Source organism: Oenanthe melanoleuca, chromosome 20 (genome assembly GCF_029582105.1).
Source record: "Oenanthe melanoleuca isolate GR-GAL-2019-014 chromosome 20, OMel1.0, whole genome shotgun sequence".
Lineage (NCBI taxonomy): Eukaryota > Metazoa > Chordata > Aves > Passeriformes > Muscicapidae > Oenanthe > Oenanthe melanoleuca.
The window spans coordinates 11,780,525-11,843,372 of record NC_079353.1 but is presented as its reverse complement, the minus strand read 5'-3'; the positions used below and the strand labels follow the sequence as shown (position 1 = coordinate 11,843,372).

At 54.2% G+C, this 62,848-nt stretch overlaps 1 protein-coding gene across 3 annotated transcripts; it reads right to left on the bottom strand.

Moving 5' to 3' along the window:
• Positions 1-9,488: 9,488 nt before the first annotated feature.
• On the bottom strand, positions 9,489-35,231 carry SOGA1 (suppressor of glucose, autophagy associated 1). Of its 3 annotated transcripts, none has more exons than XM_056507562.1 (16): positions 34,478-35,231; positions 26,729-26,953; positions 25,099-25,257; positions 21,801-21,863; positions 17,940-19,160; positions 16,836-16,955; positions 16,538-16,663; positions 15,994-16,224; positions 15,739-15,846; positions 15,327-15,494; positions 14,137-14,388; positions 13,941-14,012; positions 13,514-13,584; positions 11,814-13,260; positions 11,577-11,718; positions 10,311-10,809 (listed from the first exon to the last, which is right to left on the bottom strand). In XM_056507562.1, exons 1-16 carry the CDS (start codon positions 35,207-35,209, stop codon positions 10,781-10,783), a joined length of 5,166 nt encoding a protein of 1,721 aa, XP_056363537.1. In that variant the 5' UTR covers positions 35,210-35,231; the 3' UTR covers positions 10,311-10,780. The 3 variants fall into 3 exon arrangements, with proteins under 3 accessions (XP_056363539.1, XP_056363537.1, XP_056363538.1); XM_056507563.1 differs by having other exon boundaries at positions 16,836-16,952; XM_056507564.1 differs by having other exon boundaries at positions 9,489-11,718.
• Positions 35,232-62,848: the final 27,617 nt, after the last annotated feature.

Sequence of the window (62,848 nt, the reverse complement as noted above, 5' to 3'; positions counted from 1 at the left end):
CCATCCCCATGCAAGCCAGCGGGAATGGCCACACTCTGTGCCCTGTCCCTCTGTGGAAAACAATTTTTGTTGGGATCCATGACCCTCCACGTCCCCTCCACTGAGCTGTGTGCACACAGCGAGCTGTGGCAGCTCACTGAGCACTCTCCTCCTGCAAAAACTTTGTACAGATCTTTTGAGGTAGAGAATAACTAAGTTGTTTTTTTTTTTCCCCCCCCCACTTTTTTCCACCAAGAAGGCAGTCAAATTCTGGAACAGGAACCAGAGTAGGAGCAGGGTCACAGTCCTTAGACACAGACAAAATTCGGTCAGATAAGCCCCTGAGTAGCCGTGCCCATTGGAGCAGGAGGCTGGAGCTGGGGTGTCCCGAGGACCAATGTGGTTCCAAGAGTCTGATCTCAGAGCAGGAGCTGCTGTGGTTGTACCTCCTGCAGCAGAGCCCTTCTCATCCCAATCCTTAACATTCCCTGCACTGCCCCAGCAGCATTGCCTGCCTGTATGGCATGGTCTGCCAAGGAGACATTTCTTAGGCGGGCTGCCAAAACCTAAAATTCCTTTTTCTCCCCTTGGTGCAAAGCACTGCTGTGCCCAGGCAGCCACCTGCCCTGGGAATTTTGTGCTGGTTTGAGGCAGAGTCATTGAGCACTCAAAAGATTAAAGTCCATAAACTTGAAGTTGGCACAGTGCCATGAGCAGGTACAGCCTACTCTGGTTTCCTTGGGTTTTCCGTGCTTTTTGCACTCCCTGGGAGTGCTGCCCTGTTGTAAACTGGAGGAGACACAAACCTGTGAGCTGGTGAGCACTGTTCTCATCAGCAAAGAGGCCACAAACAGCTCTAGAGACAAAAGCAGCAGTGCTGGTGTGTATTTTTCATTAAGGATGTTCCCTGGTTGTGAAGGGCACAGCTGTGCTGCAGCTCCTGCTCTGGTGTCAGTTTGCTGCCTGCCCACACTGCTGCAGGGCAAAGATTCTCCTGTGACCCCATTTAGGAGGACACAGCTGCTTTACTCCGAGGTGAAACCCAGGAGTAGTTCAGGTGATACCTCCCTCCGTGGGCTGTGTCCTATGGACAGTTTCACTCCAGAGATACTCTCTACACACTTCCAACACGAGCTCAGCAGGATTTACATCCCAAATCTGTCAGCCATCTTCACACCATGCTGTAGCCCATGTAACAAAGCTTCTTCAGCCATGTGATATAAAATCCCTGTCCTGGAAAGCTACAGTGTGGCCTCATATTATTAATTTCATTGTTTTTAACAACAATTTAAAAAAAATGAAAAAAAACACAGGAAGATCAGTGTGCAGGGTCTCAATCTCTATCACATGGATGAGGGTGAAGTCTCCAGCACAAGTCCAGTCCATCCAGATGCCCAGTTTTAGCCCATTCCTTTTTGGACTTTAAGCCTGGGATCCCCAGTTTCTCATCCCAGGCTTTTTCTGAGGGTAGACCAATAAGGATAAGTAAGGAATCCTGCAAGAAATTCCCCTTGACCAGACAGCAGTATCATTAACTCCAAGTTCCCTATTACAAAAGGTGGGGTTTTTTTTAAAGAAAAAGTCAGTTTGGCTCTGCAGCCTGGGCTCTGGGACAGGGGTATTTTGGAAGCTCCTCAGGAGCTATGGCAACTGCCCTCCAGCACTCCCCTGGGACCCATGGGCTGAGCACAGCTCCATGAGTTTCTGGGTACAATTGGCACATCATTGAACCCCAGCTGCAAACCCCACTGATCCTCTCCTGAGATGTGGGACAAACCCAGCACTTCTAATGTCCTTCACAAGACACCTCAAGCTGATTCTTTACAAGTTGCCAACCTTCAGTTCCAGCAGCCTGTGTGCCAGGGATTTTGCATTTACCAGCAGCTCTCTAACAAACCCTCTGTCCCCCTAAGTGCCAGGAAGGGCTCTCATTCACCCCACTGCTGGGAAAGGGCTTTGTCACTCTCCTTGTCACAGGACAGGAGTGACAAGTGAAGAGGTGGTTTGCAGGTGCACCTGGGAGGTGCCCTCTGCTTCCCTTCTCATTGGTCTTTTGCTTTCAGTGATCTGGCCAGCTGAAATTCCCCACCAGCCTCAGTGACAGCATGATTTCTGTGCAGCAACTGCTGCCTGTGTGTGTGGGACATTCTGAGCCATGGGGCTGGGGCAGCCCCACAGCTGTCCTTCATCCAACATTGTCCAGGGAATTTTGTCCTTGTGCTGCAGCTGTCCACAGCTGGGGCCCAGGAAGCTGCCTGATGGGCAGAGGGTGCATCTCCTCTCAGAAAGCACCTGCAAAGCAGAAAATTCCAAATAGCCTCCTGTTGTTTTCTCCAGCTCTCTCCTCTTCCAGTAACTCTCCAAGCAGCTGCATCCAGGATTATGAACCACAGAGGAGGTACCATCACCCAGACCCCCATGAAACAAACACAGCCCTCCTCACACTTTTATTTCAGTGTCTCACAGCTGAAAAACCACAGAACCATGGAATGCTTTGGGTTGGAAGGGAACTTAAAGCCCATCTCATTCCAACCCCCTGCCATGTGCAGAGACACCTTCCACTAGGCCAGGTGGTTCCAAGCCCTGTCCAACCTGACCATGAACACTTTGTTGTTATGTCCAGGCTTCCCTTGGTGATTTCACAGGATCTAGGAAAGGGCCTCCTGATGTGTGACCGTGCTTTGCTGCCCCAGCTCCTCCCCCCAGGGCAGTTTGCATCCAGCTGGGCTCCTGCCCTTGGAGCTGGTGTGTGGTGGAGCTGGATGGGTTTTGCTCTAAGCTTGGCTCCCAGCTCTCCTAACTCACCAGGCAGTGCTGGAAAATCAGCTGTATTTTCGGCCCCTTATTGCCTCTTCCTGTAAAGGAATAGAAGTACTTAAAGTGTATATGTTAATGTATATTAATGTGTCTTGAAGAGACTCAGAGGGTGAAAAAAAAAAAGGTACTGGCCAAGATATGTGATGTCTTGCTCACACTTTGCTTGGGATACTCTGGAAACCTGGGATACTCTGGAAACAGCCTCTCTAGAGCAGCTGTGGTGGGACCCTTGCTCCATCTTACCTGACATGAAAGATTTCAGTTCTGGAGATGCTGGGGCTGGGAGAAAGAAATGGGAAAGTGTGAACTGGTCCTAGTGGGGTGATCCTGGTGAGGCAGCCTCACATGGGAAACTTGTGCTAATTTGGGCAAAGCACTGCTCCACGTTGAGCAGGTAACTTACCTGGGGGTCCAAGGGCATTGCCTTCTGACTGGCCTTATTGTCAATAAATGTGGGAACCACATCCCCATTCATGCAAATCACTGAGAGTATCAGGCAGGAAGGATGCAACCCATAGCAGTGGAGGAAGGAACCCAGGAAGGCAGAGATAGCTGAGCTACACCAGGGCACCAGTGTGATGGCTGAGGCTTGTCTGAAGGAGAGCAGAAAGCCACCTGCTCTCCCACTGCCTGTCCATCTCCTGGGCAGGGCAGCCTGGACCAGGGCCTGGTGAGGCAGATTCAGCAGCTTGGTGATACAGCTGTCAGTAATGCTAATCAGAGAAAGCATCTTTTTATCATGGGCCTTGCTCTTGGTGAGCTTAGCAGCAATAAGTTTGTGCCTTGTATGGCTGTGCCAGAGGCAGTGGGAGCCTTTATCAGAATATCCTGCAGTGAGAAGGTAAAGATTTCTTTAACCACAGACAAGGGCAGAGAATTGAGGGGCAGAACAAAAGAGCAAAGGATCTGGAAGGAATCACAAGTGACACCAGCAAAAACTCCTGGGACCTGCAGAGCACGGGTGAGATGGAGTGGGAGGTACAGGAGACGGAGTGAGGGGATGTGACCAGGCTGTGGATCTCCCTGCTGGGGCTTTCTGGGCTAATTTTCAGCACATGGCCAGGCTGGGCAGCCCTTCACTTGTGCTGAATGAATCAGCACTCAGCAGCAGCAGGGTTAAACACCGGCTTGTACTGTCTCCCCACTGAGGACACTCCCCCTCGTCGCTGGCTGCAGAGGAAATTTTAATCAGCACGGTGATAAGAGCCCTTCAGTCCTGCTGGGAGTTATCAGCTCCTTTGTTTGTAAATGTAACTGCTCAATACCAACACACTTGGCTCTGGGTTCCAGCACTTCCCTGCTCCACAGCCCTTTGGCTCAGGCTCTCCCTCCCTTCATCAGGGTGTTAAAACAGGCCAGGTTGTGCTGAAAACAAGCATCAACCCTGAGCTGTTTCCTTTCTACCCCTGCTGTCACTGGGAGAGAGGGTTCTGAGGTGGTTTTAAGCTTCAAGGAGTAGCTGATGAATATCAGAGCCTGATAATTTAGCCCTCTGCAGAGTACAGACAATATATTCATAACCATTCTATATGGAGATGAGCTAGTAAGGCAATCAGGCTTATAAATCAAACCCAGGAGACATGTTAGTGCTGTTGGCCTGAGCTTCTTGAGCGATCTGTCTACAGGAAAATGTCTGTCTGACTCTTAGATGGAGCCAATTAACTTATAAAGATGCTCTCTCCTCTCACAGCAGCTCATTTGTTTACTTGGGCTCGCCAGCTGGTGCTATTTTCATCCTGGGAGAGGGGGCCAGGATGGTGAGATTTGTTGGAAGCCTGCAGAGGAAGGGAAGCTGGGCTCAGGAGAGGCAGTGCCTTCATCAGCAGCACAGCGAGGAGCTCGGGGTTTAATAAACAGCTTCCCTGTGTGAGCTGTCCCCAGGCTGCAGTGTGTCCTTTCACTCCCAGAAACGTGGCTGCCTTCTCTTGTCCCTGGTTTAGTGAGCAGGGAGGGATGGCTGCAGCTCTGGGTCAGGCTCACTCATGGCCAGGGAGAGGCTGTGTGGGACACATCCCACACTCCAGCAGCTTGGGAAGCTTGCTGGGGCTGGGAGGGTGATGCCAGCACCCAACAAAGCAGCTCTGCTCTTGCTTTGCTTCCTTCTGCCTGCCCCATGCCATGTGGGGATGTCCATGTCCATGTGCTGGGAGCAGATGGGAGCTGCTCTGACTGTGAGACAGAGCTGGAGCAGAGGGACAGGGCTGGAGCAGAGACTGCAGAGCTGAGGTCCCTGCTGACACCAGAGGGTGGTGTGCTCTCACTCTGCAAAGCAACCGCTGGAGACACATTCCTGCTCTGGCACATTTGTAAGGAGAGGACTTGGAGACAAGCTCACATTTATTTTTTTTTCATAGAGATTTTTTTAATGTTTATTTTTTTAACAGACTTGGTTTAAATTTTTGTTTTCTACAATAATTCAATGTAAAAATCCCAGTAACAATATACAACAGTTTGAACATGTGGAATAAGAAATCCAGCTTGGGGAGACACGTAAGTTCAGCTAGTTCCTAACACAGGTAGCAAATTCCCTCCACCCTCCCCCAGATTTACCAGTCAGGAAGGCATGTCAGCAGGAATGCTTTATAGATGTCACCCCCCCTCTAAAGACACTGGGTGCCCTGTCCCTGCAGTGGGACATCCCCTAGGAAAGGGCATTATCCTATGCATGGGATGACTGGGAGCCTCCAATGTGTAAAGGCAGAGTCTAGGAAGCGAGGCTGGCTGGCCCTTGTGCGTGACATGGGATGCTCTGAGGGCAGGTCCTGCAGGGTTTGGAGCTCCCTTGGGGTGGAGAGGAGACCTGTCCTCCCCCAGGCAGCAGTGCCAGCAGCCTTGTGCCCCACTACAGCCTGTTGGAAGGGGGTGGCCGTGGTCCTGCAGCACCCAGCCCACCAGGAGGAAAACAAGGAGGATGAAAGGATGATGAAAGATTCCTGGCTCTTGGTCTGGGGGGACATCTCAGGGATCACTCACTGGCCTGGGAGCTGGCAGCTTCTTCAAGAAGCATTTTTGGGATGGCCAATGGTACTCAAGCAGCCTGGGAACAGTCCTGCTTGAACAGCCTGGAGTGGTCCTGCTCAAGTGACATGGGGTGGTCCTGCTTGGGCAACATGGGAAGGTGCTGCTCCAGCTTTATTGGATGATCCTGCCCAAGCAGCCTGGAGAGGTCCTGCTTGAGCAGTTTGGGGTCCTGCTAATAAAGCAGGGTGGGATAGTCCTGCTGGAGCAGCACTACAGTGGTCCTGCTCAGGCAGGATGCAATGGTCCTGCTGGGGGGGCAGCATGGGGTGGCCCTGCCTGAGCACGGTGGGATGGTCCTTGTGGAGCATGGTCCAAGCTGGAGCAGTGTGTGGTGGGTCTGCTTGAGCACCATGGAGCAGCTGCAAGTGGCAGGGATAGTTCTTCATGTCCTGCAGCATCCCAAGCACTGCATTCCTGGTGTTTCTCACCCATCTTGGAAATCCTTCACTGCTTGAAGCGATCCCAGGGGAATCTAGTCAAGCTCCATGTTCCACATTAGTTATTGCTAATGTTAGATCAGGACATTGGTGACTTTATCTGGCTGAGTTACTGAAACCTTCCAAGATCATCCCCTTTCCTCCCATGACTAGTTCCAGCTGCACTAGCCCTAGAGAGAAGTGTTTTCTGATGTCAGGAAGGACCCTTCCTGTGTGCATCAGGGGTGGCTGAGCTGGCAGTGGGTTTCCTGGGTCTGTGAGGAATGGGATATAAGGCAGGAGAAGTGGGAAAAGCAGAAAATTGCAGCTGGAATCAGATGTACTGGGAATAAAAGACTGCAGGGAGGAATGAGAGAGGTCAGGCTGGGAGAAGACTGGAATTCAGGACAGAGGTAGGAGATAAAGGAGAATGTAAGGACAGTCAGAGAGGGAGATGTGAGGTAAGGAAGGATGGCTGGAGGTCAGGAAGGGGCGGAGAGGGAAATCTGAGGTTGGTGGGATACTGAGAGGATAAAGAGGGATAGGAAGGTGGGGAGAAGTGGAGGAGCATAAGGAGGAACAAGGAAACTGTGGCAGGCAAATGACAGAGAATGGTGAGATAGCCAGAGGTTGAGAGGGACAGGGAGAGGTGAAACTGCAGGAAAAAGTATGGGGAACAATGGGAAGTGAAGGGTCACAGGAAGGACTGAGGTGGAGGAAGAAGTAGGAGATGGAGGGTGAAGGAGATGGAAGATGGTGGAAAGAACAATGAAGAAAAGTGAGGCTGGGGAGGATGAGGAGACTGGGCAGGTGGCAGGAAGTGGAGGGTGAGGAAGGACTGGCAATAGTGGGTGGTGTGGGGCAGGGGGAAGGATGGAGGACAGTGGGAAGTGGAGGATGAAGAAGGTGGACAAAATGGAAGAGGAAAACAAGGAGAGATTAGACAGCAGGTGGTGGAGGAAAAGGATGTAGGGGAGATGGAGAAGAAGAGGGATGAGGAAACAGCAGGAGATGGACATGGATGACAGGAAGAACAGAGAGACACTAAGGGGATAGAAGAAGACTGGAGGGCAGTGGAGGAGGATGAATGAGATGGGAAATGGATAAGCACAGAGACTGGAAATGTGGAGGTAGAGAAGATAAATTTGGGTGACTAGCAGTTGAAAGGATGATGAAATAGTGGGAAGTGAGGGCAGATTTTGGGATGGGGAAGTGAAGGAGGTTGAGAGAAGAGACAGGAAAAGAGAAGAGGATGAAGAAAGATGTGGAGAAGATGAGGAGTGGAGGAGGCTGGGGAGAAGGTGGGAGCTAATGGAGGATAAGCAGGGATAAACTGATGCTAAGATGCAGAGGACAGTGGGAGCTGAAGAAGACAGTGAGATGTTGACATGAATATGAAAGGAAAAGCTGGAGGCAAAGCAAGGCAAGGATGGATGGGGCAGGGCGAAGATGAAGAAGGAAAAAACACAAGAAGGTGGTGAATGAAGACAGGGAACAGGATGTGGTGAATGAAGGAGCAGGTTAGAGGGGTGGGATGGAAGTGTGGCAGGAAGACTGGAGGGTGGGATATGGAGGGCAGTGGAGGAGCACAGGAAGGAGGGATGGGAGGTGGTGGGTGAAGGAGGAGAACAAGGAGGAATAGGATGCAGTGTAGGATGCAGGAGCACAAGAGGGTGGGAGGGGACATGGTGAGTAATGGAGGAACACAGCATGGCAGGGAGAGATGGGACACAGCTGGTGACACACTGGAAGGAGGGGAGGGATGGGATACAGGGATGGGATACAGGGATGGGATACAGGGATGGGATACAGGGATGGGATACAGGGATGGGATGGGATGGGGAGAACAGGGAGGGATTGGAGGTGGTGAGTGACAGTGGAGCACAAGAAAGGATAGGACACGATGGAGGAGGACAGGAAGGAGGGACAGGACATGGTGGCTGATGGGGAGCACAGAAAGGAAGGATGGAACCTGGTGGGTGATGGAGGAGGGTGGCAGGGAAGAATGGGACACAGTAGATGACTGCAAGGAAGGAGGGATGGGTGAACAGAGGAGCAGTAAAAGAAGGGTAGGGACATAAAAGAAGATACACAGGAGGGATGGGGTATGGTGGGTGATGGAACATGGGAGGGAGGAATGGGGTGGAATAGCACAGGAAGGAGAGAGGGTTGGGTTGGGTTAAGGTTGATATAAGAGGGATGGAACATGGTGAATCAAAGAGCAGAGATGAAAGGGATGGGACATGAAGGATGATGGAAGAGGAAAAGGAGGAGGGTGGGTTTTGGTGGGTGATGGAAGATCTAAGGGTGGGAGAGTTTAATGGAGTGAACCTTAGGGGAGGCTGGGACCAGCAGGTCATCAGAATCATTAAGGTTGGAAATTATCTCTGAGATAATCAAGTCCAACTGAGAGGCACAAGGGCAGGGAGACAGGGGCAGCAGAGGAAAGGGGATGTGGGTGTGTGCAGGCTGGGCTGAGCTGCTGGGCAGGCTGGGCTGGGGCAGGGCACTCATGAGAAACACCAGCACCAGGACAATGCAGAGCTGAGGGAGCCTGGTGTGGGGTGACAGTGCTGGCAGTGAGGACCTGCAGGAGCTGACAGGAGCCCTGGTGGGTGGCACAGCTGGGGTCAGCACACAGGGATGGTGTCAGGGACAGACAGGGGGGTGAAGGGAGGATGGGACACCATGTGTGGGCTGGGCAGCAGGCAGGATGGCAGGAACAGAGGGACAGGATCACGTCACCCCACACCTCCCTCTGCAGCAGCACTGCCCCACACAGGACAGGCAGCACAGTTCCCCCACCACAGCATGGGAAGGCAGCACCAAGGGTGGGGGTGAGGGGTTGCAGGGCCTTTATTCACACAAGAAGCAGGCAGGACACAGGGGTGCAGGATGGGGTGGGCACAGAGCCTGTCATCGGGGCAGAAGGTGCCCTTCATACGACCTTGGCATGGGCTGGTGAGAGGAAGCAGGAGCACAGGGCAGGGGCAAGCGTGGCTTTGCCCAAAACACCTCAGGTTTCACCCCAGGCTGGGCACTGGCATGTAGACAGGGGCAGAATCCATGGAGGGGCTGGGGTAGAATCAGCCTCCTCAACACCTTAAGCACATTCTCCCCACAGATCCCTTGCCAGCCTCATCTCAGCCTCCCTGGGAAATGCCCAGCACCTCTATTTACACAGTAAGACAGAACTGACCAATATTACAAATAATTAAAAGGCAGTTGTAAAAATGAGAAACCACATTCCAAAAAGTAGAGAGAGTCTTTTAAAAAAACCAAACCAAACCAAAACCCCGATTATCCACGAAAATGCTAAAAACCAGCCCGAAAGGATCTATGTACAGCAGGAGATCGCCCGTGGCAGTTCTGGACCCGGCTCCTGCGTGGCAGGCAGGGACACAGCCTGGCCCTCAGTCCCCACCTGGTGGCCAGGGTCCCCCAGGGGCTGCAGGAGCAAAAGGCCATCGGTGCTGGGCCCTGGCTGATGCTGGTGTGCCCGGGGACACAGGCAGTGAGGGCTGACGGAGGCTGCGACGTGGCAGTGATGCAGCAGCTGCCGTGGGCAGCGAGCAGCTGGACAGGAGAGGGCAGCAGCCTCAGCAGCACCAGGAGTTTGTAAGAGAAACTGCAAGATGACAATGTACAGACGCCCTGGAAGCAGTTTACAGAGCTCCAGAGCAATGCACAGAGCTCTTGGAGTGGTGTACAGAGCTCCAGAGCAATGCAGAGCCCGTGGAGTGAAGTACAGAGCTCCAGAGCAATGCACAGACCCCTTGGAACAGTGTACAGAGGCTCAGAGCAATGCACAGACCCTTTGGAGCAATGTAGAGAGCTCCAGAGCAATGCACAGAGACCGTGGAGCAGTGTACAGAGCTCCAGAGCAATGCACATACCCTTTGGAGCAGTGTACAGAGCCCCAGAGCAATGCACAGACCCTTTGGAGCAGTGTACAGAGCTCCAGAGCAATGCACAGACCCTTTGGAGCAGTTTACAGAGGCTCAGAGCAATGCAGACCCTTTGGAGCAGTTTACAGAGGCTCAGAGCAATGCACATACCCTTTGGATCAGTGATCAGTGTATAGAGCTCCAGAGCAATGCACAGACCCTTTGGAGCAGTGTACAGAGCCCCAGAGCAAGGCAGAGCCCATGGAGCAGTGTATGGAGCTCCCAGAACAAGGCACACAGCCCCAGAGCAATGCTTTGAGCCCCAAGCACCTGCAGGCAGCTCCATCTGGATGAATCCCCGCCTGGCCCCTGGCAGGCAGCTTGAAAATAGGTCAGGCAGCTGCCTCAGAAATCTGTTCTGTCCTGGAGCTGCACAGAGGCACAAGGCTGCTCTGTGCTGGGCTGGGGGGCAGTCCCCAAGCCCCAGGAGCTCTGCAGTGCTGTGGGGGCTGTGGCTGCTGCCCCTCCCTCCCTGGGTAAGGCTTTTTCTGGTGACGATGGAGGGACACGCGGCGCAGACCGCGGGCCACGCTGCAGCCTCCCAACCCACAATCTCTTAATCCAATTGGTGCCTCTCCAAGGTAGCTCATTTCGGTATTTTTAAAATGCACTTGGTTTTACATTGCAGGCTGTCCGGAGTTGGGCAGAGCCAGAAGTGGAGGAATAAAAAAACAGAGAAGAAGAAAAAAAAAAAAAAAAAGAAATATGTATATTCAGCACTTGGAGGAGAAATAACTACAAGTGGCCCCAAGCAGGGAGGTGGGTGCAAGGCAGGGGCACCCTGGGGAGCAGGGGATGTGCACACACCCACACAGAGGCACAGGCCGCCTCTCCCCACACTGTGCACCCAGCAATCCCAGCTCTGGGCACCACCCAGAGCCTTGCCAGCAGCCAAGGGCCCGAGCAGCACCCCCAGAGCAGCAGGGTGGCCGGGGAGGGCCCCAGCCAGCCCAGCTGGGCGACACAGGGAGCCTCCCGCCTCCTTCCTGCCGGGGAAGCACAGCGGCTGATGCAACCCCGCGGCAATGCCGGCAGCCCGCACCGGGCCCAGCAGGGCGGGCAGCGCCCCCGGCATCACCCACAGCGCCTCAGCACAGCCCTCCCCGCGGCACCAGCGGCCCCCCCGGGCCGCTCTCCCTCTCTCAGCACCCTCGGCACAGCAGGGTGACACTCCCGGCGCGGTGGCACCGGCCAGGACCCCCCGGTGTCTGGAAGGGCGTCCCCACAGCCCGGGGCCCCCGGCAGCCTCCGGCTCCACATCTGCTTCCTAAGCGTCCCCGGGGCCGAGGGGGCGTTTAGGAGACAGACGAGCCCCGCGGGCTCAGCGCGGGCGCTCCTCCGGCAGGACGGTGGATGGCAGGCACGCTGCGGCCCCCGGCCCCCCGTCCTCACTCACTCGAGGCCCCCGGCTTCTCCTCCGCCCGGGGGGGCTCCGCGGGGTGCAGTTTGCACTTGGAGGGGGAGTGGCGCACCGCGGAGCGGGAAGGCCGGGCAAAGCAGGAGGTGAGGGACTGGGAGCTGCAATCGCACGCCGTGTCCTGCAAAGATAGACAGGGCACAGCAGGGTTAGAGGGGTCAGGCAGCCTGTCCCCCGCCATGGCGGGACACCCCGGGGCGCTCCGGGCCTCGTTACCTCGCTGGCTATGGCCGAGATGAGGTCGGGGTCCCGCAGGGCCACGTCCTTACTGGCCTGGCCAGCGGACGAGGGCTTGGTGTCCTCGCAGCTGCCCTGCTTGAGCACCTTCTTGTTCAAGACGCGGGAGAAGTTTTCAGCCGGGTGGTGGGTGGCGGGGCCGGGGTGCTCAGCTCTCTTGCTCTCCTCCCCAGCGGCCTCCTTCTTCTCCTGGGGCGCGGTGGGGCTCTGCGCCCGCCCGCAGACGTTCCTGAAGAACTCCTGCACCAGGCCGTACTTGGGCGCTTCGGGCTTGGCCCGGCCGCCCTCGGGGCAGCCCGGCTTCCAGATGGACTCGGTGCTGCCCGCGTGCTCCACCACGCTGAACAGGCTGGACAGCCCGTCGTTGATGTTGCTGAGGACGGGGCTGTCGCGGGTGGTGGTGGAGCGGGCCCAGGCAGAGCCGTTCTGCTTGCTCTGGTGCAAGTTCCACAGGCTCCTGTCCTTGGAGGCGTCCAGCTTGGAGGAAGACCTCCTCTGGAGCTTTGGAGAGCCGTATTTTGGGGAGCAGCACGGGCGCTCGATCCTGGAGTGGACCTTATCCAGGGAGGAGGAGATCTGCTTGCTGCGCACGGACACGAGGGAGGAGCTGCGCGGGGACCAGCTCTTGCCGTGCACGCCGGCGCCGCGGGGCAGGTCGGTCTGGAGGCCCACGCTCACCGTCTGGATGGTCTGCGTGCCCACGTGGGCCAGCCCCACCGTCTGGCTGGAGGTGCTCTTCACCTTCCTCTCCAGCGAGCTGGAGCAGATGGCCTGGCGCACGCAGTTGGTGATCTCCTTCATGTCGTCGCTCATGTTGCCGGAGATCTCCAGCTCGTGCAGCGAGGGGGGGAAGCGCGGCACCGGCGGCACCGCGCCGTCCCCCGCGCCGCCGTCCAGCAGCTCCTGCTGCTGCTTGGAGAAGTTGCACAGCCACTGGCTGTAGGTGCCCTCGGCGCTGGCCGACTGCTCCGGCTCCTTGGGCTTGGCCATGGTGAACAAGAAGCCGGGCTCGATCATGATCTTGCCCTCCTTGTTGTGCACCAGCGGCGCCTCCAGCCGCCGCGCCACCGGCGGGCTGTAGTAGATGCGGATCCCCGTCTTGTCGGGCGCCGTGTAGCTCCTCTGGATTTGCTTCTGAGCTGGGTCGTGCCCCGAGAGGCTGCTTGCCTGTGAGTAGTCCCAGGAGGAGATGTCCAGCTTCTCCTTGGCCAGGCTGTCAGGGGCAGGTTGTTCGATATTCACATATGTACAGTTTGAAGGAGGAAGGCTGGTGCTGTCCCGGATCCCGTTGGGCAGCATCTGTGTGGCTGAGGATGCCTTTTTACCCCGGGCATGGTCACCCAGCCCTGGCACATTCTTTCCAGGGAGGTAGGGAGAACAGTCGAGCAAGCTTTCAAACTCTGACATGGAGGAAACAGACTTGGTCCTATGGGAAAAGAGAGGATGGGGATCAAAAGAGGGCAGGGCAGGGGACTGGGGGACAGCTGAGGCACTCTGCTCCCACCCCAATGCGACCTTCCTGGGCACCCAGTCTTGCTCCTCACAGACAGCCTTTTGCTTCCAGGACTATCCTGGAACATCTGGCTGCATCTGGCTGCATCTCCCCATGACTCTCATGGATGTCAAGCCCAGGGGCCCCCTCAATGTTCCAGCGACCACAGAGGCACCAGCACACTCACCTTTTGAGGTTGGTTCCCTTGGCTTTTGCTTCAGAGATTGTCTCCTTGTCTGTGATTTTCTCATTGAGAGCCTAGGAGGGCACAGGAGAAAGCTCTGGGGTCAGCAAGCACAGGACCAGAGCACAGAGCAGAGAGGGGCTGGAGCTCAGGGGCTGCATCCTGCTCCCCCCCAGCACCACCAGCTTCCCCACACACTGAGGCACAGCAGTCCCAGGACTGCATATGGCTTGCTGCAACCACATCTATTTAAAACCAGCTTTTTTATAACCCCACAAAAGCTCCTGGGGTTCAGGCATGCCCTTCATGCTCTCATTCTGCTGGTGCTCTCCCTTGCAACCTCATTTGCTGTTTAAGAGGGTGTTAACTGGGGTTCACACATCCTCCCATCTAACCCTTAGCACAGAGCACCCCACCCTCTCTTACCCACCTCTTTCCAGTTGCTGCCATGCTTCTCCATTTCAGAGTGCTTCAATGCCCATGGATTGGATCCTTTCTGCAACTGGAGAATGTATTGGTCACTCAGCAGGTGCAACATGAGCCTCTCTGGGCAAGCAAAAGCATGAAACATTCCCGGGGAAAGCAGCAGAGGCTGGAGGACACGTGCAGGATGGGGGACACCATACCTGGTTGAGTTTGTTCTGCAGGTCCTTTGCTTGCTGCTCTGCCTGCTGCTGCTCCTCCTTGAAGCGAGCCAGCAGCTCCACCTTCTCCTGGTTCCAGTTCTTCTCGCTGATCTGCAGCTGCTTGGTGAGGTCCATGACAGCGCTGTAGGACTCTGCCAGGAGATGCTGGTGCTCCTCTCGCTCCCTCTTCAGTGCCACCTTCCAGTCTGGCAGTGCACGCTCTGTGATCCCTTTGCCTGCCTTTGACTCCAGCTGTGGGGACACGGTGGTGGCTGGGAGGGACCCATGGCTCCAGCGTGGTGCTGGACATCTCCAGCACAGCAGCAGGGCTGCAGGCATCCCGCTTGCCAGTGCCAGTGCTGTGCTGCCAGGCTGGGCAATAAGCATGTCCCCAGGGATGTGACATACACACACAACATGGCCTGCCATGGCACAGCCAAGCCCTGGCCAGGCAGCCCCGCAGATGGTCACCCAGCAGGACACAGGCTGAATGTCCTGCCCGCCCGCTGTGCTCCTGCCTGCAGGACATGGCACCTAGAGAGGAGCAGCAGCAGGCAGTGCTGCTAGAGCAGCTTCCAAGGATGCAGCACCACTGGGGTGCTGCCACCAGGGCTGTTCTGCTCACTTTTGAGGAGGAGATATGGGAATTGGGGACTCATGCTCTGCCAGGAGAGATCCTGCCTGGAAGGTGCCGGTGCCTGTGCTGGGGAGCAGAGCTGATGTACAGCCATGGGCTGCTGCCAACACAGCAAGAGTGGAAATCTCTCAGCATTGGGAGGGCAGGGCTGAGGGACTGATGGGACTTATCCTACAAGCAGAAGGTTCCCCCAGCGCCCAGGCTGCCCTCCCTCCACCTCCTGCCTTCCCTGCAGCCATGCATCCCTTTTGCAGGGATACTGCACTGTAACTTAGGGTGGGCTCTGATGCTGCTCTCAGCTGCCTGTCCTCAGGAGGGATGCTGAGCCCCTGTCCCATCCCACCCTCCCCAGGCAGAGGAATAAAGAGCATCTCTGCTGCTCACAGTCAGATTTCCGTGCCAGCCCCGTTGCCATGGAAACTCTCCTGCCTGAGCGGCTGCTAATTAAGATTCCCACAGTGCCACCCTGCTCCCAGCCCTGGCACGGGGCACAGGCAGGCCCCCAGCCCCCCAGCAGACATGGGCAAGCTCTGCCAGCCCACAGGGCTCCCACCTGGGCGATGTGGCACTTGAGCTCAGCACGCTCCATCTCCCAGGCAGCCTTGGCCTTGGTGAACTGCTGCTGCAGCTCGCCAGCACCGCGCCGCTCCTCCCGCAGCTCCGTGCACAGCTCCTTCAGGGTCACCTTCATGTCTGCCAGAGTCTTGATGCACTCGTTGGGCTGCAGGAGAGCAGGGGTGAACACAGGCAGCAGCAAGGGACACAACAGGGTGGGAGTGTGGGAGCTGCCCTCTCTGCAGCCCAGCACTGCAGGCCAAGGTAGGGACAGGGGAAGCCACCAGGGCAGGGGACCGTCCTCAGGGGTGAGAGAGCATCCCCACCCAGCCACCACCCCATGCCATACAGCCACAGCAGGGGCTGACCCACCCTGATGCATCCCCTGGGCTCGTGGGGACCCTGCTCACCGTGTTGGGGGTCCAGCTGTCCCCAGCACACATCTTGTTGTCTGCCTGCTGCTGTGGGGCTAACTCCTCCTCTTCCAGCAGCAGGTACAGCTCCTTCATGCTGTTCACCTGTGGGTGACACCATGATTGGGGTGACATGGGGACCCACAGCCCCTGGCCAGGGATGGGGGACACCCCAACAGCCCTGGGCAGGGCAAACAGGCATGAGGGACACACCCCACAGTGTGGTCCCCCCTTCATGGCAGCCCACTGTACCTCCAAAAAGTCCTCGCCCTCACTGTGCACCACCTTGCCCTGGCGCCAGCGTTTGAGGAACCACTTGAGCTTCATGAAGAGCAGGAGGAAGCTCTGCCTGAACTGCTGTGACTCCTGCACCAGCAGGTTCTTCTCCTGGCTCCAGAACTTCTGCTCCAGCCGCCTCTGCAGGTTCAGGCTCTGCAGCTCAAACTCCCGTCGCAGCAGTGCTTTCTGGTGGTCCTCCTTCAGCTGTGGAGAGACCAGTGGCTCCAGGACAGGCACAGGTGGCATCAATGTGATGCCTCCCCCACAGGGTCCGGGCTGAGCCTGGTGCCAGCCCCATGTCCCCATCCAGGGGACCTGCACCACCCTGGGAGCTAGCTGAGGCCATTGAGGCAGTCCCATGGGGGAAGCCCATGTGCAAGGAGGAGTGTGCTCAGCCTTGAAAACGGGACATGCTGTGTGTGCTCCCAGGTGACACCCATGGCCCCACGTGAGTCACAGGGCTGGGGCTGGAGGTGGCACTGCTGTCTCCCAGGAGCAGAGGCTGTTACCTACTCACCTGGCAGATCTTCTGTGAGAAATTTTCCACCTCGTCCTTCCTCAGCTGCCTCTCCTGTGAGAGCTGCTCCTGCAGCCCCCGCAGGCTCTCGTTGGCCTCCGACAGCACCAGCTGCAGCTCCTTCATCTGGAACAGCCCGGGAAGGGGATGGGAAAGGTGGGCTGCACTTCCCTGTGTCCCTCCCTGACCAGGCTCTGAACTTCCCTTGTCCCCAGCTCTCCAAAGGCTCAACCCCATCCCACAGCCCTGTCCCCAGCCCCGCTGGCCCAGGGGAGGTGGCTCCCTGCCAGGCTCATACCTCGGTGGCGTAGGAGTCGTTCTCCTCAGCCCGGCAGGTTTTGTAGCTCCGGGGATGGGCGGGGTCCATGTCCTTGGTGAGGGGCATGCGGAAAGGGTCGGCGTCCCTAAAATCAGGCTGCTGCATGCGTGGGCGAGTTAATGAGAACAAACCAAAAGAGCGGGAAGAAAAAAAAGCCAGAAAACAAAACAATGGGTCTCCGAAACAGTAAAGAACTACAAGACAACAAAAAGGATGAGGAGGAGAAGGAGCTTCATCACCATGGCGGGAGACAATGCGGAAACCAAAAGGAAACACAGGATGAGGAGACACGTGGCCTGGATTGTTTGGGGAAAGGGGGGAAAAAAGAGAGAAAGAGGGAAAAAATGTGCAAACACCAGTTACGGTGCCATGCAGTGACTGGAGGAGACTGGGACCTCGGGCTGGGGGGACCACATGCAGAACAATAGGACTCTGAACAAGTGAGTGTGCTCCAGAAAGGGGCTTGTGCCTGCAGCCCTGACCACCACTGACATCCCTGGCATGAGCTGGGACCCCTGAGAACAGCGGGACAGCAGGGCATGAGCTGCTCTGCACTGCTCCAAAGCTGTTCTCCCTTGGATGCAGATTTGCCCTGAAGCCTTTGCTCTCCAAATCACCCTGCCTGGGTACCTCTGGGGAAGGAGGATTCCTGCAAGTGGGGTCCCTTCAATTTGGGCTCCTTTTGGGTGCTGCAGACTCCTCTCCTCCCACCCAGCTCAACCTCAACAAGCAAAGAGCTTCTGAAACACAATGTTGGGCTAAGCCAGGGAGAGCAGCCAAAACATCAGCCCCTGCTAAGGTGGGATTGCACCTGAGAGCCCCTGGCCATGGGCAGGGCAGCCTTGGCACAACCAGCCTGTGCCAGGATGTCCACTGCCTCCTGCCCTGGGCACACTCTGTTGGAGCAGAGTCCTACCTTGTCCCCGGTGCCACTGGCATGCAGTGAGGTGTTAGTTTGGGTTTTGCTCTGGAGAGGCAGGAGGGAGGTTACACTGGGGATCGGGGTTTGCTCCGTTAAAGCAGGAGGAAACGTGGTGGCAAATAAAGCAGCAGCTGCTGTGAGGGATGTGGAAGAAGCCGTACCTGGAAATCGGAGGCGTGCTCCTTCTGCAGCCCCTCTTTGGTGATGTCGTGGCTGCCGGGGCTGGAGAAGGGGAACGAGTCCATGTGCTCCTTGAAGCCGCCGGTGAGGTGATCCACCTTCCTCACAAAGCAGCCCAGGTCCTGCTGGAGCACGCCCAGCCGCATCAGCAGCACGTTCATCAGCTTGGCGTCGCTGGGGCTGTCGGCAGCGCTGCCCACCGCCTCGCCCAGCAGCACCCCCGCACACTCATTGTCCAAGCAAGCCCTCAGCCCCGAGGTGAACCCGTTGGCATCCGAAATCAGGACATCGATGGCTTTGCTGACCAGTGTTGCCTGGTCCCGGATGCCCAGCAAGGTCTCCAGGTCCTTGGGCTTGAGCAGCTTGGCAGGGCCATCAGGTGCCTTGCCAGTGCCCAGCGCCCTGTCCTGCCCGTCGGCCTCGCCGTCCCTCCAGCCGGCGGGGGGCACGCACTGCGCCGAGTCGCCGGCCTCGGCGTCGGTCTCCAGCATGGGCCGGGTGCTCTGGCAGGAGGCCAGGTCGCAGCGCTGCAGGTTGGACAGCAGCACCCTGTTCTCGTACTGCAGCTTCTTCACCTTGCCGCTGAGCTCGCTGATCTGCACCTTGGCCGTGGCCAGCTCCTCCTGCGAGGGCTCGCTGACCACCGAGCAGCTGTCCTCGGACAGCGTCACGTCCAGCTCGTGCTCCGACTTGTACTTGGTCAGCTCGCTCAGGAGCAGCTTGTTCTGCTCCTCCAGCTCCAGCAGCGAGCGCCTCAGCAGCTCGGCCTCCTCCTCCACGAACTGCAGGTGCCGGCGCAGCTCGGCCACCGTGTCCCCCGCGTCCCCGCAGCTGGAGGCGCCCAGCAGGAACCGCGAGTCCTGCCCCGGCAGCTCCCTGTCCCCCTGGCCCTTCATGTCGTCCATCTCCGCCCGCAGCCCGCGGTTCTCCACCTCCAGCTCCACGATCCTCCGGCTCAGGATGTTGGCTTCCTCCTCCACCAGCTTGAGGTGGACCTTCAGCTCAGCCTCCCGGGAATGGGGAGAGTCAGCCAGCTCCTCCACGGAGAGCGAGCTGTCAAGGTCCCCGTACAGGGACCTGTACTTCAGCAGCTCCTCCTTCATGCCATCGTTCTCCTTGGCCAGCTTGGTCAGCTTCTTGCACATCAGGGCTGACTCCTCCTTGGCAAAATGCAGCTGGCACTTCAGGTCTGCGCTGTCCTCCTGGGACAGAGAGGGGCTGGGTATTAGAAAGATGCTCCCAGCAGCCACAGTGATTCCCAGAGAGCCCTGGGGACATGTCACCCTCCCACTCCAATCATCCCAGGGAAGCTGCTGGCTCTGCTCCTGGATGGCAAAGAGCTTTGTGATCCATCCTGGAGGCTTTCAGGGTGAGCCTGGAGACAGGACAGGAAACCCTGGATGAGGAGACCTGTGGGTCTTGCCCCAAGGAGGACATTGAGCCACCACCAGGGATTGTGTGGTCCAGCCTGATCCACAACAAGGCAGAGGGGAAGGGAAAGCTCTCCAGACTCCACAGGGTTACTAAGGTTTCTTCCCAAAACTGGCACTGCTGCCACTGCAACACTCCTCTCACTCAGCCCCCCACTGTCATCACAGGGCAGGGAAGCAGCTGAAAACCCCTCAAAGTCCCAACCCCCAGCCTTGCTGCCACCACCCTGCCAGGGCACTGAAAGCCCAGGCAAAGCCTCAGCACCAGCTCACTAGTCCCTTCCCAAGCCCCTCTGCTTCTCAGGACCGTTTCTCCATGTGTTCCTTTTTTATTTAGCAGTTAGGATCTTGGCTGCTTGCCCAGACAGACCGTTTCTCTGCTCTGGGAGCTTTTTGGATGGAGGACCAGGATTTCCTGACGTCCAGCTTACAGCTTCCCGTGCCCTGGGGTCACTCGAGTGCTCTGAGCTCTGGCACTGCCAGGAAGGAACCTGCAGGCTGTGACCCTCACCTCACTGCACCACTGGAGCTGGGCACTGCTGGAGGTGCTCAAGCCCTCTGGCTGGGTGGCTGCTGGCCCTGGCAGCCCTCTGCCTGGCTGAACTCACCCCCTTTCCCCTTTCCCTGGCTATTAAAAACAAGCTGTCCCCTTCTTTGGGGGCTCTGGACCTCCAGCCCCCCCCAGCCACACCCAAACTCACCCCAAACCCTGAAGCACTATTTACTCTGCAGACTTCCTGGACTGCTCACAACAAGCCTAGGGGTGATGGAAAGCAGGTTTCCATGAGTTTGGGGTGCCATTTTATTCCCTAAATGTCCTGCTGTGACCACAGGAACCACCCTGCTGCACTTCTATGCTTGTGCACCAGGACACGACCTCACTAAGGCGCATTAAAGCTGTGCCCCCCTAATTAGGTGAGGAGATTAGGGGAGGGCTGCTGCAGGCAGGGCAGACATGACCTCAGTTCCTGTTTTTCCAGGGGAAAAAAAAAGGAAAAAAAAAGCAGCAACCCAGTGTGTCCCTCTATGTCTTGGCATCAGCACACAGACACACACACATCCCCAAGACCACCTGGAGTGCTCCTAGGGTCTGGGCAAACTCAGTGTTGAATCTGTCTCCCCCCAGCTCCATTTTCAGGGAGTGCTGATGCTCACCCCAGCACAGCCAGGCAGGAAAGAGGCCCAGGAAGCCACAGATGAGTCACAGCATCTATGCCTGCACGGCCACCAGCCACAGGGAGCTGATGGGGGCCACAGCCAGGGGCATCTGCACCCAGGAGATCTGCATCCAGAGTTCCTGGAGCATTGGTCCCACCACAGAACTAGGGCTATTCTCACCCCAGGCTTAGCTCCTTGGGGATGTGGGAAGCACAGGGAGTTGGGATTGTTTCCTGCCCCAGGAGGAGGCAGATGAGGGGCTTCAGCTTCAGGGAGGGGGTGATGGAGGACCCCACTCAACTCAGGGCAGAGCTGGCTGTAAGTGCTCTCTGGGGAAATGAGGGGAAGGAGCTGGGACCATCAGCTGGCCAGAAAGGGCTTTCAAGAATGGAGTTAAAGGGAGGTGATAAATAAAGACTGAAGGTCTGGGGGTCCAGGGCCCGGGGGTCTCTGTCCTGAGGCTGCACAGAAGGGCCTGTGCAGAGAAGGACACAGGTCACCCAAACCCCTTGGGCTGTTCAGGGTTCCTGCCATGAGACAGCAGAATGTCTTTACATGGTCTGCCTCTGTGTCCAGGCTTTGGGGGAGCAGATCCATTCCCCAGAATAAACCCTTCAAGTCTTTTGCCTTTGAAAGAGGATTTTTCCTCTTGCCTTTCTATCCCTGCAACAGCAGCTCTGCCTGTCCGAGCCCTGGTAACAGCATTAGCGAGTCACAGCAGCTCAGCTCAACAGCAAGTGACAGCTGAAATCCTGCTGCCACCAGCAAATCCCCCTGCCCTGTGCTGCCCCAGCAGCCTGGGAGGGGCAGGAGTGGTGTGACCTCCAGCCATCCCCACAGGGACCCTCTGCTCCCCCAGATGCTGTGAAGCCCCCGGACCACCCTCAAGCACAGCTGCTGGCACTGCAGGAGGACACAGGCTGCAAGAGCCACAGGAGCAGAAGCAGCTTTGCAATGTGAAAGCCAAACTCCTTCAGCTCCTTCCAAGGAAAGGGTTAAAGCCACTGCCTGGCCACTGCTGCTCCATTGATAAATGAGACAAGGGAGCGGTTGAGGACAAAGAGGATGGCCCAGCACATCAATCCCTCCCTTATGCAGGGGCTCTGGGAGGAGGAAAGCTCTGCAAAGCCCTGCAAGAAGGGGATGGTGCTGCCATGCCCAGATTTACTGCTGCTCCCGGCTCAGTCTCATGGCACCATGCCCTGGGGGGTGGTGGGTCACTGGGGCACGCCCTGGGCACTCAGGTGCTGATACCTGCACTGATGGCTTCTTCTCAGTCTTGCCCATGGAGCGAGACCCCCGCTTCTTCAGGGAGTTCTGCAGGAACAAGAGAGAGTTATGACCCACAGCGATGGCCCTGCACCCAGCAGTGACAGACAGACAGACAGACAGACAGACAGACATTCCCAGGTGCTCGTGGACCCCAGAAAACTCCCGAGCCCCAGTGGGCTGAGGGAGGCCCTTTGCTTTGAGGGAGCTGCACTGGCAAGCATCACATCATGAGGTTTGGCCAGAAATTCCCCCTGCAGGCAAACGAGCAGTGAAAAAGCAGGAGTGAGCAGGAAATGAGCCATGGAGAGTGGAGAGGCTGAGTCACTGTCCCTGTCAGGGCTGGCTGGAGCAGGGAATCCAACCCCCACCCCAGGCCAAGGGACAGCTCTCAGGACATTCCAGTGTGGGAGCAGCAGATGATGACATTCCCCATCGCCTCTTCCCCGAGCAAGGGACATGTCCTGGTCCCTCAGCAGCACGATGCTGATTCTGCTGTCGAGGTCACAAGGGGACACAAGGGACAATGTCCAGGCTACTGAGGACAGCTGGGAGGTGGGAAAGGCAGAAAGAGCAATAAGGCAGACCAAAAGCACAGTAAAAATGCAGGTGCACAGAGCAAAGCCAGTTATCTGGGAAAGGGAGCTGGGGCAAGACCCTCAAGAACATCCACACAGCCTCCCATGAGCACTGGCTGATCCATGCAGCTGCCCTGGACCTATTTCCAAGCTGGTGCTGAGGCCCAGCAGCCAAAGAAAGCAGCTGTGAAATGTAAGCTGCTGCCTGTGCCAAGGTGCTGGGGCTCCAGGCTTTCCTATTAAGGCCACGACCATCCCTGGAGCTGCTGGAGCTGCAGAGCCTCTCTGGGGGCTGGTTGTGCCACATCACATCCCTCCCCCACACTGGCAAAGGGCAGCACCAGCCCCAAACAGCCCCAGGCACAGCAGCCTGGGGCAGATGTGGCTGTCACTGCTCCACCCTGGGGTGCCCATGCCCGAGGGTTATGGCCAAGCTTGCTGTGGCAGGCTTGGCATGGGGTACCCACACTGATCCCATCCCATCTTTTCCTACCCCATGAGGAGAAAGAAGAGGGGAAAATGCCTGTGCCTTCAGGAATGATCCCCAGACAATTATCCAATTATGGGAGAAACCTCTTGGAAGGGAGGAATAATCAGCCCCGAGGGGTGAGTGCAGGCAGTCCCTGGCTCTGGCTGCTAACAAGCTCTGCCAGGCTCTGTGCCCTGCAGCAGCAGGGAGGAGGAGAGCTTTTAGCTCACTTTGTCTAACGTTTGCCTAATTAGCACTCTGCAATCAGTGAGTAACCCCAACGCCCTTGCTAGTCTGGGGATGTGCCATCCTGAGCTTGGGGACCATCCCTGAGCCTGTGCCAGCCAGCAGTGTCCCCAGGGCTCAGGCAGTGCTGCCTGTCCCCCCATGCTGGCCACACAACCATTCTCCCTGCCTGTTTTCCGAGTGTGGGAGAGCTCCAGCCCAGCTCCCGCTGCTGCCATTTGTTATTCAGCCCAGCTCAAACCCATTTCACGGCTGTTAGCAGGGGCTGCACAGCCCGGGGAGCAGGCACCCGAGTGGGGGATGCTGCTGGCACCCCGAGTGGGGGATGCTGCTGGCACCCCGAATGGGGGATGCTGCTGGCACCCCGAGTGGGGGATGCTGCTGGCACCCCATCTGGGGGATGCTGCTGGCACCCTGTGCTGGGGATGCTGCTGGCACCCCGAGTGGGGGATGCTGCTGGCACCCCGTGCTGGGGATGCTGCTGGCACCCTGTGTGGGGGATGCTGCTGGTACCCCGTGTGGGGGATGCTGCTGGCACCCTGAGTGGGGGATGCTGCTGGCACCCCGAGTGGGGGATGCTGCTGGCACCCCGAGTGGGGGATGCTGCTGGCACCCCGAGTGGGGGATGCTGCTGGCACCCTGTGTGGGGGATGCTGCTGGCACACGAGTGGGGGATGCTGCTGGCACCCGGTGCTGGGGATGCTGCTGGCACCCCGAGTGGGGGATGCTGCTGGCACCCCGAGTGGAGAATGCTGCTGGCACCCCGTGCTGGGGATGCTGCTGGCACCCCGAGTGGGGGATGCTGCTGGCACCCCGAGTGGGGGATGCTGCTGGCACCCTGTGTGGGGGATGCTGCTGGCACACGAGTGGGGGATGCTGCTGGCACCCGGTGCTGGGGATGCTGCTGGCACCCCGAGTGGGGGATGCTGCTGGCACACGAGTGGGGGATGCTGCTGGCACCCCGTGCTGGGGATGCTGCTGGCACCCCGAGTGGGGGATGCTGCTGGCACCCTGAGTGGGGGATGCTGCTGGCACCCTGTGCTGGGGATGCTGCTGGCACCCCGAGTGGGGGATGCTGCTGGCACCCCGAGTGGGGGATGCTGCTGGCACCCTGTGCTGGGGATGCTGCTGGCACCCTGAGTGGGGGATGCTGCTCTGTGTCACCGGCTGGGAGGGGACAGGCACAGCCAGATGCTGCAGCTTTAAGCAGGGAAGGCCCCCGAGATCCCAAGCTGTGTGCAGGAAGCACGGTGGGGGAAGTGAGAGCCTTCCCCTGGCTGTGCCTCCTCCCCCACACTGCCCTGATGGCTCAGCCAGAGATGCATCCCCAGGCTCCCCCGGGACCAAAGGCATCCCGGGCAGTAGGGAAGTGGGTTACAAGGGCTGCACTGGATTTCAAGTCCATGCTGTCACCAGGATGCCTTTCCTGTCACTGAGGCTGACACAGATCCCAGCCAGAAGCTGGTCCCAAACACAGCATGACATGGAGTGCCCTGGACCTGTGCACATGGGAACACTTGTGTCTGCCCAGGACATAAACGGGATTGTGCACCCACCCAGCTCCACAGCACCACTGGGACACCACTGGGACACTGCTGGCACATCTCAGCCCAGTTTGTACCTGCAGCATGTGGTCAGGATACAGCCAGCACCAGGCACTCTGCCAGGGACAGGGACCTCACAATCATATGGAGCTTTGCCCAGATGGAATTGGGCATGGCCCAGGGGGCTGGGCTGAGCAAGTGGCCAGGGATGTATAAAGTGTCCCCAGCTCAGTGGGGAACTCCTGTAGCCCCCCCTGGATGGGGCAGAGCCAGCCCGTGCCCGCAGGGTGGGGTGAAGCCAAGGGCAGGTACTGCTCAGGTTTCACAAGCAGGGTTTGGGTTTCAGTGACTCAGGCAGGCTGGGGGATCCCGTGAGCCAGGGCCAGGACACCTGCTCTGAGCAGAGCCTTGGGGACGCCCCTTGGTGCCCTCCCTGTCCCCCTCACCTCTCGGAGCTTGTCCATCTCGTTCTGCACCACCTGCTTGGCCAGCTCGGTCTCGATCAGCCGCTGGCGCAGCTCCTCGTTCTCCTCCTCCAGCCGGATCCTCTTCTTCTCCACCACCTCCAGCTCGTTGTGGAGCCGCACAGAGACGTCCTTGGCCACCTGGGGACACAGCAGGGCTCCCATCAGACTGGGCACTGTGTGCAGGGGGCTGAGACCACAGCTCCTGGGCACCCTCAGTCCTCATGCAGAGATACCAGGCAGTTATCTCTGGAGAGGAGTGACCCCCTGGCCCTTGTGTCTGTCACCTCAGTCGTGTGCTGTGACTGCTCTAGTTCCTTCAGCAGCTGCAAGGCTGCTCTGCATCCCCATCCCCTGGCCAAATCCTGCCTTCTCCAGCCCTATCATGATGCTGGGAGATGTTCATCACCTTTTTCCCATACCACAAAGCTGGAAAAGCCCCCAGAAGGCTGGAAGAGCTGGTAGGCAGCAGCAGAGCAGGAAGCCTGTCGCTGCAGGCAGCAGCTGTGTCAGTCAGGAGAAAGATGAGCTGTTGCATCACATTACAGAAGAACCAGCAGCTGCCCTGGGTGAAGGGTGCCTACATCTACCCCAGAGCTCCCCTCTCCAAATCCCTGCATGGGAGCAGTCCCCAGAATAATGGGAGCTTAATAACATGAAACATTCGCTGCTGCATCTGCAGGACAGCAAAAATTGTCCCAAATGCCACTGGTCTCCTGCACACTGTGGAGGCAGCAGCAAGCCCTGCAGCAGGGCTGGGGGATCTCAGGCCATGGGGTCAGGCTCCTGCTCCCCCGAGGATGGGCTGTGCTTTCTTTCCCAGAAAGGGAGAAGCTGGAGGGGGTGTTTTTGGCAGCAGCCACCCAAGGCAGGGGGGAGCTGCTGGGTGGTTTGGGGAAGGGACTGGGGCCCCAGCAGGGATGGGCAGCAAGGCAGGTTCTCAGCCCCATACTCGTGGCATGTCTTGGCTCCAGGACTGGCTGTTTTCTGCTCAAAAAACAAAGTCAGTCCTCGAGCCATTGCACATCCATCCCGAGCTGTCTCCAGCTGCCACTGCACCCCCTCTTGGCAGCAGTCTCCTTGGTGAGAGCCCTCAGCAAACACTCACCAGGCTCCTCAAGGGCAAAGTAACGTCACCCTGCAGAAATCCTCTTGTCCCTGCCCCAGCCCCGTGTGCCACCATGCCTGGGGCTCTGCAAGGTTTTCCTGATGGCCGAGAGAAGCAGCTCCCAAGCCTGCAGGGTCCTGGTCCTCACACTCCCTCCCTGCACACTCCTGATGCTCCATCCTGCAGTGGTGGCCCCATCACATCCCCATGGCAGCAGGATAATGGAGCTCAGCCTGGGGCACAGGGCTGGGCTCTAGCCTGCACAGGCTGAGCCTCACATATGCCACATTCTCAGGCAGTGCATCAGCATCAGCATCAAACCACCTGTGAGCTGAAATCACTGCTCCCCACTTCCCACATCACCACTGCTCGCAGGGAATTACGACGTCCCCAACAAAACTGCACGTGGCCACAAACTGTACAACCTCACAGACATCCCCGACATCCCACTCATCAAACCCCCTCTGGGGGCTGCCTGGCTGGGGAGGCGCCCTCCCAGCTGACCTTGACGTCCTGCTCGAGGCTGTGGATGAGCTCCCCGTCCACCTGGCCGGTCTGCGCCACGCGCAGGCTGCGGCGCTCGGCCTTGCGCAGCCGGTACTGCAGGATGCGGCACGTCTTGCTGGCCTGGTCCAGCTGCTGCCGCAGCTCCTGCAGCTGGTACACGTCCTCCTCCATGTACACGTCCCGCATCTCCAGCATCTCGGCACGCAGCTCCTCGATCTCGTCCTGTGGGGAGAGGCTGTGTTAGAGCCCACTACTTGTTCTGTCCTCTTTTCCCCTGTGACACCTCCCCATCCATCCATCCATCCATCCATCCATCCATCCATCCATCCATCCATCCATCTTCACACATCTTCAAACCCTTGGACCAAGCCCAATCCTCGCAGGAAAAGGCTCAGAGCCAGCTGGATGCCATCACTCAGGAGTGAGCCAGTCACCCAGGGAGGGAACAGCCAACAAAAGAGCCTGAGAGTATTCGTGGTAAAAGAAAGAGGAAGGTGGGGGAGGGAAAGGAGCTGCAGGAGCAGCTCAGGCAGCAGCCACAGGGACAAAAATTAGGTTATGTTTGGAAAAGATGTGTCAGGGAGGCAGGCGAGGGAAGGAAGAGATGGCAGACAAGGACAACTGCTAGGGGAGGCAACGTGGGGACATGAACCAGATGCCACCAGTGCTGGGGACCAGAGGCTGTCCCTTGCTTTGCTGCCAAGCAGCAGTCCTTGCACTGGGTCCTCTGTTCCACCTCTTTCCAGTCTCATCAGCTCTCCCAGTGACCTCCTCCAGGACAGCAGAGCCTCTGGCACAGAGCAACTGCATCACTGTCACAGCAGAGCCAAGGGTGACATCCTGCTGGCACCAGCACTGACCCAAAGCCTCCTCCAGGGCTGTGGCACACAATTACTGTGGGGTCCCCAGTGCCACCTCCTCATCCAGAACAGGACTGTGATCACTGAGGATGCTCAAGGACTGTTCCCTCTGGCCCCTGGGGACTGACCAAGCTCTGTCCACGTCACCATGAACACGGTGTCAAACCAAATCCCCCAGGCAAACCCTCCAGCCATCACACCTGCTGTTCTCCTGTACAAGACCCAGTGGGACCAGCACACTCCTGGGAAGGGATCAAGCATCTGCCTTCCTGCCAAAACCCCTGCCACTAAAGACCTCCTGACATTGCCAAATGCAATTGCCACCTGAGGAGTGAGTGGCTCACACTGCCACTCTGCACCATGGCATGGTCAGGGAAGGAACAAAAGGAGCTGGCACAGGCATTGGGGACGCTCAGCCCTGATTCACCCTGGCACAGGGGACAGGGGACTGCTCCCCACATTGCTGTGACAGCGACCCAGAGATGGCAGCTCTGTGCTGGCTCTGCCAGGCGTTGGCACAGGGGCTGCCACACTCACCCGGTCTGACAAAGCCCCAGCTGCAAGAACTCCCCAAAAGGAGAAGCCAAGCCTGGGGAAAGGGCCAGCAGCTGCAGGGACAAGTCACAGTCACTCACTGTTGGCTTTAAACACTTTGTGACAAAGAGGGAACATCAATTAGACAATCCCGGATTATCCCCTGGCCTGGGCTGCCAGCACCATGGCCACCAGGGTCCTGTCACCCTCACTGCTCTGCTTCCCGACAGGGGTCTTGGGAACAGATCTGCTTCTGTTCTGTCTCTGAACAGAAACAGCCCTGAGGCTTTGAGATGAGCACAGGCAGTCCTGGGGACACCGGGCCAGGCTGTTCCAGGGACAGCCACAGACTGTCCTGCAAAGGAGCATCACTGCAGACACGTTTGAGAAACCTCCTGGACATGTCAGGTGTGAAACCCCCCAGGGACAAACCACAAGTGCTGGCAGACAGCCCTGGGGTGACAAACTCGATGGGAATCCCCCACCAGCACTGCCACAGCCTGGGGCCCGGAGAGTTTGTTTACTGTGTCTATTCCTTGGGAGCTTTCGTAGAAGAAAAAGGCATTATGGATTGCAGGTGAGCAGGCACACTGCAGCGGGTGGGGAAACAGCCTTTCACCACCAGAGTCAGGCACATGGTGCCTTGAATGCAATCCCCTCCAGGGCTGACCATCCCAGCTCTCACTCACCATGTGGCTTCCCCAGGCAGCAGCTGAGCAGGGCAGGGAGCAGGGACCTTGGAAAACACCCAACCACATCTTGCATTTGCTGGAAGGGAGCCTGGGCTTGCCCTGCTCAGAGCTCCTGCTTGTTTGTGCTTTGGGTTGTAGCAACCGTTATTTTAGGGGGAGGCACATCCAGCCTGGGCAAAGCTGGAAGTGCAGCCGTGGAGTGGAGCTGGGGGGATTTGCAGCACTGAGGGCTGTCTGTCTGTCTTTGCTCCTGCTGCAGGAATTCACCCACATCCCATGACACGGAGTGGATGCAGCCTGGCAGGCACACAGCCTGCCCCAGTTTACCCCACAGAGGCAATGCTGCTAAACCAGAGTAAAGGGATTAGGACTGGAGAGCAGAAAAATGCCAGCAAACTGGAAGAGAGCTTGATCTGCTAAGGCAGCACATGGGGGTCCCCTCACACCTTCAGGGGTCCCTGATGGACACAGAGCCTCACCCTTTGCACCTGCACATTTTCTGGAGTTGATGCTCAACTCAGCAAAAAATCCATTTGGATTAGGGTGAGAGCAGAACCAGGAGAGGGGAGAAACCTCACAGAAACATCCCAAATTGCTTGAGCATGGAGCACTGTAAGTGATGCTAAATGAAGTGTGAAATGGTGACAGGTGGGCGACACCGAGGAGGAGATAAATGACTTTTCTCCAACACAGATGCCCCTGGGGACTACCCTGCTGGGCTGCCCTGTAAACAACAGGGTGCTCACCCCTATGTGAGTCACAGCCTCCCAGCACCCTGCTTGTCCTCCAGGACCACCCATCACTGCATCCTGCTCACCCCATCTCTGCAGCAGCAACCATTTCCCCGTGTTTTCACACTAGAACTCTCCTGTCTTGGAAAAATCGCTGGGAATCCGCAGTCCAGAGAGACTCATTTGAATGCCCCAGGGATTGTGTGCAGAAGCAAACACCCCATTTCGTGGCTGCAGGAGCCAGGTTATGCTCGGTGGAGCAGCTCAAGAGACATCCTACCTTCAACCTGCTCTGCACAAACCTCGGAGACACTGTCCCTCCCTGGGGAGATCATTAAAGAAACTAAGGAGCGGAAAGGTGGGATGCAAACTGCCTGTTTCCAGTTCAGGAAAAAGAGATCGTGCATTTTTAGAGCAGGAGGAGGCAACAGCTGTGTCCACACACGCACTTGAAGGACATCAGCTTTTTCAGGAAGGGCTGAGCTTTAGGGTGATGACCCTGAGCAGTGACAGGGCACGAGAGGGACCAGCAGAGATCTCAGACCAGACCTGTTACAGATTGCAGAAGCAGAATTAAACCCTCAGATCTCCTGCCCAAGGGGAGTTACATGCTGACTTTGGCACCTGCAAGAATGCAACAAGCTCTGAGCAGAGCAGGACCTGCTACCTCCAAGCAGCAGCAAACAGCAAGGGACACCAAAGAGGCTCCTGCAGTGCAGCCATGGCTGGCTGTGGCGACAGCAAAACCCCCTCACCTTGGCAGCCCCATGCTCTGGGGCACAGCCAAGCAGCAGCAGCCTGCCCATGGGTGGAAATTTGGGGGGCACAGCCCTGCCTGCACCCTCCAAAGCCCAGCAGAGGAGGAGGAGGAGGGTGGGAGCTGCCTGGATGTTCGGCTGAGCTGCCTTTGTGCAGAGCTGGCAGCGGCTGTGCCTGCGGCTCACCACCAGCCCCGTGCACAAACGGGGATTACCGGCCAGGAGAGCAACAAGCACGGCTTCCTCCCAGATTACTGCACAAAAGCAGCAGCTTTCAATTAACTCTGAGCAGCACAGGCAGCTCGGCAGGCAGCACAGGGAATTATGCTTGAATTTGCTAGGGGAAAAAAAAGCAAAATCAAAGAGGATTTTTAAAGGAAACTGCCCAGCGTGCTCAGGCACCCAGGAAACCCAGAAAATGCAGCACACCACAAGCCCATGGCAGGATGCAATGGGTGGAAGGATGGGCAAGGCACACCCGTGTCACACACAGGGGTTTCTCTGGGTGCATTACCAGCAGCTCTGACAGCAAACACTGGCCATCCACATCATGCTGGAGCTCAGTGCAACAGCCTGTGCACTGATCCCTGCCCTGGCTCTCATGGCAGCTCCCCCTTGGCAATGGAGTGAGGGAAAAATCAACATTTCTCAGCTTTACACCTGCCCCCATAAATTACCAGGCAAACAGCTGGGGGCTCTCTACAGCCCAACCCATGTTGTGCACCATCCCGAGAGGCTGCAAAGCCCTTCCAGGGAGGCTGCTTGACAGAGCTCTGTTCCCCAGCTCTGCAGGTGGTTACTGGGATTCCCAGGCATGGGTCCTGCCCCTGTGGCCAGGCAGGATCTGGGCAGCAGCAGAGCAGGGACTCAGAGCCAGCCAGGCTGCTGAACACAGCCCCCAGTACCCATGTGGGATGTTCTCAGAGAGCCTTGCCATGGCATGACTACCTTGGGGGAAACAAGGCACCCAGCCATGCTAAATGTTTCTCCACAGAGCTGGGAAATGCAAGTGAGCCCCGAGGGATGTGGGATGACTCAGGGCAGGGAGCAGGAGGGGGACAGGCGGCAGGAAAGGGCAGGCAGCACTGTGCTCCCAGCCTTACACAGCTCTTGCCTAAACCCCTTCCCTTGCAGAGGAGAGGAAAGGGTTTGCAGGCATCCCCTCCCCTTGCTCCAAACCCTCCCGTGCCCACTCTTTGTCTGCCTGTCACTCCACAGCTGCTGCCGTATCACATCTCACATTTTCCAGCCTGCTGAGCAGGGCTGGGAGCTGCTCTGCATCGCCTGGCTCAGCAGCAGCGAGATGGGGCAAGGACACCAAGCCACCTCCTCCCTCACCAGGCTGCCAGCCTGCCTGTGGAAGCAGCCCTTTTTGGGGAATTGCTTGGAATAACCCATTGGGGGGGGGTCACAGCAGGTGCACAGGCCTGACAGCAGGGACAAGAGGAGATCCCAGCCTGCCCAGCACACCCAGAGTGGGAGGAGGAAAGCAGCCTTCCACAAATCTGGGCTGCAAAGAGAAATGGGTGAAGTGTGCTTAAACAAGTGGGTTTTATAATGGCAGCCGAGGGAAGATGGGACGTGAGCTGGCACTGCTGGAGCACGGCTGGGAAGCTCCCAGAGCCAGCATCACACGGCTCTAGTAGCACCACACACGGCTGCCTCGTGCCAGAGCGTCACCAGAGCCCTCCCACCCCCAAAAAAATCCTCATCTCGCTCTAAATACGCACCCAGTTCTAGCTGGTGCTGATGAATACATGGAAAAAAAATTCATTTGGAGGTTTTTGGGTGAGTTGTAGGAAATAAGTCACCTGGGATAAGTCTGATTCATCCACAACTGAGTGAAGAAGAGCTGCATGGCAAGATGGGCAGTTCCAATCCCTTGGGTTAGGGCTTTATTTTTGTTTTTAGTCCTGAATTTTTAGCACAGATGGCACAAGCCAGCACTCTGCTGCAGCCCAGCCCAGTTTTCTGCTCCTTGTTGTAGGAAACAGACAAATCTTCCAACATTTTTTGGAGCACAAGAGGCATATGCTCTGGGCTCCTGCCCAGCTGGAGCCAGGGTACCACCCCACCTACCTCCTTCTCCAGAGCCAGGAGAAGAGAGCTACAACAAGGAAACATGGATATAAGCAGGATGCACAAGTCAGGGGGAGACACAAGTGCTGGCAAAGAAGGGATGGTGCCACCAGCATCCCCACGGCCATTCTTGGTGCATGGCTCCAGCAGCCCTCCCCTCTCCCACTGCTCCTGGCCAGGGGGTTTCAGCTTACCCCTGAGGGCAGGTAAATCAAGGCACCCTGCTGCCTGCAGCTTGCCAGGAAGGAGATCAGGTGGGAACAGAGGAAGCGCTCGCTGCGTGTGCCTGGAAAGCCAGGGCTCTCATCTGTGCTCTTCCAGCTCCCAGGAAATCAAAGCCCAAAGCTGCTGCTGCTAATTCTGGCAGGAGTTGGGACACCAGGCACAAACTGGGGCTTTGCTAAGGGACAAAGGGCCTGATTGAGCATCCTCCAGCACATCACCCAATGCCCACCTCCGGGCTGGAATCTACACTTCCACAAACTTGGGCAGCAGCAGAGGACAGCTGGCCTGAGTTCCAGCCTGCAGCACCCAAAGAGCAGCTGGGAAGCCTTGGTACCCAGCCTGAGCTCACCACTCTGTGACTGCCCAAGCAGCTCGGCCACAGATCTGCTGTGACAGAGAGTGGAGGGCACAAAACACCTGCAGCTCCTCCAGGAGGTGGCACCTGGTGGGTGCTGGTGCCCATCAAACTGATGTGTGACCAGAGGTGGGACAGCTCCGTGTTCCTGTCCCCTCATAGCACATCTGCCCTGGCTTAACCACACCCCCATGTACCAGGCAGACCCGGAAAAAGGCCCCAGGGAGCACAGGAACCAGTGGGAAGAAGAGAGCTGGAAAATGTCCCCAGGGTCTGGCAGCAGCAGCAGAGAGAGCAGCAGGGAGCCATGCCCAACTGCCAGGCCATGCAAACTGCACAGGGTCAGGTTATGCCATGTCACAGGATGCCCAGCTGGGCTGAGCACATCCATACCAAGCTGAGCTGTGCCTTGCTAAGTTGTGCCAGCCCAGGCTGTGCCAAGCCTTTCCATGCCATGCTGGGTCCATGCTAGGCTTGGTCATGCTGCACCCCATGTGCCATGCCAGGGCAAGCCACGCCCAGCTGGGTCAGGCCTGGCTAAGCTGGCCCACCTTGTGCCAAAGGCTGCCCTGTGCCAAGCCAAGCCATGGAACACTGAGCTGAGCAGTGCCCAGCCACGCCACACCACGCTGGACCATGCCCAGCTGAGCCACGCTGTGCCAAGCTGAGCTCTGCCTCAAGTTTAGTGTGGCCATGCCAGGCTTAGACAAGCCAAGCCCTACACACTGAGCCAAGTCAAGCCCAGCCACAGCATGCCAGGCATGTGCCATGCTCAGGGATGCCATGCTGGGCTGAGCCATGCCAAGCCCTGCACACAGCCATGCTGAGCTGTGCTGCTCATCTGAGCCAGGCCATCCTGAGCTGAGCTGAGCCCAGCCCATGCCCCCAGCCATGCCCTGGGATGCTGAACTGCACCAGGCTGGCCTGAGGATGCTGTGCCACACTGAGCTACACCTTGGGATTCAGTGCCATGCCACGTCATGCCATTGCCAGGGATGCTGTGCCATGCTGAGCCATGCTTTGACATGCCATGCCATGCCGTGCCATGCCATGCCATTGCCAGGGATGCTGTGCCATGCTGAGCCATGCTTTGACATGCCATGCCGTGCCATGCCATGCCATGCCATGCCATGCCATGCCGTGCCATGCCATTGCCAGGGATGCTGTGCCATGCTGCACTGTGCACAGGGATGCCATGCTGCGATGACAAGGGATGCTCTGTTGTGCCCAGGGATGCTAAGCCATGCTGACCCTGCCCTGGGATTCAAAACTATGCCATGCTAAGGCCAGGGATGCCGCACCACGCTGAACCATGCCCTCGGATGTCCTGCAAAGCTCTGGGACGTTAAACCACGCTATAGCCAGGGATGCTGACACTGACAGACCCGTGCCCCGGGATGCCATGCTGTACCGCTACTGCCCGGAGATCCCCTGCCACAGCGAGCAGTGACAGGGATGTCACTCCACACCGAGCGGTGCCAGGGATGCCACGCCACGCCACGCCGTGCCCACCTTGAGATAGTCGTTCTCGGAGCGCAGGTCCTCCAGCTCGCGGAGCAGCCCGTCGGTGCCGGCGTCCAGCAGCTCCTCGGTGAGGTCGGAGAAGGCGAGCGAGGTGCTGAGCTGCAGGCGGCTGCTGGCCACCGAGGCGGCCGAGGGCTCCTCGGGCAGCGGCGACGCCTCTCCGGCCGAGGGCGGCGGCGGCGGGGCGCTGCCCGGGGACTCGCCATCGCTGCCGCTCAGCCCCAGCTCCAGCGACATCAGCTTCGCCTCCTCCGAGGCGCTGCAGTCCGACACCTCCGAGCTGCTGTCGGTCAGCCCGGCCCCCGCCGCGGGCCCGGGCACCGAGCGGGGACCCGGCCCCGTCCTTCTGGCCGCGGGGGCCGCCGTGTCGGCTCCGTGCCGCCGGCCCTTGGGCCGCGCCGCCCCGCGCCCCGCCGGCCCCTTGCCGCCGGCCCGGCTCCCCGCCGGGCCCCGCTTGTCGCTCCGCCCGTCCTTGCCGCCGCCCGGCCGCCGCGGGTGCGGGTGCGGGTGCGGGTGCGGGTGCGGGTGCGCGCCGCTCGCCGCCAGCCGCGGGGCCGCGCCCGGGTGTCCCCCGCCGCCGCCGCGCCGGCTCTTGGCCAGCGACCAGCCGGGCACCTCCTTGGGCCGGGCGGGCGACGGCGCCCGCTGCGGCTTCTTCTTCCTCTCCGGGGGCGGCGGCGGCGGCGCGGCGGGACCCGGCTCTGCCGGCGCGGCCTCCATCGCCCGCTGCGCTGGGCTGCGCTGGGCTGCGCTGGGCTCGGCCCCGGCTGCGGCCCCGGCCCCGGCCCCGGCTCCGCCCGCCGCCGCCGGGCGGGGACGAGCGCGGGCGGCGAACAAAAGGGAGAGTGGGGGGAGGCGGGCGGCCGTGCTGGCGGCAACAGCGACCCCTCCGCCCGCCCGCCGCCGCGCCGTCCCACCCTGCCACCGCCGCCCCGGGGTCCCCGCCACGGATGGGGCATCCCCGGGGTGAGGGGGTCCCCCCCGGGTGTCTTCAGCACCGCGTGTGCTTTGGGGAGCGAGACACGGCACGCTCCTCCCGGCGGGTCCCTGGAGCATCCCTGGGGAAGGTGTCCCCTCGAGTGTCCCCTGCAGAGCGGCTCGCTGGGGTACCCCTGCGGAGGAGGGTTACTCGGGGGCGCTTCAGCTGCTGGGACACCCCCGAGGGTAAGTGTTCCTCAGGACAGGTCTGGGAAGGAGGGCCCCAGGTGTCCTGAGCAGTGCGAGTCCCCTGGGTGTCCCTGTGAGCGCAGGTCCCCCGGGGCAGCCTCGGCAGTGAAGGTCCCCGAGGGATGCTGAGGGTGACAGTCCCCGGGGCACCACTGTCAGTGCGGGGCATCCTCGGGGCTGGAAGTCCCCGTGGGTGGCAGGACCCCGGGACCCGTGTTGGTGACGGTCCCTGAGCTCCGCTCCCCGCCGCGCTGCCCAGGGTGGGATCCAGCTGCTTCCCAACAGCCGGAGCGCGCACGGTGCCTGCCAGGGGCTGCCTGGAGCAGCGAGTGCCTGTTCAAGTCTGCTCCCACCCACCCGCCGCGTCTGTCGTACGTTACCAGCCGGCCCCAAACCCACTGCGGAGCATCCAAAGGCTGAGTTTGAAAAATGCTCCTGGGCTGTGTTTGTAAAATGCTCCTCTGTGCTCTCCCGCGTGGCCTCAGCACGGGAAGTGATGCTCTGCTGCAGCACACAGACCCTGGCTCCCCCTCGCTGCTCAGATTCCATCTTTAATGCTACGCAGCCCTCAGGCAGCGCCTTCTTTTGCCCGGGGCAAACCCGAGCCTGGCAGAGGGGCAGAGCCCGCTGCACATCTCGATCCTCATCTGCCCAAAATAAACACACGCGGGGTTTATTAGGACACTGCTCAATACCCGTCTCTGTTCAGCTCACAGCCCCCCTCCCCAGGCACCCTCTGGACACGGGCTGGGATTGCATTCCTGCTCTGCCCTAAGCCAGCTGTGCACCCAGCGCAGGGAAATCCGGATTGTACGGCGAGCCCAGGCTTTTGTCGCAGGTATCGCTCCCTGCGGCTCGCGGCCTGAGCAGGCGCTATAAATCATTGTGTGCCTCTGGCCACGGCTTGCTGAGCCCCCCGCGGCTCCATGAATGCCAGGGTGGTGTCTCCAGCATGACAGGGGGATGTGGGTGGAATAGGGAACCCCAGGAAGACGAGAGAGGCTCTGTCCCAGCCTCACACTGCAGCACTGTCCCAGCCGCTGCGCCGGGAAAGGAAGATTCCTGGGCATCCTGCCCTTTCCAGGATGCATCGCAGCCACAGGTGCCATTTTCCAGGAAAATTGCAGGGAAGCAAGGCTGAGCAGCAGCAGGTCGTGCCCCAGAGCGCAGGGCACTGGGGATGGGCGGGGGTGGCGGGGAGCTGCCGCTCTGTACGTGCGGCGGAGCAGCGCGGTGCCCGTGCCCAGGGCTAGCAGAAGGCTCGCAGCATCATTAGCAGCGCCGTGACTCAGTCCTGCGTGACTGCACATGCCCCGAGCGCCACGGCGGGCGCTGACCCACCAGCGCTGCGCTCATTAATGATCATCATTAGTTTTGCTCCGAGCCGTGGCTAATTGCGTAACAGCGGGCACACGGGCTGCCCTGGAGGAGCCACGCAGCTGCAGGGAGCGAGGGCAGCGTGTCTGCAGCCTGGTCCTTGGGAACAGCCCCCAGGATGTGCGGATTTGGGGCATCCAAGTGGCCCTAGGAACGCTGAGGGCTCCCCCTGCTCGGCTCTCAGGGCTGCTGTTTGGGACAGGGACAATGGCCATGGGCCGGGTGGGTCCTCTCACCCACGAGTCTTCTCCTGACCCAAAAGCCCAAAACAACCTGAGGCCCTTAACAAGGAGGGACACAACATGCCCCAAACTCTGCTTGGGGCTGAGCAGAGTGAAAAGGCTTTCCCGGAGAGCAGCCTCCCTCAGGGAAGCCCAGCTCCCAGGCTCTGCCAGATCTCATCACTCACAGCCTGCTTGCTGGAGCCAGGCACTCATCCCTGCCCTCCCAGCCTGGCTCTGGCCTGTCCCCACTCCTGGCCAGTTGGTCTCAGATTGCTGAACCTCTGTTGGGTGGTGTGGGGAGGGCTATGGGGGTGGCTTCTGTGAGAAGGTGCCAGAAGCTTCCCCCATGTCCAGCAGAGCCAATCCCTGGTGGCCCCAAGCTGGATGTAAACCCTACCTGGCCATTCAAACCCAATGCAGCGCCCAAAAGAGGGCAGGGCACGAATCCCATCCAGTGGGATGTGCAGCCAGTGGTACCTGTGCATCCCCACGGGCAGCTTGTGTCTCACCACCCCTGCAGAGCTGGCAACAGCCTTGGGAGGCAGGAGAGGGCTGAGCCCCACTCCAGGACTACCCAAGGGAACAGGGCTCAAAGGCAGGAGCAGGTTTGGGGTGGGAGTGGGAGGGATATTACCAGACCTCAGAACATCCCCTGGGGCTGGAGGCAACGCAGGCAGGCAGGTTTAGAGCTGAGCCAAGGCTGCCCTGTGCTCACCATCATCACCCTGGCACTGCCATGGAGCTGTGCTGGAGGGGACAGGGCACTCTGTGGCCAGAGCCCTGCCAACTGATCTCACTGATGGTCTGTTGTAGTGGTTGGTCCTGAACTAGTTGTTCCCAGGAGAATTATTCAATAAATTTGAATTAAATGTGGGCAGGCAGCTTTCTGAAGCCTCTGAAAGGAAAGCAATGAGCTTAAGCAGCCCCCTGGGCCCTCGGGAGGTCTGGCTGGCAGCCAGCTGCAGCCAGGATCCAGCACATCCCTGAGCAGTGCAGGGAAAGGTGTCCTCACCAGCATCCCTCCACTGGAGATGGGGCTGAGCAGGGCTCTCCCAGCCCGTCCTGAGGCTCACCAAGGCCTGAAAAAGGGGCAGAGGAAATGTCACCCTGTGCTGGCTCCTGGTACAGGGACACCAACCCTGCAGATCTCAAAACCAGCTCAGGGGTTGCGCTGGAGTCAGTGGCACAGTTGGTGGGGACAAGGGCAGGAGCACCCCAGGGGCTCAGGGGGACATCCAAAAACCAGTGTCCCCAGTGCAAAGGGCAGGAGCCAGGGGGGAACCAGGAACCAGCAGCAAGTGTTCCCACCTGAGCACCTTCTGAATCAGTCCCTGGGCTCTGCACACTCCCTGCTCCTTCTCTGCAATGCTGGCTCCTCTCCAGCCCTCTGATGAGGCTGTCAGGTGCATTACAGGTGAGGGTGATAATAATCTTGTAGCAAAGTGCAGCAAGCCCTGAGGAGTGGCAGGAGGCAGGGCCTGAGCCCTGGTCTCCAGGGGTGCAGATGGACCCGGTGCACCCGGCCCAGCTGATGATTCTGCAGTTTCTTGGGGAAAAGAAGATGTAGAAATGGTTGTCATGTTCAGCCAACATTCAGCATTTCCCTTGTTCAAACAGTGTTTGCACCTGCTCTCAGCACTTTATACAGACACTCACACACTGTTGGAATGACAAATATCCCAAGAGCATCATTTCAAAACACCTCCATGCATTGTTCACTGCCAGAGCTGTGCTCCCCCCTCCCCAGTGCTGCTTCCTCTGAGGGGTTTTTGCTGCCAGGGAGGGTCCTGAAGCCAAGCATCCCAGGGGGCTCTGTGACCTGCCATGCCATGCTCACACCTGAGGAAATCACTTTGCTTTCCAGCTGTGGCACATCTGCTTACACAGCTGCTTAGCATGGTGTTGCATCAGGATAGTCTGCAGCAGCCATAGCAATGGGGCTGCCTTGGATTTCCACCTTCCTCAGCAGAAATGATGCTGATTTCTCCCAAATTTGCTGTTGCCTGAGAGACACCAGAAAAACCCTCTGGCCAGGCAGGAGAGAGGGGTTCTGGGAAGGTGCCCAGGTTGAGGCTCTGCCCCTACAGCTTGGATTCCACAGGAGGAAGGAGGAAGAGCCAGACATGCCAACACCTCTGGGCTCAGCAGCAGCCTGTGGACAGACAGCTGAGCCAACACAGTGCTGGACAACAGAGCTCGAGGGCATTGCCCACAGAAAAGGCTTTTGGAAATGGAGACCCTGGGCCCAGGAATGGTCACAGGGATTTAGGGAGTCAGAGCAGCCCTCCCAGATGCTGAGGGCAGCCCCCAGTTTCCATGGCGCAGCACAAGCTTCTCATTGACCAGCAGTAAAGGATTTAAAACCTGCAGGTGTAGGAAAAATCCAAACATGAGATGCTCTGGGCTCTCCTTCCCCGGCCCTGAGCTGCACCCACTGCTGGGCCAACCAGGTCAGGATGCTGCAGCACCCCCTGCTCTGTCACCAGCCTCTCCCTGAGCCAATCCTGCCCCCCAGCACTTTGCAGCTCACCCTCTCCTGTCATCCCAGCTCCCCCACCCAGCCCTCAGAGCAAGTCCAAGAGCTCCACAGAGCCCCAGCCTGCTCTGCCCTCCCCTCCAGGCACAGCCCATGCGGGCTCTGGGCTGTTTTGCTGCTGCTCAGTGCTCCTGGGTCCTGCTTTGGGGATCAAGTGGGGTGGCTCTCACTTTTGGGGTACAAGATCACCATCCTGCCCTCCCCTTGCCCAGCTCTGCTCTCCCCCACCTTAGGCAATGTGGCTCTGCAGGACCCCCAGGCTGGCTGTCCCCCACACCAGTGGCACTGCAGGGTGGCAGGATGGGGATGTTCACGAGCAGAACAGGACCAGGGAGGTGCCACACTTCCAGGACCTCGGCAGGCAGCCTGGCCCTCCCAGGCTGGAGATGGCTGCCCTGGACTGGGAATCCCTGTGGGGATTTAGGGCATCAAATTGTCCCTAGAAAAGCTGATGGTTCCCCCTGCTCAGCTCTCAGGGGACAGGGACAATGGCCATGCGCCGGGCGGGTCCTCTCGCCCATGAGTTTTTTCCTGACCCAAAAGCCCAAAGCAAACCGAGGCCCTTAACAAAATTCCACAAAAACCCCAAATCTGCGTTTTCTGCCCCATTTCTGCTGGAGCTGCGGGGCTGCATCGCCACCTGGCGGCCACAGGGAACAGCGCAGCCGCCTTTGGGATTAGGGACAAAAAGATGGGAAAGGAAACAAATAAAAGGTGAAAACAATTCTCAACACTCTGCAGACGCAGCAGAGCTGTAGAAGAACCCTTATAAATCATTATCTATATAAACGTTATTATGTTTGCCTTTATACATAAAAGTGATACAAAGTTCCTTCTGATCTTACCCAGTGTTTAATTTGAATTTTGTATCCCTGTGCCGGATACCTTCGCTGTTTTTGTGCCTTTCCCTTGTGCGGGGAGGGGCGGAGAGCGCAGCTGTGCTCCAGCCCTGCCCAGAGCGCTCCAGCCTGGCTCAGGCACTGCAGGTCAGCAGGGCACAAAGAACTCCCTCGGCTCCCATCACACTGCTGGGTTTGTGCAGGGAAAATCACCACTGCAAACACTGGGATCATAGTTAAAGGATACAAATAAAACATTTCAACAACTCTAGAAATGTAAAACCCAGTCAGAGCTGAGCACAGGTGTCCATCTCCCCTACAGCCACCAGAGACACCTGAGGATGTTCAGCCAGGGAGGGAGGAAGGAAGGGCAGCAACTCAACCAAAAGCTGGAGAATACATAAAGAAAAACCTAAATAAACTCTTTCCTTTTGTTAACCTGGCCACTGAGAAATTACAACCTCCTGCTGCAAGGCTGAACATTTTCACTGATGTGCTGACCACAAACTGGTTTTTCTGAAGTCTCCAGTATGCACAAGCTTTTACGAAATATATCTGTCAGAAATGAAAGAAACAAACAATCAAAGCCTTAGCAGAAGTTTTAGCAGTATTCTGAAGCCATTGCAGAATTCTGCAGCTGGAGCAGTGCCCAGGAGCTCTGAGCCAGCCCAGCTTCAGACAAGACTTTGTAATCAGAAACCCGGGGCAGGACTTGATAAGGAAGAGACTCCTGAAAGCATCAGTGCTGTTCCAAGGAGAGATCTCCCAAGAAAAGCAAGAACTGCACTTTGTAGCTTTAAAAACAGTCAACATTTACTAATTAGAGACAGCAAGTGATCACAGAGGAGAAGGAAATAACCCACTCATATTTCATCTTTGTTGGGATTCCCGAGGTAATTTGGCTTTCTCTGTCAGCTGCACTGACCATTTTGGGGGCTGAGCTCATCCAGGCAGGGTCTCTGCTTAACCAGAAGCCCCAGGTTGCCCTGATGAGCCTGGAATCCCAAAAAGCCTCCCCTGGGACCCCCCCCACCCTCCACAAGTAGTGTTGGAGTTCTATTTAGGTGCAAACCTGGCTCCTCCTCTCAGCTCTTGCCCCTGGCACTTTCTGGGCTGGTTTCTCTCTTGTAATTCAAGGATGATTTGAGGGAATTCTGCAGTCTTTATCTGCTATTGCTGTTTTCCTGGCAGATAGTGAGTCTTGAAGTGGTTTTGCTGTTTGCTAAGTGGTTTGTGAACAGCCACCTTTACATACAAAGGAAACATTTGCAGCTGCCAAGTGCAGATTCCAGCCCTAGCACAGAGGGCCAGTGCTACTCCTGTGGAAAGCACAGGAAGAGCTGTGTTGTAAGGGGCATTTTCTCTACTGGGAGAACCCTTGAGGGGAAAATTGCTGTGGTTGCTGTGCTGCTGTGAGCCCTGGGTCTGTCCCCTGTGGCTGTGATGCTCTTCCTTGGGTTCATTTGGGTGACCAGAGATCTTGCTCAGCCTGGCCTTCTCCTAGGGAAAATCTAGATGCAGCTTGGAAGGGCTCAGCAGAAGCAGTAAATGGTTTTCTCACCTCCCTAGGTGTAGCTCTCTGTGCTATTCAGGCTCAGAGAAGCAGCTTTGTCACCTTGTGGGAAGGGAAAAGGGCTGGGGCTGCAGCTCCCTGCAAGGAAGAAGAGGGGTGAGGGTGTCCATATGCGAGGGAAAAGACTGGCTGGATGTGAAAAGCAAGCCAAAAAATATAAATGAGATGTAAATTTAACTTTGATGGAGTGAGGGGCTTTTCACTACTCCATTCCCTGTGCCCTGGATGTACCATGTCCTCCTCATCTTTCAAATCTGTTTAGTGTGTTGTTTAAAGCTGAGAGAGTGTTTCTAATCAGCAGAGCTCAGATAGCAAAATCCAGAGGAGAGCCAGTGCAGAGACCAAACCTTCAGAGTTCAAGGGGATTTAGTCCAGCCAAGGACAACTGGCACGCTCAGAAAATTCTCCTGAATTCAAGTTTTGATCAGCCCATGTCCCAAAGTGCTGTATTTGGAGTATGAGGAAGGCTCTGTCTTTGGCAATTCGATTGTGACACTTCCCCTCTGCAGAGCTGGGTCCTGCATCCCTGCAGGAGCAGTTCTGGAAATGTGGCTGCCCCACTTTTGGCTCTCAGCTCCTCTCAGCCAAGCTCAGCACCAGCAACCAGCAGAGTTGGGATTTCTTGGGATGAGAGCCTGTTCAGAAATTAAACACGGGCTTTGCTCTTTCTTGGGAGCTTGAGCAAAATGGGATTTTTACAAGTTTTAGTCATTGCAGAGCCTTCAAAGTGTGTGACTTTAATGCAGTGGAACAGATCCATGTTGAATAAGAAGCAGGTAGTTCATCCAAGGAAGATTCTCAGGTTTTTTACAGTTTAACCCCTGGGTTGCCAGTCTCAGCTCTGTTATTCCACCCTGTTCTGTGAGTGTGGGGAAGGCCACGCTGGTGGCAGGGGACAGTCCCAGGTGAGGTGCCTGCAGTTTTGTCTGCCCTGGAGGTGGCAAATGAAGCCCCTGTAATGAGCTGGGCACCAGGGCACAGCCACCACCCCAGGTGGGCTCAGAATTGCCTGGCTCTGAGCAGCAGCCCTAATTACTGCTCATTAATGGAAAACCCATCCCAGTTTAATTGCTGAGAGCTTGCACCTGATACAGAGGGTCTGGTCTCTGATCCCCTGCCCCAAGCTGTCCTGCAGTCCAGGGAGGAACTTCAGTCTGCATCTGGTCACAGCAGACTTTGAAATGTGGCTGAAGCTTTTCCATGTTGGGCTTTAACTCCCAAATGTCACTTCACAGCTAGTACCCAAAGATCTGGATGCCAACAGAAATCCTTTCCATCTTTGCCTCTTTTCTGAAAATAAAGGATCAGGCAGGCTTCATTACAGTGAATTTGAGGGGTGGAAGCACTGGGGAGCTGATGGTGTGATAAATGGGTTAATAAGTGTTGGAGAAATCCCACAGGAGTGGACCCTTGGAATGTTTTGGGAGGATTCAGCTTGCACTGACTCCCTGTGCAGCTCAGCCTTTCCTGGGTGGAGACAGCACAAAATGCTCGGGCTGAGAGAAGAATCTGTACAAAACAGGCTGCAGGACTGGCTAAACAAAGTTCCCTGCATGGGCTGGCTCCTCCAGGGGATGGAGAGAGCCGTGGGGTGACCCCTGGGCTCTCCCTCTCCTGAGCCTTGCAAAGAGCATCTGGTGCAGGAGGGAGGATGGAGAAACCACTGAGGGATCCTGTCTGCTGGCTCCCTCCCAGCCAGGGGCAGGCTGAGGGGTTGGCTCAGTGCTTTCCCCACCACCAGCTCACTCTCCCTGTTTGCAAAAATAAATCATCCTGGGGGTTGGCTCAGCAGGACACCTGGGAGCTTCCTGGCTGCCTGACACACCAATTTCCAGCCTGGTGGTATAAATGGAGATCATTAATCACCCCTCAGGGCCTGGAAGCTCCTGCAGCTCCAAGCTGGAGGCTGAGCTCTATTTTAGATATTTTAGATATTTTAGATATTTTAGATATTTTGATATTTTAGATATTTAGATATTTTAGATATGGTGCAGCCAAATGTCTGGGGTTCCTGCCTTTGTGTGCAGGCTGCTGCTCCCAAAGGGGATTCCCAGAGCTGTGGGATGTGGAGGGAAGAAGGATTAGCTGCTAATTGATGTGCTCTGTGTAAAATGTTTGCAGCAGGGAAGAGCTGTGTGCTACTCCCACTGCTCTCACTGCACCATTGGCTAAGAAGGGTGAGAGTTTCTAAAAAGGGTGATAATTTTATTAGAAAATGTTTTCCTAGGATATCTGTGTGGGGGCCCATCAGGGAAAGCAGTGCTGTGGAAACCAGCTCTGGTGATGCTTTCCTGGCAGGTGAAGGTGCTGGTGGTGTCTCCATGGTGGGACCCAGCTGATGTCCTGCAGCACCCAGGGCTGGGAGCACTATTTCTCCTGTTTTTCCCAATATCCTGCAAATCTGCAGCTGCAGGCAGGCTGCTGAGACAGAAATCATGGTTTTTTCCATGTAGAAAATAAGTAAAATTTCATTAAAGAATGGTTTTTAGCATGGTAGTTCCAACGTGCTCTCCAGGAAACCTCAGGAGAAGGAGCAGGCTCTGAGTCTGAGCCTGGCACATATCCAGGGTCTGGACCCCTCTCCCTTGACACCCAGCACTGCTGCCATGGGAAATATTATAATTATTGCAAAAATCATCTGAGCAGTAGCTGGTCCACTTCAGTCCCAGCCTCCAAAAGATGGAACCACAAACACAAACATGTTTTATGATGAAAACTTCCTCTGTTCTAAGCCTCTCTTCCATATCCTTCAGGCACATGATCTGAAAGATCTCCCAGACCAGCCAAGGAGACATTTTATGAAACCATGTTATGGCTTTGGGGATTCTTTTCAGGGATATTTGAGGTGGGGGCTTTGCCACCTCTTGGGTGTGAGTACAGGTCAGGGGCTTGCATGGATTATTCTGTCTCTGGTCCTGTTGTGAGAGCTGAGCAGGCAGCACTGGAGGGTCTTCTGTGAAAGGTGGAATTGCAATGTGGCAATTCACAGGCTAAATAGTTCAAATAATTCAATAAATCAATAATAATCCATGTGATTCAATAGCTCAATAACTCAGTTTGGAAAAGCCTCTTAAGATTAAGTTCCAACCATTAACCCAGCACTGCCAAAGCCACCACTAAGCATCACATCTACACCTTTTTTAAAAATTATTTAAAACATGGGCTGATGATTCCATCACTGCCTTGGGCAGCTGTTCCAATGCCTGGCAACCCTTTCAGTGAAGAAAATTTTGTAATATCCAATCAAAACCCTAAATCTGGTTCATCTTGAGGTTGTTTTCTGTTGTTAGCTGGGAGAAAAGACCCAGGGTGCTCCTGGAAGATAAACTGGGGGTGAGGCTGTGCCATGGAGCTGCTCCCCTGTCAATTCCTGATGTTTTAGGGGAAACACTGCAAGCCCTGCCAAGATCAGCGTTTATCTGCTGTGCAGAGATTTGGGGCTGAGGGAAGAGCAGGGGCGTCCTGGGCAGTGGATTTATTCCAAGCTGGTGGTTTTGCTGGTGGGTTTTTCCCAGCTGCAGTCTCCCACGAGATGGTGCTGTGGGATAGGGGACAGTGCCACTTGTAACAGAAAATGAATTTGTCCCTGCGTCAGAAACTGAGGGTTTTCTTTGCAGGTCTTCAGGGAGGAAAATGTGGAGTGAGTAACATCAGCTGCAGGTCGGGAAAAACCAAATCAGAGGGAGAGGAGTCACCAAATCCCAGGAAACAATTCACAAATGGCACCTTGTTCTGCTCCACATCCCACTCAGAAATTAAAGCTGCTAATGTTCTGATAAACACAGCATCACAGAGGGTTTGGGGTTGGGAAGAGACCTTCCAGATCATCCACTCCCACCCCTGCCAAGGGCAGGGACACCTTCCAGTTTAACTAGATAAAAATAAAATTGCAGAATTCTTACAGAAAAATTACAGAAAAAGAATTAAATTAAAGTATTTATGCATGCACTTGGCTTTTACCCCTCTTAAACCTCTTTTAAAGGGGTTTGTGCTCCTCTGCCTTGTTCCCCTGGCTCTTGAATTTGGTGGTTTCATTCTGGGACAAGTGAGGGATGTCACAGCAATTTGCCAGTGCCTGAATCCTTTGCTAAGGCTGTGATGTTCTCAGCGGTGATTTTGGTTTTCTTGCCCCGGGTCAGTTCTTTGTTTGCTGACACACCTTCACACCTTTGCTCTTCCTTTGTTGCTGAAGAAACCTTTGGAGCACCGGTGCTTCCTTCATGCTCTGCAGCTGAGCTACGTCTAAATTTATCCCCTGCACTTTTCCTGTACTGCTTGCTGATTCTGCTTTCTCTGCCACTTATAAATCCAACCCTGCCCAGCTCAGGGTCTGCTGCCTTTGTGTGACCATTATTGAGGTATTTGCAGTCCCCAGTGCCAGCCTATTGCACTCCTGGGCTTTTCTTTTTCTTTTTCTTTTTCTTTTTCTTTTTCTTTCTTTTTTTTTTTTTTTTTTTTTTTTTCCTTTTTCTTTTTTTTTCTTTTCCTTTTTTCTCTTTTTTTTTCTCTTTTTTTTTTCTCTTTTTTTTTCTCTTTTTTTTCTTTTTCTTTTCTTTTTCTTTTTCTTTTTCTTTTTCTTTTTCTTTTTCTTTTTCTTTTTCTTTTTCTTTTCTTTTTCTTTTTCTTTTTCTTTTTCTTTTTCTTTTTCTTTTTCTTTTTCTTTCTTCTTTTCTTTTTTTCTTTTTCTTCTTTTTTTTTTCTTTTTCTTCTTTTTCTTCCTTTTCTTCTTTTTCTTCCTTTTCTTCTTCTTCTTCTTCTTCTTCTTCTTCTTCTTCTTCTTCTTCTTCTTCTTCTTCTTTTTCTCCTTCTCATTCTCCTTCTCCTTCTTTCTCCTTCTCCTTCTCCTTCTCCTTCTCCTTCTCCTTCTCCTTCTCCTTCTCCTTCTTTCTCCTTCTCCTTCTCCTTCTCCTTCTCCTTCTCCTTCTCCTTCTCCTTCTCCTTCTCCTTCTCCTTCCTTCTCCTTCTCCTTCTCCTTCTCCTTCTCCTTCTCCTTCTCCTTCTCCTTCTCCTTCTCCTTCTCCTTCTCATTCTTTCAAAAGTTTTTCACCTGCTGTTGGTGATGGCAGTGCTGGGTTCCAGAGTGTGTGCTAACCCTGTGGGATTTCTGTCCCACAGCCCTTCCAGTGCCTTTTTCCTCCATTTTTGGGGCTTTTTCAATGCTGAGCTCCTGATCTGAGAGTCTTGTAAGAGAAAAATGATATTTTTTTAACATGCCCAGTCCAGTGATACTCCTCATTAATAATGATACCTTTGATCAGTGCCATGGAATGGTGCCTAGAAGATTTGGTATTTTGCAGAGAAACTGCAAGAAAGTGAATGAATGGACAAATATTTGCCATGGAGATCCTGCTTTCATTTCAAGCAAACATCTAGGTTATTCCAATTAAAAAAAAAAAAAAAGTGTGCAAATACAAAAAGATCCGGGCATTTCATGCCAACCTGTGGTTTTATTTTTTAATTTCAGAGCCTCTCCATCTAGAAATAAAAGCATTACTGGGCAGCTGAGCTCTGCCTGGCTCCTCACCCCCTCTGTGCAGCCCCTGGGTCCTGCTCTGTGCTCCCACCAAGGGCTGTGTGTGTCTCTGTACCCCAGGGGAGCTGTGGGTGATGCCACAGGCAACTGGTGCAATTAATTCAGTCGGTGGAATTTGCCTTTTTCTGTTTGTTTTTATTCTGAGGAATGGGCTGGCCAGATAACAAGTGAAACACAAGTTTCAACCCACTCCTGTAATGCTCCACAAGTAAATAATCTTGGTTTGGGTTTTTCTCTTGCTCCTGTTGATTGGCAGGCCCTTCATTACTGTCCACACAGTTATTTTAAGCTGTGCTTCTACAGCAGTAAAAATGATGATCAGTTGTATTTTTCACCAACAAAAGTGATTAATTTATCTCACCCAGCCACTCAGGGCTGACCTTCCCCCAGTCTTTCCTTAATGAACTGGTTTGTGATATGGTGCACCTCTGCTCTAAGGCTGCAGTGAATTGTCACCTGCTGCAAAGGTGAGGTGGCACTTGGAGCAGCCTGGGGTAGTGCAGGTGTCCCTGTCCATGGCAGGGGGTGGAATGAGGTGAACTTCACATCCCTTCCAACCCAAACCATTTTGTGGTTCTAAGAAATGCTCAGCTCCTGATTTTGTGCAGACAAATTCTCTCTCTGCCTGGTGACTCCACTTGTGTTTCCTCTGTCCAGACAAAAATCTCAGCCCATCTCTTCAGTGCCCTCTGGACTTACAGCCATCAGCCCCATCTCTCAGCCCTCAGCCTCCTCCCCCATGCCCTTCCCTCCTTGATCTGCTGCCAATATTATGATTATCATTCATGTCAGCTCCCAGTTGCTCCCTCAGATTTCCCTCTGGGTCCTGATGTTGAAGCTCTTTCTAATTTTGCAGAATTTCTGCCTAACATTTCAATAATTCAACCCTTCTGGTCCAGCTGTGCAGGTGTGCTGTGTGTGCCTGTCAGCTTGTCTAGGAATCCACTGCAGGGGGAAGTACTGAAAACTTCCACAGTGGGTTTGGGGCTTCTCCAGCTTTCTGAGGTTTGGGGGTACCTCAAGCCAACTCTTATTATTCCTCTTGATGGACTTCCAGAAAAATGCAAACTTGGACAATGTCATGAATCCTGTTTTCTTCTCCTCACCAAGACTGTTTTACATTGAGATGGAAAAGAACACCATCTTTGCAGCCCCTCCTCAGCAGCCTTCCACAGCTGGACAAACTGCCTGTAGGGAATTCCTAGATTCCTCACCATGGGCCTTTTCAAATCTTGGCACCAAGTAGAGCACCCAGATGGGATTTTTGTCCATGGGGCTGCTCAGTGGGGTCTCCCTGGTTCCTTACTGAGGACAGCAGGAGGTGACAGGGAGGTGACATCACAGAATCATGGAATGGTTTGGGTTGGAAGGGGTTCCAAGCCCCCTGCCCCACTTTCCAATAGATCAAGCCCTGTCCAGTTTGGCTTTAAACCTTTCTAGGGATGGGGCAGCCACAACTTCCCTGGAAACCTGTGCCAATGCATCCCAATTAGCAATTTTTTCCTAATATCCCATTCAAACCTCCTCTCTGTGGGTTTGCACCCATTCCCCCTTGTCCTGCCACTCCAGGCCATTGCAAATACATGTAAATCAGGTGAGCCCAGAGCCTTCTCTTTCCCAGGCTGACAAGCCCAGCTCTCCCAGCAGAGCTGCTCCATCCCTCTGCTCTGGGCTCTCTGCAGCAGCTCCACGTCCCCCCGTGATGGAAGGAGCTCACACCAGCTCCCTGCCCTGCCCTTCCTGCTGCTCCCAGACCACAGCCTGGAGACCTGCTCCAGTTCCCTCTCCAGTGCCAGCAGTTTGGCAGGTGATGCCTCCATCAGGCAGGGCAGAGCCTGCTTTGTGCAGGGAGCAGCGAGCCCGGGCGCTCCTTCCCGGCACTTGAGCAATCCCTGGCTCATTGATCCTCTGTCCCGTTTTCCTGCAGGCACACAGCCCTCAGGTCAGTGTGCACAGGGAAACTGGTGCCCTGGACAGGGCTGCTGGTGGCCCAGATCCCTCTGATGGGCTTTGTCTGCAGCTCCCAGGATTTGTTTGTTAGTGCTAAGTCACGATGCAAAGAGGAGCGGTCCAGACTTGGGGAAACTGGGTCAAACCACTGAGGAGGAGCACAAAAGCCTAGTGTGTGAGCCTGGGAGGGCAGAACAAACAGGCCAGGGCTCAGAGTGGAGAGGGAACTGGGAAGGACAGGGAGGAGGATGCTCTGGTGTTAGACACAAGAGGCAGCTGGGTGCTGGATGCCAGAAATCTGGGGGTTTTGAGCTTTCTGTGCTTCCTGGAGAACACTGCTTTTGGCCTGAGACCTTGGAGAAGCTTCCAAATTTGAGTGATGGAGTTAAAATCAAGGGTGTGTAGTTAAATAGCAGTGTGTGATTTCACATGGTGAAGGGTTTGGTATTGGAGGATTTTATGATATAGGAATAAGTGTGGGACAAGATGGAGGATTTTGGGTGGTGTCTCTTTCGGTGCTCATTTTCCTTCTTCTTCATGGTTTCAGGCAGTAGTTTCTGGCTGGACAGTCAGTGTCACACTGAGGGTCACAGGAATTTGGTTATTGGGTTAAAAGTATAAATAATATAGGTGTTAATTCTCTGTTGGGCTGTTTAGCTTCAAGAGACCTTGTAGCAGCTGGATCTCTCTCCCTTTTGCTCACTTTTAGCTGGTAGCTAGAAGTGTTGCTGAACTCTCTGTACTTTAGATAATATTTAATAAACACCCAAGCCTGAACATGGGAAAATTCGTTTCCTTTGTGTGTTTTTTAATCCTGGCTCTGAGTGAAGACAGAGGAAACTGAGACAAATCAGTGGTTAAGTGGTGCAAACACCACCACTGTTACAGCTGGGAGGTGTTGGGCTGGTCCTTGGAGCAGAGGAGCAAACCCAGCTCATTTCTGTTGATGCTGAATTGCTTCAGATTCATCTCAAATGTGCAGCTGCCACCAGGCAGCCACCACAGGAAAAGAGAAATTAAAAAGTGTGGATTGTTGATCTCAAATCACCTAAGTGCTGGGGAAAATCACCACAGGGTGATTTGCTCTGCCATGAAGCTGTTCACCTCTGGTTTTGAGACATTGCAAACTGTGGGTAATGTCTCCTGGCAAAGATTTAAAAAAAATAAATATTCCCATTCAAATGGGGTTAAGGAAGCAACATGCACAGACCAGCAGTTTAACTTTATCTGCCAGGAAAATATTGGAGCAAATAATGAAAATGTTAGCACATAGTGGGGAGGTCAGCAGCATCCCATGGGCTTTGTCTAGAGCAAGTGGCATCCAAAACATTTTGATTTTTCTCCTGTGACAGTATAATTCAGTTTTATGAGCAAAAGAAAAGCGATGGTTTTTTGTATAATTTGACATTAATAACGCTTTTGATTTTCTCCAATTATGTTTTAATAATCAAGATAGGGAAACCTCATTAGAAGAAAATTTTCATTTTGTGGTTGCAAAACTGGTTGGAAAGCCATGCTGGAAAGTTGTTTCTTATCAAAAGGGAAAACTTCACAAAGTGGGGTTCTGCAAAGGGTTTGCTGTCAATCAGTGTCTTCATTAATCATCTCAAGGACGAGATAGAGATTGTTCTTATTAAATTTGCAAATGAGGTCAAGCAGAAAGTCTCAGCTGCAAATTTGGCAGAGAAGAATTAGCATGTAAAACCAAAATGCTGTTCGTGGGAGGAGAAGTCATGGGTTTAGGTTCAGCTACTTGAGTGTGACTTCCCATCAGGAAGGACAGTCCAGGACTGGCCTCAGGGCACTTCAGCACAAGGTGTGAGAAAAGGGAGGAGCTTTGGTTTGTGTGAAGATGATCCCCAGTGCAGAGGCTGCCCTTTGAGGCTCTTCCCCCTCATTCCTGCCCTGTGAGGTTGCTGGGATGCTGCCTGGGATCAGCCCCACGGCAGGAACCAGCCCTGGAAGGTAAGAGCTGCACATTCCCCTGCCATGACTCTCAGGTCTTTTCTCCTCTTTACAATCTCCTACTGCCTTGAGGACCGCCAGGGTATTTAAAACTGCTTTCACTGCTCCTCCGGGTTCCTTTGGTTGTGGGGGTGAATGTGGGAATTCATAATGTGTTTTATCAACTACACAAGTTAATAATGTGGATCTTGTGTAATTTGGAGCACTACCAAAGGATGAATCAATGATGCACAGTTCTAAGTTCACTAAAATCCCAGAAGTAAAACTTGTTCAAAATATATCTGTATCTGGAATAGTGTTGTCTTTTCTATTTCTGCACCAATACAGCTCATATAACATTTCATTTCCCATTTTGAACTTGAAATGCAGCAAGATGAAAAACCGATTTTTGGTAAACAGGGATTTTTATTTTGGATTCTATAGAAAGAACAGAATTGGCTGCGTGGAAGAGCTCGCTGCTTTGAAGTGGTTAATTTGCCTTTATCTTCAAGACATGTGACATCAGATTGGATCCAAGTGTGTTCTTAATCAGAGATGGATGAAGCCCTGACACCCCCTAACTCTGGGCTCATTTTCAGCTGAAAGCAATCATCTCCAGAGCCAGGCAAAACCCACGAGGCTTCCCCCAAACCTTGCCTTAAGTGGGTTTTTTGAAACTGGACCTGACCTGGATCCTAATTTAGCACTATTTTTTTGTGCTTAAAGGGAATGTATAGGCAAGGAACATATTGTGCTCTGTTGTAATAAGATCTGAGTTTCATCAATATTCAGTACTAGCACATGCTGGGTGGTGTTAGGGACTGAGCAGATACTGTGAGCACCAGCTGCTGCTTTTATGCCAGCTTTTCATGCTGAACAGTAGGAGACTAAACTCCAGCATCACGCAGAATGGAGAGCTATCAGAGCTGGGAGAGGCACGGGGAAATTCATGCAAATGCCCCTGTGCTGGTTAATGGTGCTGGTGATTGGGCTGGGGAGGGTGGCAGGGGCAGAGCTGCTCCCTGTGCTGTCACTGTGGCTCTGCCACCTCGGGCATGTCTCCAAGGCATCATTATTTTGAGATCCTGAGGTCCACAGAAGCCTTTACTCGAAGGTTGACTAATGCATTATAATGTCTTTTAAAACTCTGGCCCCCAGGCTCCTTGGGATGAGTCATCTGACTAAAAGCATCTGGCCATGTCCTGTTCCCTGAAGTGGTGGGAGGCTCTGGAGCTCTCTGGGCCCTTGGCTGGTGACACAGGGCTCCCCAGAGCCTTGTCCCAGTCTGTACCAGCCCCTAGGGAGGTGCAGGCAACCTGCCCAATCTGACATTCATTTGTTTGTCTTAATTCCCCACCCTCTGCTTTGCAAAATGACCTGGGAGGTGTTTGTGTCCTTTTTCCAGGTACTCTGAGAACAGATCAAGGTCTCCTCGCTTTAGATGACTCAAAAAAACCCAACAAAGCATTCAAGGATGCCAAGTGCTGGAGGCTGTTCTTTATTTTGGTGATGCCCAGCCAAAGACCTGGTGGCTGTCACACTGGCTGCCCTGGGGACACAGCCAGGAGAGGAGGTCCAGTGTCACCAGGAGGTTCCATAATTGTGTTGATCATTTCTTGACTGACGTTAGACAAGCCATCCAGCCCCCCTCAGATCTCAGCAGATTCTTGTGGAAAGCAGCAGTTCTCATTTTCCACTCTGTGTCTGCCCTGAGCTGTCAGATTGAGACTTCCCACAGTGGGATGTTCTCCTTTCAGTGACTGATCTATGGGAAAACTCACATCTTGGTGGCAGGCAGTGCAATTTTAGAGCTCCTGGGGCTAAAGTCTTGGGACTAATGTCTGGAGAACAGGTTTTTTTGGTCCTCTAAAATCCAAGCACAGCTGCTCATCCTCTTCCAAATTTGTATTTACAAAGTTTATACCATAACCTTAGGAAAAGCACTTTTGACTTCTGGAGTGGAAGCTGCTCTGAGATTGAAACCTGCTTTTATTGTAAGTCTGTAGTGGGTGGTCAGAAATCTCAATCTTTAATGATTAAGATATTTCCCCCTCTCCCCCAATCCTGTTATTGTTAATGGCAGCTTCTTGTCACAATATAGAATTTTAATTTATGTATGTCTTTTTTCCAGAGCAGGTCCCCATGTCGAATGCCTTTAGGCTAACTGAATTCAGTCATCAAATTACAATTAAATCACAGCTCAGAAATGCCTGTAATTAGGACTCTTTAAGGGTTATTATTACTATTTTTGTAATTCATGATACAAGAGTGACTTCTGGTGTAATGTTAAGTTTCCCTGTTGATTTTCCTACACTGAAACACTGTTGGATTTTATCTCTGATTTGCAGGAGCGAGGGGGGTGGCATCAAACAGCAATTTCCATCCTGTCTGGTCCAATGACAAGATGGAGAATCTGCAGGAATGGCACAACACTGGGTTATGTGCCATTTGCCAGCAGAGGAAGCGATTTCCCATGGAGACTGAAGGCCTCTGTTCCCCCAGCAAGGTCAACAGGAGCATTTGCTGCCTTTGGCTGCATCATAATTGCATTAATAAAGACAGCAGTTCCCATGGGGCAAAGGCTGCTATCAGCAGCAGCATCAGGGGTTTCATGCTGCCTCTGCAGTGCTCCCCTGCAAGCACAGAGGTCCTGCTGGAATTCATTGGTGCCATTCCTGCTCTGAATGAGCAGCTCCTGCTGTGCTTCCACCACCCAGCAAATCTCTGCACAGCTGGGAAGGGGCTCTGGGGGTGCTAATGTGGCAATCAGGTCTGCTCCCTGCAGTCCCCAGCTCGGGGAGGTGCTGGGAGCTCCCCCAGCCCAGCACTGGAAATCACAGGATTTGGGGAATCATCTGGTTCTTGGGGGGAAGAGGATGATCACGAGCAGTGTGATGTGGTTGTCTGACTGTGTGGGGAGTCTTGGTGTAACTTCTGTCTGCTCTGCCTGCCTTGGATGCTCTTCCAAGTTTAAGGTTGGTCAGGAATGACAACATGTTCCCAGAGCATTCTGCAAGAGACACAGAATCCCTGTATGGTCTGAGTTGGAAGGGATCTGAAAAATCCTCTTGTTCCCCTGCCATGGGCAGGGACACCTTCTGCTAGCCCAGATTGCTTCAAACCCTGTCCAGCCTGACCTTGTCACTTCCAGGGATGGGGCAGTAGCAGTGAAATCCTTCACTCACGGGGAAGAATTTTTTCCCACTATCTGACCCAAACCCAGTCTTCAGCAGTTTAAAGAAATTCCCTTTTGTCTTCCATGTCACTCCATGCCATTGTCCAAAGTCCCTCCTCAGCTCCCTCAGAATCCTTTAGCCACTGGAAGATGCTCTAAGATGCTCCCCAGCTCCTCTTCTTTCTCTCTTCTCTTCTCTTCTCTTCTCTTCTCTTCTCTTCTCTTCTCTTCTCTTCTCTTCTCTTCTCTTCTCTTCTCTTCTCTTCTCTTCTCTTCTCTTCTCTTCTCTTCTCTTCTCTTCTCTTCTCTTCTCTTCTCTTCTCTTCTCTTCTCTTCTCTTCTCTTCTCTTCTCTTCTCTTCTCTTCTCTTCTCTTCTCTTCTCTTCTCTTCTCTTCTCTTCTCTCCTCTCCTCTCCTCTCCTCTCCTCTCCCCTCCCCTCCCCTCCCCTCCCCTCCCCTCCCCTCCCCTCCCCTCCCCTCCCCTCCCCTCCCCTCCCCTCCCCTCCCCTCCCCTCCCCTCCCCTCCCCTCCCCTCCCCTCCCCTCCCCTCCCCTCCCCTCCCCTCCCCTCTCCTCTCCTCTCCTCTCCTCTCCTCTCCTCTCCTCTCCTCTCCTCTCCTCTCCTCTCCTCTCCTCTCCTCTCCTCTCCTCTCCTCTCCTCTCCTCTCCTCTCCTCTCCTCTCCTCTCCTCTCCTCTCCTCTCCTCTCCTCTCCTCTCCTCTCCTCTCCTCTCCTCTCCTCTCCTCTCCTCTCCTCTCCTCTCCTCTCCTCTCCTCTCCTCTCCTCTCCCTTCTTGACCAACCCACTGCACTTTGTGGAGTTGCTGCTCTTCATCATTGCCCTTCACCTTGAGCAAAGCTCCCCTGGCAGAGAAGGGAAGGAGCAGAGCAGAGTGGTAGTTTACTCACTGCTCACATGTGGGAAGTGTGGGTAGAGTGGAGCAGTGTGCAGGAGAGCTGGTGGGCTCACGTGTTCCTCAGCTCTCCCCTCAGGGATGTGTAGGAGACTTGGACTTGACCCATATCTGCAGTAAATCAGCCAGATCTTTAGTTGGATTCTGTGAGAGAGAACATGGAAAAGATTCCTATAGCAGGGATATATCCACATGCAGGACTAACTTTGGTGAGCTCCCAGTGCTGTTTCACTCTATGCCATACTCCACAAATGGAGGAGAATGCTCCTGGTTCCACCCCCCACCACATCACCACCCACCAACCTGCTGCACCACACCACTCCTCTCTCCCTTTTCCCCTTGCCAGTCTGAGGAACTTTAAATGGGGGAAAAAAAAAAAATCCTAAACCACCATCTGGTCCCCAGGAGCAGGATCAGCTCTCAGGCCATTTCCTCAGCACAGGCTGGCACAGTTCCCTCCTCTGCAGCAGATTGACTCATCTTGCTCTAGCTTTGGGTCTGCTCCCATATGGTCAGTGCCTAAATTATTGATATTTTTTATACTACTGTTGTGCTTCAGGTCCAGGGCATTTTTGTGCTGGCTACTGTGAAGAATCAAACAAAACCAGTCTCTGCCCTGGGATCTAATACATGTTAGTACCAATTATGCTCAATACCTGGCTGCATTTTTACAAAGTAATGTTCCAGGAGCTTCATACTCTTCCTCTACCTGTGGCTCATAGCTTTTCTTCTGCAGCACTTGACTGTTTTCTTCAAGTCCCAGGTGGAGTCATGTGCTTATATGAAAATGGCTGCTTTTAAAACAGGAAATTGAACTTTATATCACTATAATTTTTGTTATGAAAACTTCACATCCTAACGATTCAGACCTCAGGGGCTCCAGCAAACTGAATGAATTTCTTATCAGATTAAGTTTAAGAAGACATTGACTTTGTCAGTCTCAGCCTGAGGTGAGAATTGAGATTGATAATGACAATTCTGTCCCAAAAAGGCCTGTTTATCATGGAGATATACACAGTATTTAAACTGTGTGTTCTCTTACCTAATAATTGGGAAAAATCAAAGGTTTAACTGATGTTCATCAAATGAAATATCTGGAACTCCTTCCCCTGCAATAGTGAATGAATAAGCAATTGGAAATGAATTCTCACTAAGCCACTTGGGAGTTCAGGCTGTGGTATGTCTGTTCTTTCAAGATATAAATAGTAAAGTCATCTGGACTACTGGAAATTAAATGGGAAAGAATTCTACCCTTTTATGGAAGCCTGGACCTCCTGGTGGCAACATCCCCAGCCCATGAACACAGAAAGCACAACAGGAGTGTTTTACCTCGAGGAGAAATGTTGGAAAAAGATTTGTTTTCACACCCAGAACCTTCTGAAGGATCCTGCTGGCCATATCTAGAACTTGTAGCCAGATTTGTGTTCCCCATTGGGGAGCTGGTGGGTGGTAATGGGTAGAACTCATGACAATGGAAAAGCCAAAGCCCAGTGGATGCTGCTCTGGAGCTCAAGTGAAGTCTCCACAGGCACTTGGGAATGGAGAAATTGTCTGGAGTGAGGGGAAGGGGAGAGCATTACTGCAAGACAAACTCAAAAGTTTTTTTTGTTTTGGTGGATTGATCAAATTTAGTGCTGTTAAATGGCATTTATAGTCCCTGAAAGCAGCAAAATAACTTCAAATTGAATAACCTTTGATTTTTAAACAAACACTAATAATACTGGATCAATGAGTGAAAGTCAATTATAGTTCAGTTAAGCTGTGCCCTTTAAAACATCCCAGAGCTGCTCTGCTGTTTCCTCCAGTGATGTATCACAGCTCCCAGGGCTGCCCAGACAGCAGGAGCTCATCTTTATTTCCAAAAATTTAGAAAAACACAGTCCTGAGTGCCTTCTTCTTCTGAAAGAGGAAAGAGTTCCTTAACTGAAGAATTGTCAAGGAAAGGAGTGATGACAAAACCATGTGCCCATCTGAAATGGAATACTTTGACATGCTCCCCTGCCATTTCCCATGGGTATTTCTATAAGTGACAGCCACTTATGCCTTTAGGAATGAAACTCAGCCACTGACAGGGCACAGCAGCACAGAAAAAAAAAAATGAAATAAAAAAAAAAATCAGTGACCTTGTTACCACAGCCCTGCTGTATAATCTCAGATTCTGCTTTTTGCACCTGTTATATTTATTTACTCCATGTTTCAAACCATGTTTTGTCAGTTGTTATGGAAGACAGAGATGCCTCCTGAGGATGGAACTGAGTCTCTGGATATGTTGAAAAGTTTGACATCAGGATATCCCTGACAAACTTGTTCATCAGCAACATGAAAGAGTCTTTGTAGACAATTTTTTCCTGTGTTTAATGATATTAAAAATCATCTTATACACTGAGGAGCCAAACTGGAAGGGGGGAACCTCATGAAGCCCCCAAATTAAAATCTGCTAATGGCCTTGTGGGAACCTTGGATTTACCCAGCACTAGATGAAGTGTTGTAATGATGGAACAGAAAGCACAAAACTTAGATTTTCTTTGTGCTATTGAGCTCTTGGATGGCTCTGTTGTAGGAACTGCATGTAGGAAGGCTCAGGGGGTGGTGGGAGGATCAGGGCACCTTCAGCCTGGAGTGTGGTGTTTCCATCAATTTCATCTTTGTGAACCATCAAAGTCCTTTTTCTTTAAGTTTTGCATCTTAGAGAAGCCACAAAACTCTGTTTCAGAGGGTATGAGGGTTGAGGGAGTGTGTGTGGCACTGCACCTGCAATTACCATGAGCCAGCAGGTGCAAGGAGGTTTCTGCCAATCCAGAGGCTGAATTTTATCTGTAAATTAGGGGATAATTCAGATTTATAAAGGTAGTAACAGGTTACAATGGAATGATTTTGTGGTTAAGCTTATTTCTCAGTCAGTCAGTCCCAGGCTGGATTTACTGGGATCCTTTTTCCTCTTCCATGTCCTTGTGTGCATTGGTCAAGATGGAGACATTTTATGTGTGGGACAGGCTGGGTCCTGATGCCTTTCATCTCTAAGGCAGAAAGAGTTAATCCATTAACATCCTTTAATTGTGCTGCTGCCAGCCAGCCTGGTTGTGCACCTGACCAAGTGAACCTGGGATGCTTTTAATGCAGCAGAAAAAGAAGCTTCTGGAAAGTGTATCTACAGCAGCTTTCCAATTACTGCTGCCCTTTTTGTGCTTTGTTCATTTTGCATTAATTTAGATGAGTTCAGAGATATCAGGTTAGCCAGGATGATAAATAAATTAACCTTTATTAATTAGACTCTTTAGGACTGATTCATTTATTTTGTTTCAGCATTTGTGATTCACCACAAATGAATGTGCTCTGTCTCTCTGCCTCACAATCTGTTTGTCTTGAATTTCAGTTTATTGTTGCATCTGTTTGGGATCTTTCAATACGGGAGAGAGCTATGATTTAAAGATTATAAACATGTATAAACAATGTAGGAATCAACTGAGAGGCTTGGCATGTTGCTTTGGGCTCTGTGCCATGCTAACTTGACTTTTAGGTGTCCTGGTTTGGAGGACAGGTGTCTGCCAATAAAGGCAGGAGTTTCTCTTTGAAATGGAAAATGTAAACCCCCTTCCTCCAAATTATTATAATTTTGAAATGAAGGGGCTCTCAGGAAAAGATATGGGAATTAGGAATTACACTTTACAAGGAAAATTAAAATAGAAATGCAGTATTACACAGAACAATCCCAACCCCTGCCAGAGTCAGAATCCAAGCTGACACCCGTCAGTCAGTCAGGGTGTTGGCACAGTCCCATTCAATGGTGGCTGCATCCTCCTGCAGGGGCAGATGTGGTTCAGCTGGAGCAGTGCTCCTGGAGAAGGTGCAGTTTCCTCTGAAGCTCCAGGGATGATGTGGAAAGGTCTGGCTTTCCTCTGGAATCCAGTGGAAAGAAGGTTCCTTGGTGTCCCAAATGTCAGTTTTTATCTGGGTAGGAAAGGCTTGGCTGCTCCCCTGGCTGGAGCATCTCCCAGTGGGATGATGGAATTTTATCAGTCATGCCCTGGGACTCAATGGGCCAGCAGCAGATGATATCTTCCTGGAGGGAGGATGGGCTGTGGAAAGATAAAGATGATTGCCCCAGCTGGTTTAAAGATGGCCCATTAGCAGATAATATGTGCCAGGAGATCAGGGTCACCGCCTCACCCGGCTGCAGCAGATGGGGACAGAATTCACATTTCTGGCCACATCAACCCAACACAACTTGGGATGCCCAACATTCCATTAGCCTTGGTGTGTGTCCCAGTGGCCACAGCCCCCAAATCACCCTGTGTGCAGTCCAACATGTATTTCAAGAAGTGCTAAGTGTATGTAATTCCCAGAGCAGCTGTGGCTGCCCCTGGATCCCTGGAAGTGTCCCAGGCCAGGCTGGACATTGGGAGCAGCCTGGGACAATGGAAGGTGTCCTGCCTGGTTCAACAGATGGGGACAGAATTCACATTTCTGGTTACACCAACACAGGTTTATCTGATCTTGAGCTGTCTCATTTCTGTCTGCTTTGGAGAGAAGATGGTGAGAACAGGCAGCTGTGTCTGTCTGTCCATGCTGAATCATTCCTCCCTGCCAAAATGAAGGAGCACTCCTTGCTGAAGCACCAGGGGCACAGGAAATAGCCCAGGCTGTTCCAGAGGCCAGAATTTGGCTGGTTTTGGTGTGATGGACTCACATGGTGCAGCTTGTCTGCTGGACACGGCTGGCACTGAGCTCCTGCAGAATGGGCCTGAGGAGGGGCTGAGCTCCATTTCTGCTCTGAGAAGGGGGTCACAGCTCTGATGTGCTGTACCCCAGCCAAGCAGCCCAGAAGACAGAGAGAGGCAGACAGGCTGTGCTGCCCATTTCTGCTGCTGCTGGGGCTGAACCTGTCCCTGCACAGACTCTGTGTCTTCAGCATGGGACCAGCTCTGGGCCTTGACAGCCCCTAATAAAGCCATTTTTCTTTCCAGCCTCCACCAGGCAGGCCTGCTCTGGATGCTGATCAACAATTTAGCTTTACTTGGGTGACTTGGAACAATCCTGGCTCTTTCAAGGCTGAGTGGAAAAATGTTCCCAGCACGTCTAAGGGAAGACCTCGAAGATTTGTCTGCAGTTCTTATTGCTGGTACATCCCACTGGGCATTTGATTCCCAGGTTTAAATTCTGAGCAGATAGCATTTAGTCTTCACAGAATAGTTTTTTTTGGTTTTTTTTTTTTTTTTTTGCAACTCCATCAGCATATCAGAGAACAATATTAATGCTTTAAAGTGCAAGTCCCTGACACCCCAGCTCTGCCTGGAGCAAGAAGCAGGATAAAGCACCCAGTGGTAAATAAGCTCAACAGATTCCTGATGCAAAGTAAAAGAAGGGGCACATTGGGAAAAAACAACAAAATGTTTGTGTATCCATTTGACTTTGTAAATTTGCTAGAAACAGACGATTTCCACATAGCACTTTTGATTTGTAATTTCTGTGTCTCCAGCTTCCTGGTTTGCTCACATCAATGTCTAACAGAAGGTGTATTACACTTTGCCAAAAATTGCCTCACTCTTTAGGCAGTACCATGGTATGACTGCAGCCCAAATAGACATTCCAGGCTTTGTGTGTGGTTTCTCTTTTACTCAACAGGTCTAAAATATCTCAAGCTGCCTTTATGTAGGGAACAACTGGTCATATAATGCAAATTTCATAAAATACTGCTGGGATGAGCACCCCTATTCCCTCTGAAAGTGGATGGGATCAATTACTTCTGGGTAGCAATAGCTGCTGGACTTTAACTCAATGACTCTGTTTCAAGTTTGAAGTGTCCATTTCTTATTAAAGAATAGCATAAGGACACAGCTAGAGTGAAGTTCTCAGAAACCTAACCTTGGAAAGGGATTGCTTTCTTTCCTGGAGAACAGAGTAAACTCACGGTTGTTTTCTTTTAAATGGATGGCATAAAAATTCATGTAAAAAACCTTAGCTCCCAGTTTTGAAAATTACTTGTAGAGTGTCAAGGTTGTTTATTGCCAAGACAGGCTGGTCAGACATGAGCTTGTATCAGCCAGGTTTGTAGTTTTGTGTGTTGAGTAGGTGAGAGGGTAAACAACATAAATAGTGGTAGTTTGGGCAGGTTTGTTAATGGGATGGTAACTTTCCCCCACCCACTCATCCCCTTCCTACAGGCCCTCATAGGTAGCAGTCACAAAGCAAATTTTTTTTCTCTTCCTGCCTGTCCTTTACCTTTAGCTATGAAACCATCTGGAGCCATAAAACAAAGAGCAAATCCTCACTGGAGCTCCATTGCTTCTGTACTTTTATGGGCAAATAATTAATGCCACGTGGGATTTGAAAACAAAGGTTGTAGTTGCAAAAATATTTGCAGTCTGTGGTTCGTTTCCAGGACTCAGCAGCAGAGATTGCTGCTCTCTGAAACAGCCACAGCCAGACGTGCCTGAGGTGTTTTAACAGCAATACTGAGGAGGAATTGCTAATGGATTTTTTCAAGAGCGAGTGGCCTCTGTTGTGTGTGCCTTGCAATTAACAGGGAAAGACACACCTCGTATGAAGCTGGCATCCTCAGACTTTAAACACCACCCCTGTTAACCATTCCTCTGCTGCATTTTGATTGGAATGCCACTTCAGACCCCTGAGCACAGGCACAAAGATGTGCTGCAAAGGAGCCCCGTGCCTCACACCCGCTTCCCCCCCACCCTGCAGAAACAAAGAACAGCGTTTTGATATGCAAATCCCTCCTGTCGTTAAAATATAATGCTTTTTCAACAAGCTTGTTCATCTCTGAGGCTCAGCTTGTCGTGTCTGAACGTGTGCTGTATCAGCTGTCCTCTGGGGAGGGGGAGTGTTGAGATCAGACAGTTGGTGTTGGCCAGCCACATTTACTTAGATCTCAAATATTTCTGCCTGTGCCAGCATCAGTGGCCTTGTGGAATGTCCCTTTCTGGCCTTGCAGCCTCTCTTGCTCCTCTGATTTCAGAGAATTGCTCCTCGCTTGGCTGGAGCTGCTCTGATCTCTGTCTGTTAAAGCCAGATCAAACTCCAGCACAGCTTTTGCCTCCTTAATTTGATTGATCTACCCTAAAGTTTCAGAAGAACCAGCTCAATTCCTGCAGACAGGCAGGGGTGTGTAATTGCA

Bases quoted from the DNA above. Each gene is read 5' to 3' on its own strand.
- SOGA1 (XM_056507562.1), bottom strand. From the start codon at position 35,209: ATGGAGGCCGCGCCGGCAGAGCCGGGTCCCGCCGCGCCGCCGCCGCCG. The intron at 26,954-34,477 runs GTGGGCACGGCG...CTCTCCCCACAG, and splicing joins CCGAGAACGACTATCTCAAG to GACGAGATCGAGGAGCTGCG. The intron at 14,013-14,136 runs GTATGGTGTCCC...TACATTCTCCAG, and splicing joins TGCAGAACAAACTCAACCAG to TTGCAGAAAGGATCCAATCC.